A 72,089-nucleotide genomic window follows, 5' to 3' on the forward strand; every position below is an offset into this window, starting at 1 on the left:
AAATGCGACTAAGGAACACAGACGCGGTTTTCGGAATTTGCAAAAATAAAATACTATCGAGGATGTAGACACGATCCAAGATGTTGCAAACGTGGCAGAAAACCAAAAACGCGATCCGAAAGTACGCAGATGTGAAAATACCAAAATGTCGTCGAAAATGTCAGATCTATAACTTCAAAATACAAGATCTGCAACAAGGATGTTAAATGCAAAAGGGACAAGAGTCCCACCAGGCGTGCCAAAATGTATACGGTGAAAATGGATACAACAATATTGAAAGACTAAATAGATTCAACCACAAAAATCCTAGCCTAACAACAACAAAGATCCACCATAACATATGAAGATTACCTAAGACAATGTAAATCAAATGAAATCACAAAGACTATACCATCACATGTCCAATAGGGTTTTGAATCTCCATTCTTCCTATCTCCATTGATCTTGCTTGATATATTTGCTCTCAGATTTTGTGTGCATAAGAGCTCAACAAAGAACGGAATGTGGTTGCAAGTAGGATCTCATATGCCAAGTAGTAGTTAGCTTGATTCATTAGCTAGGTAGTTAGGGTCTAATAATGAAGGAAGCATCTCCTTATATAGAAGACACAATATGAAATGGAGGGATAAGATTGAGAGGTGTAAAAGGAGGTCGGCTATAATTAGAGGGTAGGTAAAGAAAATAATAAAATAATGAAAGGGTAAGTAGTGTATGAATTAAGAGATGAATGACATGTGTCATGGGTAGAAAAGGTTAATTAATTAATTAAATAAATAAAGATTCATTCAATTAATAGAGGAATAAGGATCAATTAAATAAATAAGATATTTATTTAATTTAGGAAAAGGATAATTTAAATAAATAAATGTATTTATTTAAATGAGAAATAAGGCTAGCAGAGGATAAATGAATTAATTAAAGATTTATTTAATTAATAGAAGAATTAGGCTAAAGTAATTAAATAAATAAAATATTTATTTAATTAGACTGGACAATTTTAGGTGTCTACAGTTACAATTGCAATAAGTATGGTCACACATCTAAACAATGTAGGACAAAGTCTGCTAGGAATTTTCAAAAGGCAAAATTCAAGGGGTTTTGCAAAAACTGCAATAGATATGGACACAGTACTGAGAAGTGTTGATTTAAGTAGAAAAACTATATGAGGTCTTCACACCGTGCAAATAATAGAAGCTACTAAATTCACACAGACCTTAACTGACAGTATACTATAGTACCATAGGATTACAATACAAGAATATGGTGTGAATGTTTTGGAAGATATGGACATATAAGTGCCAACTGGATGATAAGGTTTGGAATGAACCACTGAAGACCATGGAGAAATCCTGGTATGGCATGCTTTCATTGTCATAAAGTTGGACACTTGGCTAAAGATTATAGAGATCAACCCAGAGGAGATATTGAAGAAATAAAAATCAAACTACAGAAAATCTGGAAAAAAAAGGAAATTGAGTCAGAAAATGAAGAAAGCACCTTACCTACCGAGTTAGGTGCATCTACTTTGAATTAATCAGTAAAGGTATGAAGGGGTTGCATTCTCTCAAGGTTAGATCTTAACAGTTCCTATTTTATCATGTACTTAATTTCAAAATCTACATAGCTAAGATGCATTAGCAAGTTTGAAAATCTATCTAGTCTTTTGGAGTACTAGAGAAGTCGATAAGTGCAGGAAACCTGTCTAGTCGGTAAAAGTGTAAAAAGGAAGTTAATCGATTTAGTGGAACCAAGTGCATTTAATGTTTTCTTACCTAACTGCACAAAGCTCGATAAGGTAAAATGTGTACTTAAAGTTCTTCGCGAGGTCATTTTACACTTACCAGTTATCAAAAGAGCAGAGCTAAGCGATTCAAAGGTGATCAAACAACTCTTGAGCGAATTTCAAGGTATTTATACAGCAATCTCAAACGCATTTTCAAGCCAGTTAACCGATCAATATCAGTTGTGAGTATCTGCATTATATTTACTAAGTCGAAATCATTTTCTAGTTAGTTAAAACCCTAAGATCTTTCATTAGTAGAAATCAAAGTTTAAAATGGCTCCCAAGTTGCAGAAACCTATTGTAGTTGAGATTATTGAGAAGCCCTCACTAAAGTATTCCTTACCTCCCAAAGTTGCATTTGAACCCGATGAGAAAACTGCATTTACTCTTATTCCAGATAGGGTTCTATTGGTTGAAGATGTCAGATTCTACACTAAGTGTCATGTTGAAGAGCTAGGTCATACCGAGATCAAAGACATGTATGATGAGTTATGCACCGATGGAATCCTAGATAGCAAGTATGAGCATATCAAAGTCAAGGGATTGATCGAAGCCCTAACATACCCTCGAGGCTTCAAACCCCAATCGTTAAAATTTGTTTTGAGCAGAGTTCATGATGACTTTATGTGGTTAGAGGAGCAACCGTTCAAAATCACCAAGGAGATCATTCACATAATATCCGGATACCCTATATACGACCATGCCCGAGCACAGAAAATGATTTCACAGAACGAATTGATAACTTTAACCCGAGTTGAGTCTAATTGCAGAGATCTTAAATTGAATAATGTTACTGATGCAGAGCTAAAGTTTGCAATTAGAGTCATCGGTTATTGTTTCTTTCAATCGGCAAGAGAAAATAGTGTACCTTGTGCAGCATAAGATCTGGCTTACAAGATTGTGAAAAAGGGTATGAAAAATGATCTATGTGAAGTGTTGTTGAAAACCTTATTTCAAAATCTCAACACTATAAGGAAACCTAAGAAGAATAACTCGGCAAACACACTAAAGTTTGGGTCACTCTTAGAGTGCATGTTTTTCTATTTTCAGAAATTCTTCCCATCAATCGGTAACATAGTTTGGGAGTTACACAGACCAATCACCCATCAAATAAATGAGTTTATCAATCAGTTAGGTGATAATTTCAATGAGATAATGGATGACTACTTCAGCAAATTTCAAGAAAAGATGCATAACAGGTACAGAATCCCACCTCAGTTAGTGGAAAAATATAAGAATGATATATGTTTTGAAGTAGACACCGACTACTGTTATGTCAATGCAGTAGATCCTAGAACTCAATCTCTACCATCCATGGGTTATGAGATGGATCTTGATATTTCCCAAAAGCAGATAGATGTCTTTCTGTCACTTCCAAGGCATGCTACCGAGATCAGGTATGGTACCTATGAAGAGGTCAAAGAAAAAGTAAAAATGAGCATAGTTGTACTGAAGGCTACAAGGAAAGCCACTAAAATGATCAAAGTGCTAACTGAGCAATTACTCTGAGCACCAAGTTGCCAAAGGGAAAAATATTGAAAAGGAAGAAACAGGATACACCAAAGGTATCACCGACTCCTCAGGGGAAGTGCCCTAACACTAGATCATCTGCAGTGTCACCTAATAAGAAATAGAAAAAGATTGAATTGCCTAAAGTTACAAAGACCTATAGAAAGTTGACCAGGAGAATCATTTTGAATAAGGAGTCAAGTGACACAAAATCTGAAGACAAAAATAAATTTCAAATTGTTAAAAACACCAAGGAAGATGTACACAGTGTTGACAACTTTTGTGCAGAACTGAAACAATATGGTGGATTTGGGTCATTCAGGTATGTAAAATATGACTCCCAGACATAAGAAGAAAAGAGACAAATAGAAGAGTCAGTTGTATGTACACTTCTTAAATTTTGAGTAGTTCCATTGGAAGTAAGTAATTTTCTTCCAAATGCATTGTATTCTCACATTGACAATAGATGGAAATATGCTATGGACTCGGAGAAGCAGATAAGAGAAAGAGTTTTAGTACATCTCTTTCCAGACATGTCGGTAGATGATATTAGGAATCATTTGAAAAACTACCAGACAAACTTTCAAGTCAAGCATAGAGCCTTGAAAATGATGAAAGGACTTTATCTTGAAGTCGAAAAGGAAACAAAAGAAAAATGGCAGGAAATCTTCAGAATTCAGATTGAAGAAACTCAAGGTGAAGTTGAAATAGTTGACATTACCGAGCAAGATCCTGCTTCAACTATTCAACAAGATGAGGATGTCATGGACACTGAGGCACCGAAACAAGAGATGATAGAAGGAAATGCTTATGCCAAACTAGTATCTAGTGAATCGGTTTTGGAACAAGTCAAGTCCTATCCTCCTATAACTTAGCAAGTTTCAACCGAGAAACCTCAAGTCACTGATCAAGGCAAAGAGGGTCAACAGTCTACAAAAGGAGAATCTACTTCTCAGGCCACCGGGGAACAGACTTCTCAAGCACCTGCATGCACTGAAACTATTGCCACTGAGACCCCAAGCAAAGAATCACCGAAGGACACATTAGAGACTAAGGAAACCGACAAAAGTGTTGCCTCTACCAAGCAACCTACCAAGGGTGAACAAGCCTCCAAAGCCATTGTACTCGTTCAATCGGTGAAAGCCTCATCATCCAAAGAAAAGAAGGTGAAGAAGCATAGTTTCAAGGTAGATCTGTCAAAACCTATTGTGTTACCAAACGTTGACATTTCAAAACTAAAAGGGCAAGCACTTATTGAATTCAGAGAACTATGTAAAGCCAAAGCAGAACAACAAAGACAAATGGCTATTCAGAAGAAGAACCAAGTACTTCAGAAGGTTAAAGAATTATTGACAGACATGCTACCTAAAGCTACCATGAATAAAGATGTTGCCATCCATGTGCAACTAGATGAGCTACTCACTAAATTAGAAGCATCAGGAGTAGATGCATCAGAATACCTAAGCAAGTTGAAGGACAAAGAGCTAACTGCCAAAATGATTGAAGAAGTGTAGAAAGCAATTGCCATAGGTAAACTCAAGCTTGTTAGACTCATTGTTGAGTTGTCCCCTTTACTCAAACATATTCTTTATTTATTTCAGAAGCTCTGTACATTTTCATTATTTATTAAGGATGTCAAGCATAAGACCGAAGTTATTGAACAAGAGATCACCAATCTCTCCAATACATTGACCACTGAGCCAAATTTTGTTCAGAATTTCTATACCAAGCTGCAAACTCTTATGGCTCAACAGTTAGAACTTCGCAATGAAGAGCACAAAATAAGGATGGATATCATGACTCTTCAGACCTTATTTATTCCCCACTTATCATCAGTCCAAGAGCAGATCAACCGAGCTACCCACTTATCCACTCAACAAGAGGGAAGCACTTTAGATGGTTTGATTTCACTGTTAGCTGATATTATAGCTCAGAATTCCCTAATGGACAGTGTCAAAGATGCACTCTCCACTACTCTCACCAACGCCAGTACAAAGTATAAATCTATTTTTGACCAGTTGCCTCCACCTAATGGTAACTAGTTTTGATGTTTGTCAAAAAGGGGGAGTATATCAAGTATGTATCGAGTATAAGAGTGTACAGTATACCGAGTAGAACAGAGTATCTGAATGTATAGTTGAATTTGACAGGGGGAGCATAGAACACAGAGCAGTGAACACCGAGCATTGATCATAGGAGCATTGTAGTATATTGATAAGGGGAGTATATATTTGAATATGTTACTATTCATTGATAATTGTATATACTGTCATTCTAGTCAAATTTTGTAAGTATATAGATTTTGAGTTATGACTTTGAAAGGAGTTTTGTCAAACATACCAAACTAATGTCAAAAGGGGAGATTGTTATTATTTACTAATTTGTCATTAGTTTTATGTCCAAAGTCATCCTATATACTCTAGTTGGTTAATACTACCGAAATATTCAGTCAGTAAGCACTAAAGAAGTCGGTTACAGAAGAAAGGAGTCACAGAGTTAAGTATACACCAAGTTGTCTACCGAGTAACGTTCTATGTCTACCAAGCAGCAAAGAACTTATACCGAGTAGAAACGTGTTACCAGATTCAATGAACTTGGACACATATGTGGAAACGTGTTACAAGAATCGAGGAACAGGGAACCGTTATCACATAGGAAATTGCACTTGAAGATTTTGTATGATTTTGAGGAAGTTTATCCAATGAAATAATTTCTATGATTATTCATTCGATGAATTTTGTTTGTAAGATCGAAGCATGAACAAGATCACCATCGCAGAGATCTATTTATACAAAGTGATTTGAGAATCAAAAAAAATAGACATGTGTGATAGAAGAGTTAAAAAGAAAAATCATAAGAGGACACATTGAGTTGTGACTGCTACGACTGACAGAGATATTCAGAGGTCACCGAGAAAGTATTCAGAGAACGGTTTAAGGGATAGAGTAAACGGAAGGGTTTACTGAGTTGATTTATCAATTACCGAGGTATGCTATGAGCAAGGTAATTTCATATTGAGCACATAGAATCTGCTACAACATTTCAGATGTAAAGTTGCAGATATTTGTAAAGATTTTATTGAATCATTTGAGTTGTAATATAAACCTTTAACAGGGTAAAAGACTCTAACAAAGTCTATAAATTGTAAAGCCTTTAACCAGGTGCAGCATTTTGTATAAGTGTTGTAAAATCCTTTAGCAAGGTAGATCTAAAGATCTTGATACTCCTAACAGGGTAAGCTATCAGAAATAGCTAAACATGTAGCTGTAACCGAGCAACCTTTATTATTGCAGTAGTGAAGTTGTGGGTGCCATCCCCACCACATTTTTTCTCTCTAACAAAGAGTTTCTGCGTAACCAAAGTATTTGTGTTATGGAGTAAAATGTGTATGAATGTTATTTCTATAATTATGTGTTAGTTTTATATTATGAGATCAGCAGTTTACAATTTATGTTTATCAGTAAGATTGTTTTTGGAGAAAAGTTTTGAAGTACTGATTCACCCCTCCCCTCTCAGTACACTAGCTTTCGTAGTTGGCATCTCATTTTCAAGATAGATCCCATCATCATCATCTATTCACATTCATCATTGCATCCCTCACGTGCATATCTATCGCATCATCGTGGAATCTTTCTTCACTTTCATATCTTCATCATTTATCCAACTCTCATATATCATGTCTTATGCAGGATGTATCTTTCCTAAAACCGGACATTTTGATCAAGTCTTATATAGGATATATCATTCCTGAAACTAGACGTTTTGATCATCTTTGTCTTATACAGGAGGTGTCATTCCTAAAACCAGACTTGATCTCAATCTGATCAATCTTATCAATCCAATCAATCTAATCAATCTTATCAAACCCGTGCATGTCATGAACTATCCAATATTTTATCTTTCAAATACCTTTCTTCTTCTTTTGAGAGATCATTCATGCCTTTAGTGCATGAACGACCTCCCGAGGGGGCATTATCATATCAAATCTCAATATCAATTTCATATCGACACTAGCTTCATATCAACTTTTCATATCAAATCAATTCTTCATATCTGGGGCATCATATCAAATCTCGACATCAACTTCATATCAGTTTCATATCGACACCAGCTTCATATCGACATTTCGACACACAACATCATATCAATCAAACTTTGGCAGCATATCGGCAAATTCTTTGAATCAACATGTACACACACGTCACTTCAAAGAGGGGAAAAATGTAGACGTATAAATTTGACCACTTTCCCAAATAAATATTTAATATTTATTTTAACCCCACAAGATTTAATTAATTTCTTCATTTTTCATCTATTTGATTAAATGAATTACTCAATTTATTTAATTAAATTCACCTAAAGCTTTTCTAGATTCTAATTAAATATATCACTTTATTTAATTAATTCCCCTTTCTCCCTTTTTAATTAAATTGATCCTTGCAAATAAATAAATCTAATTTATTTTTTAAATCCCCCCACTTGCATTTATGCAAGTTGCATCTATATTGGTTGAAATAAAGTAATTTTAATTTAATTAAAATCCTTTTCCCCCCATTTGCATTTATGCAAGTTGCATCTATATTGGTTGAAATAAAGTAATTTTATTTTAATTAAAATCCTTTTCCCCCCACTTGCATTTATGCAAGTTGCATCTATATTGGTTGAAATAAAGTAATTTTATTTTAATTAAAATCATTTTCCCCCCACTTGCATTTTCCTACATCTCCCACTTGCCTCCTAAAACCCCTTCTAGATTCTTCTAATCACTTCCAATTTAGCCTAATTCATCTCCTAATTATTGTCACATTCCTAAGCAAAGAGAAGTCACTTCTAAAAGCCTCCAACATTTTCAATAACCATTAAAGGCTTTGTGTCTTCAAATGGTTAACCTCTAAAAGTCTTCCAAACCATTAAAGGCTCTTACATAACCATTTATGGTTAACTCAACCTTCTTGCATGGTTAGAAACTTTCCTCTAACTTAACCATCCTTTTGACCCAAGGGTCTCATCAAGCATTCATGGCTTCAACCTTGATTATCCTATTAACCCTTGCACAAGAGTTTACCCCTTGGGTAAAAGCTTTATCAATTGGATAACCCTTACCTCCTAGGGTAACCTTCATGTCTTCTCGGACATTTAATGCTTCTTGCATCTCCTCTCAAGCAACCCTTTGTTGACAATTGTCACTATTTCATTGGTGAGAATTGTAAACATGGATTGATTAACTTTCAATCCTAGCCCTTGTTAAGATTATTCAATCTTAACCATCCATTGCCCTATTTTCCCTATAAATAGAGCTCTCATTCTTCATTTTTCATATATCCAAGTTTCATGCATCTACATTATAGTCTAATTTACTAAACACTTTAGCCTCTCTTTGTTAGAATATCATCATAGCATTTAGGAAGATTTTTCATATCATAAGATATTCATGTTAGGATAGTATATCATGCTAGGATAATTTGCTAATCTTTTATCATATCATCATCTGCATTTAGCTTAATAGTCATAGTTTTAACATCATATATATCTTAGAATGCATTCATGCATATAAAATCAAATATCACTCGTTCTTGGATTTGTCATTCCTAAGTCACTTGCTCGATGATCTGAGAGCAAAACATTGACTTTAGGGATTCTGTGAGATAGAGAACAATGGGATACTCCTTGGGAGGTTGAACTAATTGAATTAGTTCATATACTTGCACCAAGAGTCTCAAATTGGTGTGTGGGTCTTTTGGATTCGGTTTATTTGTTTTTGTCACCACATTTTCCCGCATACGCCCATGATCGTTGTAAGACCCAAATCATCACCATCCTCTGCTTCTTCTTCTGAATGAAAGTCTGAATATAACTCTTCAAAAGAGTTGCCATCCTCCTTCACTTCTTCGAGAGAACTTTCCATATTCCTTATAGGAGAAATTTGTATGTCTTTAAATAGGGATTCTGAATCTTCCGCATCAACATCCATTATGTGAGCTGGTTCTACCGTCAGATTCTCTAAAACTTTCTGACTGACTGAACAAGTTTCCCCAAATTTCTCCCCCGCAAGACATTTTCTAGTAATTTATCTTTAGGGGGTAGCCAGCTTAACAACCTACCATCACCATCCCCAGGATTTGGCATTCCTCCCATCTGATTCATCTCATCCTCCATAGTTGTACCCTTCAATGGACCATTCAGTTCATCTACCACTGGATTCTTAATACTCATTATCAGGTATTTTTTGCCTTTATTGTTAATAATCTCCAACTGATCCTTCTCCTCGCCATCCATCTTGTGCATTGAATTTCTTTCCTAGGAACCTGCATTCAAAGAAGCTTCAATTCTCTCAGTCTCTTTACTAACTTTACCATTTTCAAACTCCACCGACTCACCTTCAAAGCCTTGACCGCCTACCTCATCCCTTACCAAAGACCAAGTTTCTAGAATACTTGTTGAATCCTCAACCCCTTGTTCATACTCATTAAATTGATCCTTCTTCAGCACCATCGACTCCAAAAAATATGGATCTTTGGCAACAAATGACTCCTCCTTATTAAGAAGCATATCAGTAGGTGTATTTGCATATCAGTAAGTGTATCCTGTTCCAATCCCTTTCTTTTAAGTTGGACTGAACATTCATTCACCAGATGTCCCAACCCTTTACAAACCTTACACATTTCTATATGCTCCTCAATATCCACCGATTGTTTCCATATACCTTCTCCAGTCCTTAGCTCGATCATTTTAGGAAGAGGGTGTCCAGCTTCCTATAGAATACATATACAGGCATACATACTATAATCCTTTTCTGTAATATGCTCATCTGCCTTAACAAAAGTGCCCAACTTGTTTCCAATTTGGGCTAGGGTTTCAGATTCCAATACTCATGTGGTAGGTTATATAACTTGATCCACATTGGTGTCTTTGTAATAGTTTCTTCTTTCAAATTGAAATTCGAAGTCCAATCCTTAAGATCAAAACCTTTGCCCCCCATCATATATGGTCCACTATTAAAAATCCACTCCTTATCTTTAGAACTCGGACATATTACCAAATAAAAACTATTGGGTAACATTTTTAGGTCCATCTTCCCCCACTGATCACTACACCAATCTCTAACCTGTCTAAAAGTCGGCCAAGGGCCACTCCATTTCATGAAAAAGCTTTCTCTTTCAGATTACTTACTGACTCATTCCAGGCTTGACCATCTATTGATAAAGAGACTAAAGTAGTGTGCTCACAATTAGGGCTTACCTTTTCCTGACTCTATATCTCACCCAGAGGTTTCTTCCTCCATAACTTCTTCTCTATTATTTTGAAATCAAAAGGCCCATTCAATCTTAAGTCCGCAAAACCCCATATATTCCTATTCACTGTTTCTTGTCAAGAATAGTTCCCAGAGCCATTTACAAGGGAGTTGTAGCCATTTTTTTATTGAAGCCTTCCATGCTTGTTGTGGAGGTCGTCAAGCCCTATTCTGAGAATGACTACCAGCCCTTTTGTTGAGAGGCCAGGCACCTTGCCCTCGTCCAGTCCACCGATCCTAGGGTCTGCGAAACCCTAGCTCCCTCCTTCACTCCACCATTTTTAATAATTACATTCAAATCATATTATTATAGATAAAAAGATTCATATCACTTGTTTGATATAAGAATATGAATGAATATCAAAACTTAATAATATGATATTGATAAAATTATTTAATTTGTGGGACTATGGATAACTGATTGTTTTGATTTAACTATAAATAATCTCTCTTTCAACATGTCTGCATTATTCAAATAATAATACTAGTTTTGAATTATTATCAATGAATAATCATAAGACGTATGCATATTTTAGATGTGTAGATAGTCAATGTTTGCAGGTTGTTTATCAACGCAATCTATGGGGAGTCGTTGCTTTTGTACTTGTTCCATTTGATATCAACCTCTATAATTTTTCTATCCAACATTTTACCTTTCTCGTCTGCATTATCAAGAAATAATTTATTTATCTCTTCTATAGTTTTAAAATTATATTCAATTAAATTTGAAAATCTAGGTATTTGCAGCCTATTAAGTTAGTTAGGCCTTAGTTGCACGAGGAGTTAGAGGTAAATGTAATAATTTTGTGGTGTTAATCCATGTGGGAAGAAATAAATATAAAGAAAGTGTGTTTGACATGAGAGGTAAAAAAAAAAAAGGGCACAAATCTTCACATGGCACATTAAATCTATCTTTCATTTATACGCATTTTTTTAATTGAAACAAAGTAATAAGAATACAAAAGATAATTTAGGGGTAATTTTGAAATCTCTTTGCTTTCGTACTGTAATTGATCTAGCTTGAAGTGCAAGCATGGCAGAAGCAATTAATATTTAGGTACCACCAAAAATAATAATTACTATTTTAGAAAAATAATAATTACTTTATCAGTACAATGATGTCGGTAGTAATAATTATAGGGAAATTTTGTATTTTTTGTTGATAAAAATCAAATTTTATGCCCACTGAAATTAATTTAGACCAATGAGATAAGAAATAAATCATGTTTTTAAAATATTTTTTAAGAAAATTATGCATGTCAACTTTTGAAAAAACAAAAATTTATTTTAGTTTGAAAAATTTAAACACTGAGTGGTTGCCAAGGACAATGACTAATAACTATTTAATGTATTTAAGAACATCATGGATGCATAAGTATCCTGTCATGGCAGGAACTAATAATATAATTGTTAAATGAACTAAAAGTATATAATTATCAATCTTATTAAAAAATAAAACTTAATTATACATTGGCACGTTAATGGGCTAAATCGATATAACCTATCTTCCTCAAAGGAGCCTATAGTGGAGTGGATTAAACTGGAGAAAGGGTGGATCAAAATAAAATTTGATGGTGCCTCAAAGGAAAACCTAGGGCTTTTGGGTGGAGGTTGTATGGTGAGAGACGGTCATGGTGATATTCTTGCTATTGGTTCTCATAAGCTTAAGGAGGGCACAAACAATGAAGCGGAGGTTCATGTGACTCTACTTGTTCATTTAGCTAACAAATCATTGATTTCTAAGATGCACTTGGAAGGTGACTCACAAATTATTGTAAATGATCTAATCAAAAGTGAAACACCGAATTGGAAAATCAATCAATATAAAATTTATCAAAATTAAATTAAATCAATTTCAAATTTTTAAAATATCACATGTAAGGAGGGAGGGTAATAAGATGGCAAATACCTTATCAAAGTGGGCTATTTCATTCAATGCAAATAATTATGATTTATGGTGGATGGGTTTACAAGATCTGATTTGGGATGCCTGGAAGATACGATAGAGGAATGTAATGTGTGGATGAGTTACTGCCCAAGGGACGAGTGTCTGAATTGTTAGTAGATGCATGCAAAATTTTTGGGAGAATGTTTTAATATTTTTTGCTCGACTAACAATCATGAAGACTGACGTGAGGAGGATGCCATTGGTTTCAAGTTCATCAAAGAATACTTTCAAGATCACAAAAAGGAGAAAAGGGCTAAGGATGCAATGGGCGGATTTGTGAAATGCCAAAAACTCAAATTTAAAAAGGATGATACTGAAAGTCGAAACTGGATAAGATTTAAGGCCTAGTTTCTTAAGTTTTGTCTGTGTTTTATGGAAGTTGATAGTCTGATATGTAATATTTAGGATGATTAGCTTGTTGTTAGTTGGATAGTCTCAATGATGGTCTCTATTTTGACAATATATGTTATAGTCTGATATACTTTATTAGTAGGGTAGAAGGGAATGATCATGGCTTAATGCTTTTTTTTAATTAATTCTATATGCTTTTATGGTTTTAATATGATATGACTCAACTTAACAGATTCAAAAAAAAAAAAAAAATTATAAATTAATATATATTATATATTTAAACGATATAACAAATAAAAACAAATTCAACCAAGAAAATAATTTTTAAGAAGATAAAATTAACTCTTCAACTAAAAATAAAGTATAAAATGTAAATAAAATAAAATAATTTCAAAATAAAAGAATATTTAAACTCAAAAAATATTAAACTTGAAAAATTATAAATTATAAATAAACTAAAAACTATTTATAAAAAGAATATTAAAAATATTAAACTAAAAAATTAAAAATGCAACATTAAAAATTACATCTACAAGTTGTGTTAATCTCAACTTAAAGTAATACACATCTAATAAAAATCATAATAATACCAACAACATAGTTATATAAACTATGCCCTATAGACAAGGGGTTGTTTCTAACTAGCTATTAATATATTTTTTTTTAACAAAATGAGAGTGGAATTTTTTCGAATTCAAAAAAAAATTATCTTTGTTAAAGTATAGATATTATTTATCACCAATAGCATTGGTCTAAAAATTTTAGGAATAGTGGGCACACAATTTTTTTAAAGACATTAAATTTTCACTTGATCTATAATAAATATTTTTTTTATCAGTGAACGCTTTTGATTGCAGCTATGAACCAGTGATGCCACATTTTTTAGGGGCCTCATCCTTAGAGATGTTCGACATTAACACCCTTTTTTATCTCCTCTACCCTCCTCACTCTATTACCCTTATCTCTCCTTTTTTTTGTTGGCCTCCTTATCTCTCCATATTTAAGCGTTCTTATCACTCATAATGATCTCCTTATCACTCCACACATCCTTATCTCTCAATTGTGTTGAGCACTCCTTATCACTTTGCTACCCCTAATCTGATCACCACCTTTCAATCTCCTTTATTGCTCCTTACATCTCTTTATCTCTCCATCAACTTCCTCCTCTACATTTCTTCGCTCCTCATCTCCTTATCTCCCCATCGACTTCCTCCATTTTACTCTCCTTCACTTCCTTTGTCCTCCTTTCTTCAGCGCTCCTCTTCCTACCTTCTGCAAGGATTTTTTGGTTAGGACTAATTTGATTGTCGTTGTTCTTGTTGCCTATTTTTTTGCCTTCCAGTCGAAAATAGCTCACTTGTCAAAAGTTACTTGTTTTTTTGAGGCAGATGGTTTCATAATTATTAATAAGGTTTATGCCTTCAAGTTGTAAAAGTGTCCAAAACAAAAGATAAGCCTTCATTAGACTCAAGCTTTCTTTGAGAAGTAGTCAAAATACTTATTAGCCAATAGGCTATTCTTCTTCAGAATGCCACCGGAAACATCAAGTCTCACGTTGACTTATTTTTTGCATTTGTCGGAAAAGGTGGATGAAAAGATTGTTCTCAGCGCAGTGAGCAGTATTAATGGAAGCATACACAGTACAGCCATACCGGTTGACCCGCCCTTCTACAAATTAAAAATAAAATAAATAAATTGTTTTCTGAAAGCTCCGACAGTTTATAAAATTTGACTTCATACTCGCTAGATATTTTCCCTCTTTCCTCGCAAGAGGTGCATACAGTCGTTAAACTAATTCTTCCCAGCAAGCTTGCAAAGCATGCAATCTCAAAGGGCACCAAGGTCATTACCATATTTACCTCCAATTGATTTATCACATGTCTGCATTTAGTTATTTGATGACAACCAAATAGTAATGTAATTTCTATTTCTATTTTCAGTTGTATCATTTCCATCAATTGAAAATGAGCGGAGGGTTTTTTTAGTTTGTAGCACTTTTTATAGGTTTTATAATAGTAATCATTTTGGATTGTATGGTACATTTTTCTTCACAAACGGTGTTTGCTATGTGATCTTTGGAACATTAACCATGGATTCATGGCGTGATTTTATTATTATGGTTTTTAGGGTTTATGTATTAAATTGAAAATGCATTTTCCTTATGTGTGTATCCCTAATTTATAATCTTTTCCTGAAAGCAAGTGAATCCATTCAATTATTATATGCTTCTTAGAGCCTAAATTGTTTCTATTGCCACTGTTGTTGTTGATTTCCTGAAACAGCATGATGGCCTTCACAAAAGAATTATGGGAGAAAATCTTAATGTAAGTCTGACAGCAAAAAATGAATTGGGGTAGATCTGCAGTGCAACATTATGCTTCTAACATCAAAGTTATGCCTACTCAAATCAGAAACTTATTGAATGGAGAAATCTTTGAGCCATTTACGGAGGTGCAAAGTCAAATTACTCAAGTCTTGTAGTCATACTCAAAGTCCTTGGCTAGGAAGAGGTTTTCAAATTCTTGTGAAGTTGTCCTCAATGAACAAATCAAGTAATGTCCTGTTTAGGGTTTTTCATTTTCATTTTCTTGTGGATGCAAACAAAATCATACACACTAAAATCAAGTACAATAATGGTAATGGACTGTGGAAATCTAGTCTATCTTATTGCTTTAGTTATTGAGTTTAGCAACCCGAATGTAATCTATTCCCTTTGGACTAGATGATTTATTGCAGTGTAATTCCATTATGGTAGATGGGTCATGATCTACATTGAGTTATGCATATTGATTATAAAAGAATTTGGATTCTTTTTACTTCTACATGTTTAATCTGACACCATTTTATTTTTGGCAGTGTGGAGTACAATGTCTCATACGTATATCATGCTATGTTTGCCTACTTTGATGGAGACAATGCAGCTTTGCTAGGAATTTGCAAAGTAAGCACTCTGAAACATGGGTTCTGATGACTAGAATGCATGACAAAAACTTTGCTCATTTGTAAATTAAATTTGCAGACACTTCCAGGAGGCCAGTGATGAGGAACGAAATCATGCAGAAATGTTAATGAGATATCAAGTTTGTATGAGACCAACGTATTTTGTTTGTGTTCCTTGCATATTATGTGACATGTTTGTTGTTGCTTTTGTATGTGACAGAACATGAGAGGCGACAAAGTTGTCTTGTGATCCATTTTGATGCATGTCATGGAGTTTGACCATCCCCATAAAGGAGATGCCCTCTATGGTGAGTTTTATATACAAAACAATGTTAAATTTAATTGTCGTATGTTGCAACATTGATTTATTGTACACCACTGTATTCCATGTTTCTTGATTAACTTTCCCTGTTTTGATTTCTGATGACAACCATGGAACTAGCCTTATCTCTGGAGAACCTAACAAATGAAAATCTTCTTAACTTGCACAGTGTAAATAGTCTTTTCTTTTCTGATCTTTTGAATTTGTTGCGTATACATATATTCCTTGGTTATATTATCAAGGTTGTGTCTTTAATGGTGTGTTTGATCTATTGTAGGCAAGTTTCTCAAGAAGCTAATTACGTCGAGAGGTGTGTTCTACAATGGTAGCACAGATTGAATCTATGTGTGTACATAAAAAACAAGTCTCAACAGTTACAAACTCATGGTTGTGGAAGTGCAACAGTCCTATACCACGTGAGAGTCTAACACATGGAAGTGCTATATTTTATTTATGTGCAGAAGAACAACAGAACGAGCAATGCATTTACCCTTTCCTAACCAGACAAAACCTCTAGTTTGCTTTGAAAATATATATTTCAAAGTAAAGGTGATAACAGTAAAGGCCATAGTTTTATGAAGCAAAGGTTGTTGATTTTGGTGTTCCAAAGGCTCTCCAAACTAGCAGAAAAGGAGTTAATGTAAGGAAATCACAGTGCGGAAACGCCTTCCTAATGTCAATTAGCAGGGAAGATCATACAAGAATGCAGTTTAAAACTTTTACAGAACGTTAAGAATAACATAGACAAAAACAAATAGAATCAACACAGAGACAGAACACCAAGAATTGCGTGGGAAAACCCTTTCGGGAAAAAACCCACCACCAACAATTGAACGCTTTATTTTTAGTAAATGAATTTACAACAAAGTTTTAGTCTGCAACTACAGGTATTCGTTCTCATATTCTCACAAACTGGACACTCCAATCGGCTCACAGAGTCAGTTCCCCCATAAATAGTTATCCAACAACTTCATATACCAAATTGTTGACAGTTCATCTAAGCAACAGCACCGACCGTTGGAAGTCTAATCGTTTGCGTCAGTCTGCATTCATGAGAAACACAATATCCCACATGCACCAGGAAGTCGGGTCTGTACGTATTTATATACACCGACAAGACCATCTTCAGTGTCCAAGTGTGCACCTTTTGGACTTCGGTTCGAGCGCACACCCGTAGTCGGTCTCTACTCCATCGGCCATCGAAAAGACCACAAATGTGTTGCTCTTATCTCTCGATGAACCAGTAGATGACTCCACTAATGCGGCTCCAAATAGGTCGGCTCCATCGACTCATCGGGATAGCCTTCAACAGGTAGACCCAATCTCCCGATGACCCTAAGATGATTCCATCGGGCCATCGCTAATCCGCTTCCATAGTTTCCCCAATCCCCGATATCACAGAAATCGATCAAGGAGGATCCATCGGATGATCGGCACAGCTTTCCACAAGTCCCTCCGATATCTGATCAATCCCCAATCGCTAAAGGCGATCTCATCGGTCATAGGTATAATAACAATTCGCCTCTCCCGATAGCCAATGTCAACCCGAACGCCTAAGACAACTTCATCGGGTATCGGCGTAACGTCGAACAACTCCACCCGATAGCCGATGCTACCCTGATGACCTAAGATGACTTCGTCGAGTCATTGGAATGACTTCAAACCTACTTCTCCGAGCTCCGTTACACTTCAAGACATAAGAAGATAGACTCGTTGGGTATCTGTATAGCAAACCAAAACCACTCCCGATGGCTGATACCTACTCCGATATGTCGAATTCATCGGCAAAGGTTATATCGATAGAGCTCACAGATTTTCTTCACTCTATTTCATCGGCCAAAGTTAACCCGGTCAATATGAACAAAGGTCAAGTGAATTAGAGGAACATTTCCAACAAACTCCCACTTGACGAGGAATTCACTAGACTGCTTGAGCATTTTCTAAACATTATAGATAGGGATGGGTACTGAGACCCATCGAGTTAGAACACCACTTGAACTTGTGAGTGCTCATCAGTTTTGTTAATGCGTCCGTGACATTTTCCTAAGTGTCTACCTTGTTCAGATTAACCTTTCCATCTTCTACCATGTCACACAAAAAATGGAATTGCACATCTATGTGTTTAGTCCTGGCATGGAATGTAGAATTCTTTGCTAAACATATAGCATTTCGACTGTCACATCGCACTTCAACCTCCACTGCATCAAAACCAACATCTGTACTCAAACACCTGAGCCAAATAGGTGTGGCTACCATGTATTCTTCCTTTGTAGTGGACAAAGCGACTACAGACTATCGCTTGCTCATCCAACTTATTGCTCCACCATTCAGAACAAACATATATCCACTAGTGGATCTTCTGCTGTCAATGTTCCCTGCCCAATCAGAATCCACATAACCACAAATGTTGAGAGTTCTCTTTGAATCATTCAGATTACCATGATAGCACAAAGCATAATCTGAAGTTCCCTTCAGATATCTAAACACCCTCTTTACAGCATCCCAATGTGGCCTTCTTGGATTCGACATAAACCTGCTAAGTACTCCCACTGGTTGGGAAATGTCTGGTCTTGTATAGACCATAACATACATCAAACTACCAAAGCACTTGCATAAGGGATGTTCTTCATGTCAACAATCTCTTCAGGAGATTTTTGACTGTCAAGCACAGACAGCTTAGTTCCCTGCAAGATGGGAACAACCTGTGATTTACAGTCAGACATGTGAAACCTGTCAAGAACATTGGTTATATACTTTCTCTGACTGGGCCAAAATTTCCTCTTAGATCTATCCCTTTTGATCTCCATTCCCAGAATGTACTTTTCTGCTCCTAAGTCCTTCATTTCAAATTTCATAGATAACTGAGATTTTAAATATGAGATCAAACCTTTTGTATTTCCTATGAACAGCATGTCGTCTACATACAAAGCTATGATAAGAATAGCTATGATAAGAATCCTATCACCTTCAATTTTGTAGTAAACACAATGATCAGCTTTTGATCTCACAAATCTCAAGGACAAAACAAATGTATCATACTTTTGATACCACATTCTGGGAGACTGTTTCAAACCATACAGAGACTTCTTAAGTTTGCATACCAAGTGTTCTTTACCTTTTTCCACAAAATGCTCAGGCTGAGACATATAAATCTCTTCTTCAAGATCACCATGAAGAAATGTTATCTTCACATCCATCTTCTCAATCTCCCAATCATATGCTGCTGCAAGTGACAAGCGAAATCTGATAGATGTCAGCTTAGCCACAAGAGAAAAGATCTCTCCATAGTCAATACCTTCATTTTGAGAATACCCCTTTGTAACCAATCTTGCTTTGTACTTGTCAATGCTGCCATCTGGACCATACTTCTTTTTGAATACCCACTTGCAGCCTATAGGCCTACTGCCTTTAGGCAGTGGCACCAAATCCCAAGTTCCATTTTTATCCAACGATGACATTTCATCATTCATGGTTTCCAACCAGGAATCTGAATCAGGCATTTTAATAGCTTCTTTTACAGTCCTAGGCTCATCAGTATTCGCAAGTAAAGCATAAGCACAGTTAACATTCAACATAGAGTGATTGTACTTATTAGGTGTATACCTATCAGGTTGCCGCCTCTCTCAAGTAGATCTTCTAGCCTCTAGTGTTGAGGCTTCTTGAGGTTCAACAGGAGGCTCATCATCATGTTCTTCTTCAGAACTACTCGAACTGCTTGAACTCTCCTCATCTTCAGGTATCTCTAGAGATTCTTCTTTAGCTGGAGGAATTTCAACCTCAGCTTCTCCTTTCTTTCCTATGTTGTGATCTAGTGACATAGGTTTCAGCTCATGAAAAATCACACTTCTGTTGTACATAACCTTACCAGTCACTGGATTCCAAAGTTTCTATCCTTTCACACCAACTCCATAGCCAATGAAGATACATTTCACAGCTTTGTTATCCAACTTAGATCTATTAATATCAGGCGCATGAGCATATGCCTCTGCACCAAAAACATGAAGGTGTCTTAAAGAAGGTTTTTTATCATACCATTCTTCCATAGGTGTTTTGTCAACCAATGCTGAAGTGGGAGAGCGATTCAGCAAGTAACATGTTGTAGCAACTGTTTCAGCCCAGAATTTTTGTTCTAGCCCAGCTCCACTCAACATGCGTCTTGCTTTCTCCATTAGAAACCGATTCAACCTTCCAGCAACCCCATTTTGTTGTGGAGTGTAAGGTATGGTCTTATGTCTCTTAATTCGATGATCAACACAATACTTGTTGAAATCTGCACTACAATATTCACCACCATTGTTTGTTCTTAAACATTTAATCCTTCTCCCAGTCTGATTTTCAACAAGGTTCTTAAACTCCTTAAACCGACTGAACACTTCTGATTTACTTTTAAGAAAGTACACAAATGCCCTTCTTGAATAATCATCTACAAAAGATACATAATACTTAGACTTAGACAGAGAAGGAACATCCACTGGACCAAACACATCAGAGTGAATATAATCCAGAATGTCAGAAGATTTATGAGAACTGGAATAAAACTGAACACGGTTTTGTTTTCCATATACGCAATGTTCGCAGAAATCGAACTCAAAACTACAATCATCTAGACCTTCAACCAAATTCTTAATCTTCAAAGCTTTTAAACCTTTTTCACCTATGTGCCCTAACCTATTATGCCAGAGCATTGTTTTCTCAGCAGGAAGTTTATCTTCCAATGAATTCGCATTATGCATTATTACAGTTGTCTTAACAAACTTTTTAGAGGTTACATTACAACATATAGGTTTAGCATTTAACTTATACTATGTACCAATGTGATCACCCTTTTCCAATATAATGGAACCCCTAGTCATCTTGCAACCACCAGACACAAATGTAACTTGTAGTCCAACATCATTAAGTTTACTTACAGAGACAAGGTTTATTGCCAAACCAAGTATATGAAGAACTCCATTGATACCCTTCACTCTACCATCTGGGAATTGAATTTTAATGCTGCCTCTCCCTACAATTTCCAACGTAGAATCACTAGCCAAGTATACCTTTCCACCAGCATACGGTTCATACTTCAAAAACCGCTCCTTGTGGGAGGTCATGTGAAAAGATGTGCCAGAGTCTACTAACCAGGTGTCATCTAAGGTAGGCACTACCAGGGCTGCTACAAATGCATTTGAATCACTCTGAGAAGATTCAGTGTCAGAATACTTCTTCTTCTTCTTCTTCTCCTCCTTGCAATCCTTTCAAATATGCCCTTTCTTCCCATAGTTCCAGCACTACACCTTTGACTTCTTGCTTGGAGATTTTGATCTCTCTTGAGACTTGGACTTGGACTTCTTTCCTTTCTTCTTGTCTTTGTCATTTGGTCTGCCTCGAACAGAGAGTGCATCTTTTGTCACCTCATAAGACTTCTTTCTCATTTCTTCTGACAAAAGAGTATTAACCACAATATCCATCTTGAACTGGGTCATAGTACTATCGATAGCCATCACTAAGTGATCCCAAGAGTCAGGCAATGAACACAACAGTAGCAAGCAACGTTCTTCTTCTAGAATAGTCACACCAATAGAATTTAAATGTGCAAGAACCATGTTGAATGCATTCAAGTGGTCTGCCAATGGTGTTCCTGCATCCATCTTCAGAGAGTACAGCTTCTTTCTCAAGAAAAGTTTATTCACCAAGGACTTGCCTTGATAAATATCTCCCAACTTCTTCCAGAGAAGATGTGCAATTTTCTACTCATGGACATTTAACAAAACAGAATCAGCAAGACATAGCCTGATTAGACCCCTTGCCTTTCGGTCGGCTAATTCCCATTCCTATTTCTTCATGCCTATAGGTTTCTACCCAGACACTGCAATCCAAAGGTCTCGGTCAACCAACAATTCTTCCATCTTGAGTTTCCATAGTTCGAAACTGGAACCATTAAATTTCTCCATGTCTATGCGCCCTAAGGTGCTCGCCATCTTAACCTGTAAAACAAACAAGTAGACACTATGCAAGACTTCCACTGGAATAGAACTGACACAAAAAACCAACCCTACCCAACAAGGATAACAAAACGGGCCAAGCTCTGATACCACTTGTAAGGAAAGCACAGTGCGAAAACGCCTTCCTAAGGTCAATTAGCAGGGAAGATCATACAAGAATGCAAGTTAAAGATTTTACAGAATGTTAAGAATAACATAGACAAAAACAAATAGAATCAACACAGAGATAGAACACCAAAAATTATGTGGGAAAACCCTTTCAGGAAAAAACCCACCACCAACAGTTGAACACTTTATTTTCAGTAAATGAATTTACAACAAAGTTTTAGTCTACAACTACAGGTATTTGTTCTCAGATTCTCACGAACTGGCCACTCCAATCTACTCACAGAATCAGTTCCCCCACAAATAGTTATCCAATGGCTTCATATACCAAATTGTCAACAGTTCATCTGAGCAATAGCACCGACCGTTGGAAGTCTAACCGTTTGCGTCGATCTACATTCATGAGAAACACAATATCCCACATGCACCAGGAAGTTGGTAGGTTCATATTCATATACACCGACAAGACCATCTTCAATGTCCAAATGTTCACCTTTTGGACTTTGGTTTGAGCGCACACCCGTAGTCGGTCTCTACTCCATCGGCCATTGGAAAGACCACAAATGTATTGCTCCGATCTCTCGATAAACCAGTAGATGACTCCACTAATGCGGCTCCAAACAGGTTGGCTCCATCGGCTCATCAGGATAGCCTTCAACGGGTAGACCCGATCTCCCGATGACCCTAAGACGATTCCATCGGGCCATTGCTAATTCGCTTCCATAGCTTCCCCAATCCCCGATATCACAGAAGTCGATCAAGGAGGATCCATCGGATGATCGGCATAGCTTTCCACAAGTCCCTCCGATATCCAATCAATCCCCAATCGCCAAAGGCGATCTCATCGATCATAAGTATAACAATAATTCGGCTCTCCCAATAGCCGATGTCAACCCGATCGCTTAAGACAAATTCATCGGGTATCGGCGTAACGTCGAACAAGTCCACCCGATAGCCGATGCTACCCCGATGACCAAAGACGACTTTGTCGGGTCATCGAGATGACTTCAAACCTGCTTCTCCAAGCTCTGTTACACTTAAAGACATAGGAAGATGGACTCATCGGGTATCGGTATAGAAAACTGATACCACTCCTGATGGTCGATACCTACTCCGATATGTCGAATTCATTGGCAAAGGTTATACCGATAGAGCTCACAGATTTTCTTCACACTGTTTCATCGACCAGAGTTAACTCGATCAGTATGAACAAAGGTCAAGTGAATTAGAGGCACATTTTCAACAGTTAATACTCGAACACTCTTGGTAGGCAATCGCGGCTACATTGCTTCTGGTGCACATGACCTTCATTTTCTTCTATTTGACATAAATTTCAAGTTTTTTTAGGGATACTTAGACTTCAAAGATTGTTATAAATAATTTTTTTCTATAGATTGAAAATACAAATTCCAAGTGATTTTAAATTTTTTGAAGTGTTATATATCATTCTGGAAAGCGTACCAAGCTACTCTTTGTCTTTGGTTTTAAAAATTGTATTAGATGATTGATTATGCCTTTCTTCATAAACTTGGGTTTGTTGTACAGTTTTGTTTGAGAATGAGGTATTTTGTGATTGGAAATTCTTTAGTCTTGGTGTTAATTTCGTGACAAAGTTTCTAGTCCACTACTTAATTTCATTGTAATTTTTTTCACAAAGGAAGTGATCTTGTCAGATTAAATCGCAAGGTTTTGGTCATTGTTTACTATTTAATTTTAATTTTTGTCTTCTCCATTTGATTATTTTATGTTGTAAGGTAAAAATAATAATGGTATCTAAGTTAAAAAATAAGCATTTTTTTCATATTTAGAGAAATCAGCACAAACAAATATATTATTTTAGAAGAACCATATTCTTCAAGCACTGATACCATTTCTACATAGAAAAAAGTTAGTTTAATGTAAATTTGATATATACAGGTATTGAGCCATTAAAAGTGTTTACTACCATGGAATTGTAGGGGCTCTTATTTTGTATGACATCACTCGATATGTGACCTTTCAGAATGTTGAGAGATGGCTCAAGGAGTTGAGTTGTTATATTGAGAAAGCTTTCACACAGATTTTGACTCAGATTTATAGGGTTACAAGCAATAAGACCTTGGAATTCATTGAGGAGAAAAAAAATATTCTTGAAAAGGCTTAAACAATCCATATTAATGGTAAGATGAAGTTATTGCAACTAAGAAGTCTGGTTGTTCTGAATTATGAGATCTTGGTCATGTGTTGCTAACGATACTTTTGTTTCCAAATTTCTAAATTTACATTTAATTTTATTTATACTCTATAAGTTTGTCTCTAAGGCTAGAAATTGCATTGAAGTCTACACCCATAGTCTCTTGTTTGTATTTATATGCATCATCCCTTATTTTTTCATTCATCATACATACTTATTATGAGAATTTCTAAAGTCGTAGACGGCAAAAAAAAATATAAGAAATTATGATGAATTTGCAGATAATGTATATACAACATGCCATAGAAGAGTGAAAGATTTCTATATCTTGAGTGTTTTGAAGATGAATTCTCTTTGTGTTTGGGTTGTTTAGGAGAGGACATTGTTAGAAAAAGTTATAGATTTATCAAATTTAATAGAGCTTTCTTATAGTATGACATAAAGAATACTTTTATCGCCTAGAAAATAGTGACATAATTTATTTAAATCAATATTACTTTTCTATTTGTTTGAATATTTCTTCAATCTCTTATGTACATCAATTAATGTATTGTTCATTTTTGTATTCAAATGGATGGCATGCGGAAATGATCTTTCTCATAATTGTATAGGGATCATAATGATAGTCAGATGACAAATTACATTGAAGGCAACTTCCTCACATAGTAGGTTGTAACCTGTTCTTATTTCTACTTTGAACATTTAGCTAGAAGGTTTCTTCAAAATATATATTAGTTTGGAGGGATTTTCATCTTTATAAGATTAAGAAAACATAGGTGTTTTGGTGAAGTTATGGCTAATATTTGAAGTGATCTCATTCAAGTGGAAGCAATTAAGCAGGTTTCAGAATATGTTTCCCAATTGAGAAGGATAGGCAAAGAACATGGTATGCCTAGATAAACCCATTTTCTTATTTTGGGAAAAAAAATTAATACGATCAATGGGATTTGATAAATTTGAAGTTCAATTTACATTGGAATTTCATTTGAAAATCGAACTCAACTTTTTTGATGCAGCTATATGGTATTTTGATCAAGTGCTTCTCAATGGCAACAATGTTGTCCATAAGGAGGAGTTGCAGTTGCTTGATATGTTTGTTCATATATCTCTTACATTTATAGAAAGTTGACCTCGATCCATGAATTCACTTCTTTGAATGAACACAATTACTTTTATATTTTAGCCTTACATTTATCGCCTTAAATAGAAAGCTCAGTTTTTACCTCCGTGATTATAAGTAATACTACCTCAATTTCATATGTGCATAAATTTTCTGTTATATTTGAATATTGGTTTTGTATTACATTTTGTTTGAAGATGAATTCTGATGATGTGTTGTAGATAACATCTAGAGTGAACTCGACACCAATTTTGAATTTATTGCAATATTGCAATCATGTTACTAAGCCATTTTGAACCGGTTTAGGTGTTGTAAACTCGTATCTATAATTCATGGAATAGATTATAGATATGAGTAGAATCTTGAAGTAGGTCACTTTCCATAGTTTCATTAGATTCCTTAGAGTTACGATTCAATTAAGGTTTAGAATTCACTCAAGTTCAAATTATAAGTTGCATTAGTTCACATTTAGTTTTTTCCACAATTTAAGATAAACTCAATTGTACTTTGATTATTTACTCCCAATAAAGACAATGTTTGTTTCTTCCAAATTTTGCTTACCCTCTAATATATTACCCAAAGCATATCTTTCTATCGGCATAACCATTGCACCTTGTTGAGGTGCAAGTGCTAGTTTACATGAGGTAAAGATATCTTAGAGGGCCATACTCTCAAGTTTCAATATTCTTACTTTTGGAGGGAATCATATGTGAGGGTCTTTCAATGCAATCCTGCACTCACTCAATCTTGGCATATGACCAGAAGAGGGACAACTCGGGTTAAGAGGGGGATAGATTTCATGAATGAAATCATGGTTTGCAGACCTGCTTATGATCACCACAGTTATTTGAGTCTTGTTGGCAAACGGATTTGTCACTGCGAATTTATCTTCAAAATTGACCTTGTTTGCCCAAAGAGTAGTGACAACCATTCCAACGGTTGGAGAGATTGTGGTGAATTCACAATCTTCCTCTGCATTTGAGAGAGGCAGCTCCCTCGTATGATGGGGGTATTTAGGATTTTTGTATACTTTTAAACTGAAAGTACATAAAGGAGAAAACACAAAACTAGAGAAAGATGACTAGCATAAACCCCAATGGTAGACATATGAAAACCAACTGAGATTCCACAACTGATAATGATTACAAAGGGTTTTTGAACACAAAATAGGTGTTGATATGCAATGATGAATAAATAAAGATAACAAATCTTGACATACGGAAAGATAAGTTATTTTTACACATCAAACTCAAGATACCAAGAAGCAATTGTGTTTCATTACATCAATTGCATAGATTGTTGATAATTCACGTGGGCACAAAAAGGAATCGCCAATTTAACATACGAAGAAAATTAGTAATAACAACTTAGAAGAACATCAAGAACATACGAACTTGAAAGCATTATTTATTGTCTTTGTGAGATTAGACAATCTCATAAACCTCTTTGTACAAAGTGTAAAATCAAAATTCATTATAAGATCCTCTAACAATTTATGCAAAGTTTCCCCTCTATAAGAGTCTCCCCTTTACAAATGAAATAACCTTGTATTTACAGCCATTTGAGAGAACAACTACCTTGTAACCACTTTGTGTAACTACTTAGAATAACTTCCTAAATAGCCACTTAGGATAACTACCATAAGCAAACACTTAAAGTAACTATCCTTTTGAAGACAAGTTAGGATTTATCTAACTTTTACAAAGCTCAAGCCAAAAAGCTAACTTTAATTACAATAAGTGACTAAAATAACTTTTACAAAGAACAACTTGAAACATTATAACATTAAAGTTATGGATCTTGTTGAACTACACTTCTCCATCTTTGTTTGCTTCATGTATAACACTTTCTAAAGATGTTGTCGACATTGAGTACCACCTATCTTGATTGTGATCTCTTTGAGGTGGTTTGTAAAGAGGTTTGCATGCTTTGTCTTATGATTTGTGTTTCGCATGCACTTCTACACTATACACTTTGATGCATGTTCATAACTTGGTGCTATGCTTACATTTTTGCGTGTAGATAAAGAAGATGTATTTGCTTAGTTTCTTGGGTAGTTACAATAACTACCTTATCACTTCAGCTATCGGCCATTTGCAATGATTTCCAAACTATCTGAAATGGTCGACAAACTCTAATAAAACTTGAATACATTGAGCCTTGTTTTGTTATCAGGCCTTTGGACAAGTTGTCAAACTTACCGAAATCACTGATGGGCATAAATCCATTATTCTGTTGACCTTCAAAAAGATCGATGTAATATACTTTTTCGGCATGTTGAGCGAGGTGGCCAACTTGGGCATGTTGTTAAAATTATCGATGAAGATGTAAAATGCTCCTTTCAGAAAGTTGTGAATCTTGGGGAAGACACTGATTTATAATGACTCGAAACTCTTTCATTTGTAATTCTCTTTTCGATATTTTGAACAACTTAATAAAGTTAGCCAAAAGTCGATCTTTATTTCAAAACACAACTAACTTACCAAGCTTCGGCTTCTTCGCAATCATCATAAAGTTGGTAAACTCGCTATTACCATCGAATCATTTAAAAACCAATCAATGATGTCAAAGATGATTCTACATTGCATATGCATATCTCTAAAGCACTTGCAATTACATTTGACAAAATCCCTTTTTTGTTATGTCTTGATGGACATTCATACATTGTGCTTTGACTTTGCAATGCTAGTGCGAGACAGGAGGGAAGCTGGTAAAAGTTGTCGAATTTAGCTTTACACCTGAAAATTGCATTCCATTGAAAGTTTTTAAGACCTCGACAACAAATCTATCATGTGTATATCATTGCAACCATGGAATTCATGAGACCGTGTTTCTTTGATCCATTCTATTAAACAATTCACATGCCTCAACTTAGACTCCACGTTTAACATGTGTGTCTACCAATGCGCTTGCAATTATCTCCTTTGGATGGGATTGTAATGCCCCACCAAGAAACCCTAAAGGAAACAACTACAAACACTCAAAAAGAGGGCAAATAATTTTTTTTTAATAAAATCACACTAATGTACAAGATATACATTTCAATAGAAGTTGCACAAACAGAAGACTTAACACAAATTCCTAAAGGGTTTCCAACGAAGATTACTCAATTAATCCAATGAACATTAAGGTGTATTAATCCAATTAACAATGAGATTGATTAAACCTACTCATGATAGAATGATTATCACATGAACAAAACAATTAAATTTCATAAGAGATTAAACTAAGCATGATTGAATATATACATCTGTCATTTGTTACATTACGTCACTAAAGCTACATTCATCATAATCCATATTACTGCATTTAAATTAATAACTTCATACATACAATTAAGATTAATATCACCTAAATTACATTATACAATTTAACCATTATACCATTCATACATCCAAAATTAAAAGGAACTAGATGAACACATACACCATACAACATACATTGATAAAGGAGTTCATCCCTAATGGGCTACGTCTCTGGGTCCGCTTCAAGTGCAAGACCATTCTAATAAATAAAAGATGAAAAATACCTAAATTTTACATCAATTACAACCTACCATCAAAGCGTGCATAAACAAATGATACATATGACCACATAGGGTCCAAGAGATACATGAATGATATGAGAAGAACAAAAGGATCCATCTAAAACATGGAATGGAGTAAATACAAAAATAACAACTAGAGAACCTGCAAAGCTAATCCATCGCAAGAAGGCACGAACAAAATACCCAATGGAAAGTGGCACTACCACTTGACCATGTGGCCTAAAAAAGAACCACCACTCTGTGCTAGGAGATAGAACTAAGGCCCTCAAGCAAGCCATAACAAAGCATCACATGGTCTCACATGTACATCAGGAACTCACACAACACATAAGCATACAAGCATGAATCTTACAAAAGTGCTTCAAGTAAAGCCAACACATGACTAAACACTAGTGAACAAAAGGGAAGAATGTCATTGCATAACTGGTATGGGTTACCATGGCAAGCCTCCATAGGCCCCGACCCCCATCCTGGATTACCCTAGTAGCCTTTCCCGAACCTTCGACACCCATCCATGTCTCATGCGGACTCAACAAACCTTTCATGAGAACAAGGTAGTTGGTTTGTCATTCCAGGCCTTCCCATTGCATCCTGAGTCTGTACTAGCACTCAACCATGAGCGGGAAACAATTTATCTTGATTAATGTTAGTAAAACCCAACCCTCCATTTTTTAATTAAGTTATCACTTATTACTCAACTTTTGATGGGTTATCCTTCTACCTCTTTGGGCGTCGCCCCCACTCGAAAGCCACTCTTCTTTATGACACTACACAACCTCCAAAGAACCCCAAGGCAAAACACAAAAGCCAACAAACATAAGGAGTTCAAAAAAACAAAAATGAAGGACAATATGATTAAAAAAACCTTCTACCATGGTTAAACCAATTGAAGGTGCGAAACAAACAACTGGTCTATCCACAAAACAAGACCAAAACCACAATAAAGCATGTACAACCACAACCAAAACATAACCAGATCAACTTCCACAATAAATTGATATTCAACAATATGTCATCATGACACGAGAATGACTTTACCAAACCAACACAAAAAATTCACCAATCAGAGTAAACACTCAAACAAATCTACTTGCACTCTAAATTCATCCATGTTAAGGAATCAGAACAATCACTTAAAATGTACTTAAACTAACAATCTCTAATTGCGGCTATTTCAATAACTGACTCTTTCATGATAATAAAATCCACATTAGAGAACGACGCATCATTTAAAAACAAATATATAATCACTTCAATTTAAGCCAATTTGGCTATAACAAATATCACTTGAATTTCAAATTTCAAGATAATGAAATTAAAATTTAAAATGCTTTTGAAAGCTAAATTCAATATATAAATCAAAATAATCATTCCAATTCAAAGTCATATCAACTAAACGTAATTGATGACAAACAATATAAATTTCATTTGCACAACTAATTTGCATTTACATCAAATCAATATTTAACATTTTCTTTATATAATAAATTCAAAATACATAGTATAAATATATACATATATATTTATAAATTAATTACTAAACTGATATTTCTTTTAAAAAAACAAATTTCATCCAATAGCATATTCCAAATAAAAATTGCAAATTGAAAACTACCATTAACAAATTAAAAATTAGAAATAATACACACACACACACACAAATATATATATATATATATATATATATATATATATATATATATATATATATATATATATATATATATATATATAATAAAAAAAAAAAAATTACGCATTTGTTTTGATTGAGTTTTTTTTTTAAATTCACACAAATAACTCATGGCAACAATGTGTTTCCAGCACATGTATTCAATTACTCAATTGGCCCTAACGCTAGAAGAACGAATCTGAATCAATCCACAAATGAAATTTTCATATATAATATTATTATTCCACATAATAAATTCACATTTAAAACATCAAATTCACAGTTTTCAAAAAGTCTAAAGAGACCAATAACCAGGTTTTGAAGGCCATACACCATTGATGGACCTCCAAAAACTCAAAAAAATAAAACTTGTCAGATCAAAAATTCCTTAAAACTCATTGGTTGATGAGTGAACAACATCACACTTCTGAAATAAAATTCACTTTCTGGGTTTACATAAAAATTTGGAACATTTCCCTAAAACAACTCTCATTTTAAAAATTGAAACATACAAATTCATATATAAACTAAATTCCAAAATTCAAGTTGGAGAAAAGTTCTAAATCTATTTGCTATCCATTTGCAACAAGAATTACACAATTTCATAAAGAATCAAGGGAGAAATCAAGTAAAATTCACCTTCAAGTTGAATAATTTCAAAATGAAACATCGAGCCAAAGACTCTGAAAGAACTCACAAAAAACCGAGTAGCAACCAGAGTTTTCCCGCTCGAATCCAACAAGCTCCTTCCCACAAAATCTCTCCAAGCAAATCCTTCCCAATCAAAACTTCAAAAATCCATTATAGGGTTGGAAATCTCCAAAATTTGGAAAATAATACTTATTGTTCAAAAACGCATAACACATATTTTATTCCACCATATGGTAATAAATAAATACTCTAATTTTGTTAGCTTAATAGAATTTGATTGATCAATTTATAAAAACAATGGTCTTATTTTATTTTATTTTAAAACAATTACTCAAGTCAAATATAATTTAACTTTCACTAATAATTCAACATTCACTCTAACTTAGACAATTAAAAATAGTCGATTAATTAATTAACCACAAAAAAGATTCTAATATAATTTATTCTTAATTCCCTTTAATCAACACGACACATTAAATTCTCATTAACTACTCAAGAAGAAAATAATTAAACACACAAAACACATAACATGCAACACTCAACTAAAACCAGAATAGAACATGACACACATACCAACGTCGAAAAAGTGGCCTACTTGGCAAAGCGACAAGGCAAACAAAAGACTGATGACGCTCACAATTGAGCAAGGCTAGGGTTAACATTAGGACCTTAGAACTACCTCCTCCACTTCCATTAAGTTAATTAGGTACGCTTAGACTTGTGGAGTCAGGTGGAGACGATACCATGTACCTGCAATTCCCTGCATCACCGAACCACGCATACATATATATACACAAACACGATAAACACATCGGTGAATGAGAATTGTGACGTTTCGTGTCTCACTGAAATGAGTGACGGAAAATCATCTCCTCGCACCCCACACACTTCCACACAGCATGACGACATATACATGAAGCAACTCGCACATAAAGTAAATGTGTTAGTCCATCATTAGTAACACATAAATAAGCTTAACATTTTCTCATTAATAAAATACGATGTAGAAGCAAAGTTAACAACTACTCGTCAATAAGCAATAATGTATATTCAATATTTATCCCTCAATGAACTATAATGCATAATCATATTCACCAAATGCACTCCAAAGCATAATACCAGAATACGCATCACAATCACAATAAATCAACCATCCACATAAGCCACTAAAAAGTCAACTTTGGTCAACGACATCAAAAAAGGTCATAACAGGGTAGGGATACTACATTCTCCCCCATTAGGGTCCAACTTACTCCTGGAAATCGTAAGGCTAAGATAGAACAACAAGGACACCAAGTCGTCGCACTCACATATCATAACCAAAATCATAACTTAACTTAAGGAGAATGCAATCCACAAAATCAATATACTAATGTATAGAAATCAACATCCAAGTCATCTAATTTAACAAAAAGATTTCCTACTTTTACTAAATCAATTAGTTAACATTGAACAATCTTCCATTTACGTTCCTTAATTACAAAATCAATGCATTAAAAGAGTTACAACAGTTACAACAACATTCATTATCTTTAATTACCTAGGTTAAACATGCTAACACCCTTATTCAACTTTTAGGATCCACCATTCCAACATACATTCATACAAGAAAAAATCTTCTATAAAAATCCTTATCCAAAAATAGACATATCATATTGTATAAAGCATAATAACTTAGTCTATCCAATCATAGAAACATTTATTTTACATCAATAAGCGTCATAAATTAATATTTACATGTCTACTGCAACATCCTAATTATACACACTTCTCTGCATTACCAGGTTAAGCACACCATACTCTCAAATTGAACTTTAAAATTCAATCATAACTAATATTTCACACTACCTCTAAGGTACATAATGCATACACATTAAAGGAATAAAGGTTTATGGTGCAAAATCACGTCAATAACAACATCAAAACATCATTCTAGATACAAGATACAACCTCATACGAAAGAAATGAATATATAATTACCTACGTCCAACCATCTACAGTCTACTTGATTCAATTAAAACTCTTATAGGCTTTTCAAACACTCACTGAGACAATAAGTCTATAGATCATTAATATTTATCTAAAGCTACCACATAATTAACTAGGTCCAATTCACACTTCTTTCTACTACATCTTATAATTCAAACGATTTCAAACCAATTTCATCAAAGAAAATACACTTATTTCCTTAATTAATCTCATTATTTAATTAGTTACCTCATTATGTCTAGAATCACTCTCTGTAGTGTTCCCCCTTAACACACTATCAGAGGTCCAAGTGAACATAATAGATATAACACTTAACACATAGCTAAGGCCAACTATTACAAACATTCAAAATGGCCACCAAAAATCTCAAAAAAACATCATCCAAATGATGATCGCCAAATAAAATGATAAATAAGAAAAATGTTGACAATTTCGACAATCAACAAAATCAAAAATACGACAAGTGTTAAATTTTTTAAAAAAAGAACGAGAGTTTATTGGCCATTTTGTCATAAGAAATTTCAAAAGAAAGTGCTAGCCCCTTGCCACAAAACGTTAAAAGACAGTCAAAACATTGTTGCAATAAAACAAAAATAAAACAGAACAAAGTGACCATTTTCAACCACATCATAGGGAGTAACCGCTACACTACATCCAAGATCACACATCCTGAGTGCATTAGAGAATGAACCATAGACACTAAAGCTATTAGACTAACTACTATACTTTAATACCATACAATCTTAATTCACAAGTGTCACCTTCCCAACATTATCGTTTATCCATATTACTAGAATTCACAAATCCAATAAGATAAGGAAGTAACATATTTTCTATATTTTCACTAACCCAACACAACATTCTTGTAGTTCTTAACAATTACACAAAGGTTTTGCGAAGCTAAGAATTCTATTTCCAAATAAAACAGAATCGCAAAATATTAATTTCCTATTCTCCACACATATTCTACATGCAGTGATAAGATTATTTTAATCAATATTTTTTTTTCCCCTTCATGATTTATAATTCATCTAAGCTACATGGATTACCTATAAAATCTATGCAAAAAGTATTTCATTTACTTACTTACTCGACATGATGCACTCATAGGCAAAACAACCCACTTTGGTTCCCAATACATAATGAAACAGACACTCCTTAATACATGCCTCTTAATATTCATTGCAAACAATCAATTATTTCTATTTGCTTTAATTACATCATTTAATACCATTTCTTTTAATCTTCATAACTAGATAAAGAGAGAAGGGAGAGAATTTTCGATAGTCAATCGCTTCACACATATGCACGTAATCTACAAGTTCACACAAGTAAGACTAAATTTCTCCCTATATGCCTATCATCCTTATTGTACTATTTTTTATTTCACTTCTGATACAAAAGAATACAATTTGGCTTATCATGATATTTCCTTACATTAAAGATGCCACTAATGTCTTAGTCTCCAAATGAGAATAATAAAATTTCAATCTTTCCTTACATGCTAACTTCAAGCAAAACACTCATTACTCTTAATTGATAAAAACACATCATTAACTATGACTATTCATTGAATGTCAAAACATGAGGAGAAAAAGGAAAATTGAAATTACCATTTATCTAATTTGTTGTTATGTAGGCACATCAAACACGTTCTACATTTACACGTTCTATTTATACATAGTCAATTTAATATGCCCACTGCAATTGCATTATTGTACTATTCTTACAGGTCATTATTCAAGTTGATCATCTAAAACACACAATGAGATCCTTAATAAAAACACATCCAATTCCCTCCTATACCACTACACATAATCCTTTACCCATCCAAGATATCTTCTAACATTCAAGTACACACCAACCTCTCCAAGATTCACATAAGTGTTTCAAGAAAACACAACAAACAGATATCTTAATTTCTAGAGAGAATGAGGAAGAAATACATCTAATTCACAATGAATATGCACTCAACATTTTCTCTGCAAGCTCTCATAGTTATGACACTATATACAATTATAAGCATAACACAAGCCCAAACTCATACTTACATACTTAAGACGATGCATTATTCAACCTATTAAGCTAGTCTAATTAGTATTATACCAGTTAAGAAGGTACATCCAATTAACTCTGAAAATAAGAGTAAATGTAGACCTAACATCTTACAAGAAAATAGTGCACATATAATCACACATCAAGCACTAATCATCAATCAGGAAGAGCAAGAACTGAATACAGATGTTACGCTTGTTTAGGGTTTTCAAAAAGGGTGAGTTAAAGAAACAAAGCATGAAACCTCTAAGAACTTCAAGATCCCAAGGGTTAATCACAAACATACATCAGAGAGACAACCATACAACGAAAGGACTATATATTACACACCACACTAAGGGCACCAGTTACACCAGAGATCTCAGTGTTTGTAAACCTTGGCTCTCATACCAAGTGTAATGCCCCGCCAAGAAACCTTAAAGGAAACAACTACAAACACTCAAAAAGAGTGCAAATAATTTTTTTTTAATAAAAACACACTAATGTACAAGATATACATTTCAATAGAAGTTGCACAAGCGGAAGACTTAACACAAACTCTTAAAGGGTTTCCAACGAAGATTACTCGATTAATCCAATGAACATTAAGGTGTATTAATCCAATTAACAATGAAATTGATTAAACCTACTCATGATAGAATGATTACCACATGAACATAGCAATTAAATTTCATAAGAGATTAAACTAAGCATGATTGAATATATACATTTGTCATTTGTTACATTACGCCACTAAAGCTACATTCATCATAATCCATATTACTGCATTTAAATTAATAACTTCATACGTACAATTAAGATTAATATCACCTAAATTACATTATACCATTAATATTGGAATTGAGAAATACAACCCCACAGTAGCCTAGAGATCTTCCGCAAGCCAAATAACCTATTACAAGGAGAAGCAAGGAAGCAATAATTTGAAGAACACACAAAACACAAGAAAAATATTCTCAAAAGATGAAAGCTCCAATTCACCAAAAATGTATTGTGAAAAGATAATACAATGAAAAGAAAAATTAACCTCTAATAGGTCAATAAACTCTAAAAAGGGAAAACCCTAGGCTTACACATAATAATTAATAAAATAATTAATTAATGTGCACCTAATGTTAGCTTAAGTGTAAAAAGATAATTGGGAACTTAAAGAATTAAACAAATATTGTTTAGTTAATCAAGTAAAGACTCAATTACTCTAACACCCCCCCTTAAGTTAGACTTAGGGAGAAGCTAAAACCTAGAACAACTACTGAAAGAATGAAAGATGGGTCCCGGCAACAAGGCCTGATCAGGTACCCAAATACAATGAAATCTCTATGAAACGGAGACAAAGGAGAAAACCCAGTGGGAAAATACTCCTCTCCAAAAAGAGATAAAAGAACATGCTAAAAGAAGAAGAAGGAAGGAAGGCCTCATAAAAAACCCCCAAGGACAACTTCTTTCACCCCAAGCATAGAACGCCACTGAAAATAGCGGGGCGATGCAAAAGGTTTCGTGAAGATGTCTGCAACCTACTCAAAAGTGGGAATGTACTCCAGAATGAGAACACCATCCTGAATCAACTGTCGAATGAAATGCATGTGAAGCTCAATGTGCTTCGTCCACTAATTCTCTACCGAGGTGCGGGAAATATGAATAGCACTCTGATTGTCATACCAAAGAACAGTGGGACTATCAGGAGGAAAACCAAACTCAGTCATCAACTGTCGAAGCCATAAGATCTCCTGACTAGGGAGCACAACAGCTCGGTACTCAGCCTCTGTAGATGATAATGCATGAGCAGTCTGCTTCTTGCAAGACCATGTGACAGGACCATAGCCAAGACAGAAAACAAAGCCAAAAGTAGACTTCCGATCAGTGACATCACCAGCCCAATCTGAGTCAGTGTAGCCAACAATGTGAGGTTCCCCTGATGTGTAGTGAATGTCATGAGAACTAGTGCCCTGAATGTATCTCAAAATACGTTTGGCAGCTTGCCAATGACTCTCATGAGGATCATGAGAGAATCGAGAAACAAGACCAACCGCAAAGGAAATATCAGGACGAGTGTGAGTCAGGTACAACAAACTGCCAACCAACTGCCTGTAAAGTGTAGAATCGACTGAAGGAGTGTGACAAACAATAGTCAAAACAACCCCTGACTGAAATGGAGTGGGAGCAGGCTTGCAATCAAGCATGCCGAAGCGTTGAAGCATGTCAAGAGCATACTTCTACTGGTAGAGGTAGATCCCATCAGAAGACTGAATCACCTAAAGACCAAGGAAATAGTGCAAAAGACCAAGATCTGTCATCTCAAACTGGTCCATCAAGGCATGCTGAATATGTTGAATCATAGAGGATGAGCTACCCGTGATGAGGAGATCATCAACATATAGCACAAGAATCAGTATGTCACCCTCAAGAAGCTAAATGTACACTGTGTGATCAGAGTGACTGCGGGAGAACCTAATGGAGAGCAAAAAAGAATCCATCTTCTCATACCAAGCCTGAGGGCCCTGATTGAGACCATACAATGAACGTCGGAGTCTGCAAACTAAATAACTATCCTACACAAATCCCGGAGGTTGTTCCATGTAGATTTCTTCCTGTAGATCCCCATGCAAGAAGGCACTCTTCACATCCATCTGAAAAACAGGCCAACTCCGAGAAGCGACAAAAGATAGTACAAAGTGAATGGAATTCATCTTGGCGACAGGGGCAAATGTCTCGGAGTAATCAATACCCTCAACCTATGAAAACCCCTTCGCAACAAGACGTGCTTTGTACTTATCAATGGAACCATTAGCAGCATACTTAGTGCGATACAACCAGCGGCACCTAACCATCTTTCTGCCCTTAGGAAGAGGACAGAGATCCCAAGTATGATTCCTCATCAAAGAAGAATACTCTTCCTCCATTAGCACAATCCCACTCAGGGTGACCTGTCGCCTCTAAAAATTTATGAGGATCATCTGAGATAGCATGACTTAAAAGACTAGAACCCACAGTATGAGAACGAATGCGACGAGTATCTGAAAGATCACCGGCCATAGGACCTGTCACCTCAACAGTAAGGCGAGCCCACTTGGGCATCTGAGGTGGAGCGGGTGGAGGTGGGGATGGTGGAGCATCAGCACCATCATCAGAATCATCCTCAAAAAGATCCTGAAGGGGTGCAGTAGTCGGAGGAGGTAGAGGAGTAGACACTGGAGTCAGGGTATCCAATGTGATAAGGCACTCATCAAACTGAACATCCCGTCGAAACAGGACCTCTCTAGAATCAGGATCAAACAATCTGTATGCCTTAACATCCTCACATTAGCCAACCAAAATGAGTGGTCAGCTCTTCCACGACATGGCTTGCCTCTGAGCATCAGGAATAAAAGTCCATGCCTCACTGCCAAACACTCTGAAAAATGAAACATCGGGCTTGTCATGAGACTAAGCCTCCTCAGGAGTCATATGTCGAATAGCCTTGTGAGGCATCCGATTCTGAATATAGTTGGCACAATTGACTGCCTCAACCCAAAAAGACGAATCGATGGACCTGGATTGAATCATACAATTCGCCATCTCCCGTAAAGTTTTGTTCTTGCGTTCAGCGACACCATTCTGCTAAGGGGTGTAGGGAATAGTAAACTGGTACTACAAACCATGCTCAGTGCAAAAATCTCTGAAAGCCTGATTCACATACTCCCCCCCATTATCTGTACGTATCCGTCGAATAGAACAATCAGACTGCTTCTCTACATATGTCTTGAAGATTCGAAATAAATCAAAGACATCAGACTTGTACTTAAGAAAGTACACCCATGTGCGTCTGGAAAAGTCGTCAATAAAAATGAGTACATACTTGACCCCAGAAAAAGGAGTGGGAAATGACATAAGATCACTGTGAATCAACTCCAAGGGTGCCAAAGCACGAGAGGCTCTTCCCTTCGGAAAGGGATCTCTGTGATGCTTGCCAAGAACACAACCATGACAAACACCATCAGTGCAAGGAATCTGGGGGAGCCCAAGAACAAGTGCCTATGTACTCATCTGCTGAAGATATCTGTAATTGACATGGCTCAATCGCTCATGCCAAAGCTTACTCACTGAATCTGCATGTGCTATGAGAGATGAACCTGTACCCGAAGAGGGCTCAAATTCATCAAACCTGTAGAGACGAGATGCAGAATCCACACTACTAGTAGCCACAACCAAATCAGGGTCATGGAGGTCCCGAATAACCACATCATGTGGTGAGAACTCAACTGTCTTACCAGAGCCAGAGTGGCAAATCTAATAAATGGACAGGAGGTTCGTCGAGATGTCAGGGACAACCAGAACATCCTATAGAGTACCCTCATCCAAAGAGACAGAACCTGAACCCAAGACGGAAAGTTGAACTAAGTCACCCACTGCAATTTGTGAAATACCACAAGAGGCAAGAGAAGTAACCAACTGTTGAGTGTGTGTCATATGGTGAGAAGCACCAGAATCTAGAATCCATGTAGACCCATAGGTCGAAGCTCGAGCGGTGAGAGCATGACCTTTCCCTTTGGAAGGAGAAGATGCCTGAGGTGAGGAAATGTGATGCTATTGCATGGCTTCCTCTAAAGCCTTTAACCGTTTCCAACACCTGAAAACTGGATGGCCATCCTTGCCACAAAAACTGCAAGTGTCTCCTGATTTCTTCTTAGTCTTGGAGGAAGACTCACCAGACTGTGAAGATTTTCCTTGTTTGGGAGGAAATGGTTTTGAATCAAAATTAGGAGCTAGCTTGGAAGAATTCTCACTACCTGCAGAAGGCTTCTTCGGCTTCGGTTTTTGCTTTTGTTTCTCCTTCTCCTTAGAGGACTGAGCAACCAATGCTTTGTTCTTGGAGCCTGAGAGCGTATCCAGCTGAGAAAGATGAGACTGCTCATGAGACAATCGCTCACAAAAGACATCAAAGGTAGGCATGTTGAAACAAGCACCCAAGCCATCCATGGTGGAGTAGAAAACAGAGACAAAAAACTGAAAGTGACCCTGAAGCTTCGAAAGAATCAAATGAATGCACTCTGTATCTGTCTTGTTCTTTCCACATCCCTGAAGAATAGATCTAGTAGTCTTGAATTTATTCAAAAAATCCTCAATAGTGGGAAAGGAATCAAATGACAAAGAAATCAACTATGCCTCAATCTGTAATGCCTGAATCTCATTGACCCTCCCGAAGAGAGAATCAAACTTCAACCACATATCCCGAAAAATAAGCAACTCATCAAGGTGAAACAGAAGACTGTCGAAGACATGCAAAGAGAGCAAACCCATGGCCTCATCCAGCTTGTTCCTATGCATAAGAATCTCATAAGGACGTTGCAGTACTGGTTGAACCTCATCCAAAGAAGCCCACAACCCTTGTGCCCTGAGAAGCCTCGTGATGTGAGGCTTCTAGGTGTGATAGTTGTGGGAAGTCAACAACTCAACTAAAGGATCTGCCATGAGAACAAAAAAACTCTACACCTGCACCTGCTTGTTGGTTTTTTTTATTATGTGATCTTTCAGATTATTGCTTCCTTGCGTGAGCAGGGACGTTGCCGGCGGCGAGGGCGGAGTTACCGGTGGGGGCCGCAGACTGGAGCCGGTGGCGGGTGCGGAGGGGCCGGTGGGGGCCAGAGGGGGCTGCCGGCGGGGCCTAACGGACAGGGCTGCAAGTGTCGTACGGTACCTTCTGGCAACCGCAACCCCCAAAAAAAAAAAAAAATTCGCCCCTTTTGATAGGGTTTTGATATTTTTTTTACTTTTGAATAAAAATTTTTTGAAAAAAGTCAAGATCCGGCCTGCATGCTGTAAAAAGGCACAAAAAAAATTATTTTTTTCTCAATTTGCATGTCAGGGCCATACGGCCTGGTTAGGAGAAAAAAAATCACTTAGATGCTCAGGAGTCAAAAATGGATAAATTTTATATGACTATAGGGGTTTTTGGGTCTTTTGAGCACGATGGTGAGGTCCGTTTAGGCCCATAGTGCTCAAAAGTATAACCCAAGAAAAAAGAAATAAGAAAAAAAGACCAAGAAAAAAAAACTTAACCGTAAGCACACAAAAAAAATGTCTGAAACCCCAGATCTGCTTCCAATGCAAAATTTTCAAAAATAGGAATAAATAACTGCAAACCTCTGCTCTGATACCATATTGGAGTTGAAAAATACAACCCCACAGTAGCCTGAAGATCTTCTACAAGCCGAATAACCTATTACAAGGAGAAGCAAGGAAGCAATAATCTAAAGAACACACAAAACACAGGAAAAATATTCTCAAAAGATGAGAGCTCCAATTCACCAAAAATGTATTGTGAAAAGATAATACAATGAAAAGAAAAATTAACCTCTAATAGGTCAATAAACCCTAAAAAGGGAAAACCCTAAGCTTGCACATAATAATTAATAAAATAATTAATTAATGTGCACCTAATGTTAGCTTAAGTGTAAAAAGATAATTGAGAACTTAAAGAATTAAACAAATATTGTTTAATTAATCAAGTAAAGACCCAATTACTCTAACAATTAATACATCCAAAATTAAAAGGAACCAGATGAACACATACACCATACAACACACGTTGATAACGGAGTTCACCCCTAATGGGCTACCTCTTCGGGTTCGCTTCGAGTGCAAAACCATTCTAATAATTAAAAGATGAAAAATACATAAAGTTTACAACAATTACAACCTGCCATCGAAGCGTACATAAACAAATGATACATATGACCACATAGGGTCCAAGAGATGCATGAATGATCCGAGAAGAACAAACAGATCCGTCTAAAACATGGAATAGAATAAATACAAAAATAACAACTAGAGCACCTGCAAAGCTAATCCATCGCAAGGAGGCACGAACAAAATACTCAATGGAAAGTGGCACTACCACCCGACCATGTGGCCTAAAAAGAAACCACCCCTCCGTACTAGGAGATAGAACTAAGGCCCTCAAGCAAGCCATAACAAAGCATCACATTGTTTCACATGTACATCAAGAACTCACAAAAAACATTAACATACAAGCATGACTCTCACAAGAGTGCTCCAAGTAAAGCAACACATGACTATACACTAATGAACATAAGGGAAGAGTATCATCGCATAGCTGGTATGGGTTACCCTGGCAAGCCTCCATAGGCCCTGACCCCCATCCTGGGTTACCCTGGTAGCCTCTCCCGAACCTTCGGCCCCCATCCATGTCTCATGCGGACCCAACAAACCTTTCGTGAGGACACGGTAGTTGGTTTGCCATTCTAGACCTTCCCACTGCATTTTGAATTTGTACTAACACTCAACCATGAGCGAGGCACAATTTATCTTGATTAATGTTTGTAAAACCCAACCCCCCGTTTTTTAATTAAGTTATCACTTATTACTCAACTTTCGATGGGTTATCCTGCTACCTCTTTGGGTGCGACCCCCACTCGAAAGTCACTCTTCCTTATGACACTACACAACCTCCAAAAAACCCCAAGACAACACACAAAAGCCAACTAACATAAGGAGTTCAAAAAAACAAAATTGAAGGACAATACGATTAAACAAACCTTCTACCATGGTTAAACTAATTGGAGATGTGAAACGAACTACTAGTCTATCCACAAAACAAGACCAAAACCACAATAAAGCATGTACAACCACAACCAAAACTTAACCAAATCAACTTGCACAGTAAACTGATATTCAATAACATGTCATTATGACATGAGAATGACTTTACCAAATCAACACCAAAAATTCACCAATCAGAATAAACATTCAAACGAATCTACTTGCACTCTAAATTCATCCATGTTAAGGAATCAGAACAATCACTCAAAATATACTTAAAACTAACAATCTCTAATTGCATCTATTTCAATAACTGACTCTTGCATGATAATAAAATCCACGTTAGAGAACAACACATCATTTAAAAACAAATATATAATCATTTCAATTTAAGCCAATTTGGCTATAACAAATATCACTTGAATTCCAAATTTCAAGATAATGAAATTAACATTTAAAATACTTTTGAAAACTAAATTCGATATATAAATCAAAATAACCTTTCCAATTCAAAGTCATATCGACTAAACGTAATTGATGACTAACAATATAAATTTCATTTGCACAACTAATTTGCACTTACATCAAATCAATATTTAACATTTTCTTCAGATAATAAATTCAAAATACATAGTATAAATATATACACATTTATAAATTAATTACTAAACTGATATTTCTTTTTAAAAAATCGAATTTCATCCAATACCATATTCCAAATAAAAATTACAAACTGAAAATTACCATTAACAAATTAAAAATTACAAATTATACACACACAAAAATATATATATCGAATTTAAAATCAATATAAAATTTTACGCATTGGACAGGAAATAACATTTACTGTGATTTTGTTTTGATTGAGTTTTTTTTTTTTAAATTCACACAAATAACTCATGGCAACAATGTGTTTTCAGCACATGTATTCAATTACTCAATTGGCCCCGACGCTAGGAGAACGGGTCTGATTCAATTCACAAATGAAATTTTCATATATAATTTTATTATTCCACATAATAAATTCACATTTAAAACATCAGATTCACATTTTTCAAAAAATCTAAAGAGACCAATAACCAAGTTTTGGAGGCCATCCACCATTGATGGACCTCCAAAAACTCAAAAAAATAAAACTTGCCAAATCAAAAATTCCTTAAAACCCATTGGTTGATGAGTGAACAACATCACACTTCTGAAATAAAATTCACTTCTAGGGATACATAAAAATATGGGCAACATTTCCCTAAAACAACTCTCATTTTAAAAATTGAAACATACAAAATCATATCTAAACTAAAATCCAAAATTCAAGTTGGAGAAAGGTTCTAAATCCATTTGATATCCATTTGCAACACAAATTACACAATTTCATAAAGAATCAAGGGAGAAATCAAATAAAACTCACCTTCAAATTGAATAATTTCAAAATGAAACATGGAGCCAAAGACTCTGAAAGAACTCACGAAAAACCGAGTAGCAACAAGAGTTTTCTCGCTCGAATCCAACAAGCTCCTACCCACAAAATCTCTCCAAGCAAATCCTTCTCAATCAAAATTTCAAAAATCCATTGTAAAGTCGAAAATCTCCAAAATTTGGAAAATAATACTAATTGTTCAAAAATGCATAACACATATTTTATTCCACCATATGGTAATAAATACTCTAATTTTGCTAGCTTAATAGAATTTGATTTATCAATTTATAAAAACAATGGTCTTATTTTAATTTTTTTTAAAACAATTACTCAAACCAAATATAATTTAACTTTCACTAATAATTCAACATTCACTCTATCTTAGACAAATAAAAATAGTCAATTAATTAATTAACCACATAAATGATTCTAATATAATTTATTCTTAATTCCCTTTAATCAACACGACACATATTAAATTCTCCTTAGCTACTCAAGAAGAGAATAATTACACACACAAAACGCATAACACGCAACACTCAACTGAAACCAAAATAGAACATGACACACATACCAACGTCAAAAAAGTGGCCTACTTGGCAAACCGACAAGGCAAACAAAAAATTGATGACGCTCACAATTGAGCAAGGGTAGGGTTAACATTAGGACCTTAGAACTACCTCCACTTCCATTAGGTTAATTAGGTACGCTCAAACCTATGGAGCCAGGTGGAGACGATACCTTGTACTTGCAATTCCCTGCATCACCGAACCAATACATATATATACACAAACACGATAAACACACCGATGAATGGGAATCGTGACATTCCGTGTCTCACCGAAATGAGTGACGGAAAATCATCTCCTCGCACCCCATACACTTCCACACAACATGATGGCATATACATGAAGCAACTTGCACGTAAAGTAAATGTGTTAGTCCATCATTAGTAACGCATAAATAAGCTTAACATTTCCTCATTAATAAAATACGATGTACAAGCAAAGTTAACAACTACTTGTCAATAAGCAATAATGTGTATTCAATATCTATTCCTCAATGAACTATAATGCATAATCATATTCACCAAACACACTCCAAAGCGTAATACCAGAATACACATCACAATCACAATAAATCAACCATCCACATAAGCCACTAAAAAGTCAACCTTAGTCAACGACGCCAAAAAGGGTCTTAACAGGGTAGGGGTACTACAGGGATGATCTCTCTTTAGGCAATTTCGATAAACAATTCAAGTGCCTCGATTTGCTTTCACATTTTGCATGAATGTCTATGCAAAGCATTTCCAACTTCAGCATCTAACTAAGATCTCCCATCATTATTCTTCGATAGATGTCCATAACCTATCTCGAATCAACATTTCCACAAACTGTGCGTCCCAAGAGGAAAGTTTTGGCTTTGCAACAGCCAATCACATTTACTAGAAGTTTTGTAAAGCCTCTTCAACAAATCCATGGTGAGTGAGTTATTATAACTAACTTCCAATTTGCATCAGCATTTTGGCAAACTGGAACAACTCTCAGAACAAAAACACGCGATTTTACCAATCCATCGTTTTTGTAATTGTTTAGTCACCATGAATTTGGTCATTTTGGTGATTTGCACAAGGGGCACAACTCACCAAATCATCATGAAGGCTTCAAATGATCTTTTGTATCTTCGTATCGGTAATTTGTGAAAGCGTCACAACTTATCGATAGAATGTAAACATTAAACAAACTACTTTGGGAAAACTTGTCTAGTTGCCAATAAATGAAGGTGATGGAATGACTTGGTTTTCTTGAGCTAATCTTCATATCATCGATAATTTTTGAAAGTTCCAGAAGTTGCCAAAATTTGAATGGATAACGAACACAAGTGCATCTTCATTCCATCGGTGATTTGTGAAAGCGCCACAACTTGCCAATGAAGTTCTTATTGCCGGAAACGTCATTAGACTTCCATGTTGATGATTCTTTTATTTTGGCATATGATGTTTTGGATTTCAGAAATTAAGGATAACATTTGACTTCTGATTGCACTTCTTCCACTTATCCACCTGCATCTAAACTCATCAAAACCTTTTTCTCACCTTTTTCTCTTTTTTCCATTTGATGTTCCAACCCTGTGAGTATCTTATGACTAAGAACTGCAGTAGCTCGCAAAGATAAGAGATAGGTAATTTAAACAAACTCATCACAAGACTTTAACATGAAGGCTTCTGATTGAAACTATGGTGATGAATCTTGAAAACATTCTTACAAGATGCACATACTTGACTAGCCAGATGTGTTCAAATTTTGGGTAATTGAAAACAGGGGTAACAAGTCTTCCATCAGTAGCTTGAAGGACAGTCCCATACGTATTTCAGGCCTCCATCTTCAAATTGTGCTGAGGTTTATCCCAATGCATTCTCAGTTTTCAGTTCTCAAGAGTTAGAATAGCTGTTTAGAAGATTTGTGACATAAAATATGGGCCATGACCAAGAGATCCACACATTAAAGCCTTCGTTCAACCCATAGATAGCAATGCAAAAGCCTATACACGTTATCCTTACTTAATCAGGTCTGTCACATCTCTTCAACTCCCTTTTGGTATTCATGAAAGAAAGTCTTTGTATGTACATTTAGGGTTTTGCTTTGTTTCCTTCTGAAATAAAGATCTCAGCAGGCAAGAATAATGATGTATCCACAAGAAAATAAACAAAGCACATTTTTTTGAGCCAGTACGATGTGGGTCTGATGGATTACAAAGATAATAACAGAGATTGAAGATGGTACTATTACAAATCAAATAAAAGACATCTTGAGCAGTATGGTAGAGATGGCAAGATCCAGAGCTAAGAAGCAACAGTCTCTGTTTTGTAGAGGTGATGATGACAAAACCCTAGGACAGTCCAAATGGACAAAGCCATTATCTATCAGTAAGAGAGGGTCACTAAATATGACATCATAAGGAATAAGATCATCAAAGGATAGTTAGAGGAGCTACTACCAAAAACAGAGAATAAGAAGAACATCATGAGCAGTCAAGAGTTCTTTATGACAGTAAAGGCACACAGCTCTTCATCCTCAAAACAGCCATCATCCATTAGCAAACACTTTATTGCAGAGGTATTGATTGTGTCATAAATCATGAGACCGTGATATATTGCTTCAGACATTTGAAGAACAGTAAGAAAGAAATAGAGCTTGTAAGGGTTCTTAAATGTTATGAAACCCCATAAAGGTTCTTAGAGAAATATAGCAGTCATAGAGCTAGTAATCATACACAGTTCTGAGAAATGATAGAGAACAAGGGCCATTTCTAGATCACAATGAAGGCATTGGCAAAGGGTTCTTCAAACCAAAGTCTTAATGCAAAGATTAAAGAGCAGTCTCACAGAGGTTGAGAAGCACATCATGAAGTTCAAAGGAAAGCTCTAAGAAAGACAAAAGACAGGCAGGTCAACAAAGCTAAAAGGCTCCAATCTGAAAAGATGATGAATCAAGAACAGAGCATGGACAAATGTCAAAGACAGCCTTATAACAGTCATGAGCACAAGTCAAAGCAACTTCAAGTTCATGACTGTTACAAGAGTCATAAGGATGAGGCAGCACAAGAATGAGAGTAAGGTTTGCAGGTCTAAAAGGGTTAGCAGCGATTATCTTAAAAGGATTAGGAATCAAGACCTCAATGATCTTAAGAGCAGTTATTAAAAAGTGATCATGTATGCCAAAAGAACAAGAACCACAATCATGTGACAGAGTAATCATAAGGCTACAAGACAAGGTTTTTGTGGGGATAGCATGATCTAGGGTTTATGCCATAAAGCATCACAAGAAGGAGAGCACAGATAGATGGACAATGATTGCAGCCTATTAAAGAAGGAAACTATGTTAAGAAAATGATGTCTAATCCTACTGTTATAGGCATGATCAGTTGTTTAGGAATGTCACAAGGAATGAAGACATTGTCAAAATTCACAAAGCAATCACTGCCAGCATAAAGGAAGACAGTCACAATGAAGTTGTGAGTCATTGAAGCAGTGATTAAATGAGATGGGAACACACATTTCATTCAAAACGTAGTTGCAGTGGTGAATGGTATCTACAGCAAAAGAATGCAGTATAGTCCAAATAAGAAGAAATGAGTAAAGGTCTTATTGGCTTGGGAAGAGCAACTTCAAGGCCCAATGGCAAGTGCCATGTTTAGAGCAATATGCAAACCTGAAACTCTAACCGTGAAAGGCTTTATGTTGCAGATCAAATATCAGAGCTGGGAAACAAATAAATTGTCATAGTGAGCATTACAGGGATTGACAGTGCCAAAGATCTGGTTAAGTGCAAAGTTTGTTTGAAAAAAATGAGGTTTCCCAGGTATTTTATGACTGTCCAAAATAGAAAAAAAATTGCAGTCAAGGACATTCCATACAAAATATCTTCAAATGCAACCTAAGACACAAATTCACAAGGTCAAATGGCAAGAATACAGTCCAAAAGAAAAGAGGACAGTGAAAGCAAATTCAAGGATAAGAGGGTGAAAATCACCATTACGAGCAATCAACCATACATGACAGGGAAGTATAGTCACAAAAGGAATGTGGAAGGTGATCAAAATACGGTCCCTAGGACAGTATTGATGAAATTCATCAAGACACTACAATCGTAGATGGGTGTTTGACAAATCTTTACACCAAGAACAGTCAAAGAGTATAAAGTTAAAGCCTTCAACAAGCATGGAAAGATTATATCCCAAAATGAATTTGCACAACAAAGGAAGTTAAAGTGTGTTATAAGAAAGAATGGACAGTATTGAAAGACATAGAACACCAATGAAAGGCATGAATGCAGCCTCTTCTTGCAGGAAATGAGAATTATGACAGTCTTATCAATAGGATGTTAGGAAAAGTACTCAAGATAGAACAATGAATTGAAGACCTAGAATGGAAGGCAAGCTACAAGTCATTTTGTATTCAGTATCATGATATCAGGAGCACAGTCATTGAGCAGTTCAAAGAAAATACAGAGCATAAGGCAATGAATGTACTCATTTTGAGTTAGAAATCAAAGAAATACAACAAGCTTGATGCAAGGAAGTCACATATAAACCATTGTTGCAGTCATACAAGTGAAAGAAGAGTTTTCAACTTCAATGACAGTCGCAGGTCTGTGATAGCAGACACATGAGAATCATTGGATGAAACTCAAAAGAAAGTAAAGACAACATAATGGATAGGTCTCATGAAAATAGGTTTTCTTCAGTCTTCAAGGCCTAGAAGGAAGAGTTTGGAGGCAAACACAGAGGTCTAGTAGTAAGTCAAGATGGAGTATTTGTTGATAAGAGATGGTGGGGCAGGGGGAGGAAGGGGGGAAGATAAGGGCTCTAGTTCTTATAGAACCAATCAAAAAAAATTGGGCGATTTCTCCTCTTTTCCCTTCTTGCCTCCTTTTTGTGAAGTAGACATATGATCAATTTGTTTTCCTTCTCCTTATCTTCACCCACATCACTTCCCTTCTCATTATCCAACCTCTCTTTATCTTTGCTCTCTTCTTGAAAGAGAGGGTTTACTTTACATAGTCAAGAATGACTTTCTGCATTTTATAAATTTTGGTAAAGACAACACAAGCAAGCTCGTTGGCACCACCAGGTTCAGAATTTAACATTTGGGGGCTAGTGCGGACTGGTTTCAACTTATCAGTACTAGTTTTAGCTCTAAAGGTCTCAAGGGCCAACTATTGAGTATTCTTCTTTTTTGGAACATCATTTTGCACAATCACCCTAGAGTGATTATTGACTACTTTATTAACAGCAATAACTGGAATAACAATATAGTCCTTATCCATTGAAGAAACATTATTGTTAGGAATATTATCTTCCAAGAAAACCACTTTACTATTATCCAAAACCTCTTGATTGTGAATCAAAATTTCTGCTTGAGAGACTAAATTTTCCTAGACTAAAGGACAACAAGAGAGAATCTTTTCCCCCATAATATCAATATTATTCTCACCAGGAAAAAAATTCACAGTTGGCATAATTTTATTGTCCATATTATTTATCACATTACTATCTAAAGGGCCTTCATTGCTTACATACATAAGAGGCTTTTTAGGGTTTTCTAGACAGTCTGTTCAATGGTGTCCCTCCTCACACCAAAAACAAGTATCAAGTCTCCCTGTCACCTCATCTTCACAATTTAGCAGGTTACTTTGCATTTGAATACACAATATTTTAGGAATCACAGCCTTAGGCTTGAGGGAAGTCAGAACTCTTGCATTAAAGTGATGCAAGGAAATCTTGGTTTCTTCCGCTTGTAAAACTTTACCCAAACATTAAGGAGCTGCACAATAAAACTCCACAATTGAGGAGAAAGATTCTTAAGCTCTAGCCACCTAGTTGCAGAATTAGCTAGATTACTTGTGGTTTAGACTTTGAGGACCACAGGACAGCTTCGAAAATGGATTGACCCAAGTTTCAAACTCTTTTTATCTTGCATGTTGTGCATTTTAAAGAAAACGGCAAATAAATCTCTTAGTATCATTCTACAAAAAGAAATGTAAATACACATCTTCATTTGCCAATCATTTCCAGTCCAGTTATTAAAATACTTCTGAGAAGGATTCAAATTAACATTTAAATAGACAAAAAACACAGCAATACTCTTTTGTCTATTTTGCTCATTTTTAACTGCTTGAAGTATATCTGAATTGAGAGATATGCAAACTTCAAAAAATCTGGAGCAAAGTAGGTGCCTTACCATAGTCTCCTCTTTTGGCTTCCAAACTTTTGAGGTAGCTTAACTCTCTAGGTCCATCGTAACAAGTTTAAAATGTAGTAGATTCTGGCAAATAACTTGGCTCTTCACCTTTGAGTACTGCCTTATATTATTTCTTTTTGACAGAAATATAATTACCATCCTCCAAAACTTTCTCATTAACCCCATCTTTACCATTCTCCCCAATGCCACCAGTACTCCCTGTACACATCCTTACACCCAAGCTTGCTGAGCATGTGAGAATTAATTACCAAAGCAACTAAGAAAGCATGCTGAGAAGAAATTAAAAAAAAAAGTGAAGATAACCCGAATATTAAAGATCCAAGTTCCACCATGCAACAATAATTTCAATGCACAATACCACGAGCACAAAAAGAATCCACTTAAGATAAAAAACAGTCAAATAACAATGGAATTTTCAAAAGACAATCAAAGCAATCAATCTGGAAAAGTAAAATTTGACAAGGTGATATAAAATTGTGAAAAATAGTAATTGGAATCACTTTTTACAAGCACAGGAGCATCCAAGAGCAACAATGGAGGATAAATCTTTTTCTTCCTCACTACTCTCAGAGCTCAGTATGGCAAAATTTCAAGATCTATCCATCATTAGATTTTTAAAATTTAACATAACAATAGTAGGTATGCAATACTAAACAAAAAACATATATCACAGTAAATACAAGAACAAAACTTCATATCAGAATTTACATATTCATAATCACATCATTTATGAACACATCAGAGTTGTTACGGTGGAATGCCTCCTTTGATTAGTACAATTATGATCAAATATGATGGTACTTCGTCTCCAAAGTATAGGCCTCACTCTCGTATTCTTGAAGTAAGATGTTTCATTATGGCTTTACTGAATATATTTGACTAAGATGTGATATAATGTTTCAGGTCTATAAACCATTGTGTTTTATTGTACACGACTTATTTTATCTTTTATTTATTACTGGTGTTTGGGTGTGTTTTGGTATTACAATTATCACCAAATGACAATGAGGGACAACACTAAGTGTTCATCTTTTGTTGGTAATTGGGGGAACTCTCTCATATTCTCCCTCATTGTTTGTCATGCATGTTGGAGATATTGCTCATTTCAGATGTTATGCAAAATAATAATGTGATATCTAGATATTTTTTGTCATTCACTTGTTGATATGAATGATGTTATCATATGTTTTGTTTATATTATATACTGGTTCATGCTTAGAATATTTTTCTCTTGATGTTTTGGCATAATACACTTTTGGCACCATTCTCACAAATGTTTAGTCTAGACATTAGAGCCAAGTAGTCAGTGCAGTGGGTGTAAAATGAAGTATAATGACAATGAACCTTAGCATGTTCTTTATTGGCATGAGTACAGGGTTGTTTATCAACTTCAAAACACTTTGATATTGCACTATAGTAAGGTCACTGTAACTGAATCCAACTGCAAGTCATAGGGTAGTCATTGAAACTGTATGGCCTGCCCTGATGGAGGCCTTGTACTTTGCTTCAGTGGATGACAAGTTAACTGTATGTTAGAGTTTTTTTTCCATGAAATAACTCTCCAGCTCATAGCAAAAACATATCTAGTGGTGGATCTCCTTGAGTCAGTAGAATTTACCCAATTAGAGACTATGTAGCCTGACAGCCTAAACTTTAAAGACTGTTAGTACACGAAGCCAAAGTCAAGCGCTCCTTGACATTTCAAAGTACTTGTTTTGCAGCTTTCTAGTGCACTAATTTTGATTGTTAAGAGAATTGATAAAGTTTGTAAAAAATCAAAGATTGAATTGAGTGGATGTTAGATAGATCAAACTCTCCACGAACTGTCTGAATGCTGATTTATTGAATAGTTTCAATCAACATGGGTTTAAAGATTCAGCCCAACTTCCATAGACATAGATGAGGGACACAGTGGATAACATTCCTCCATCCCCAACCTGACATCAGCATAATATTGATAGTGATAACAATCAATGAAATCAATGATTGGATACTACATGCGGTTATGGCTATCAATTCTATTTGAGGAAGAACTAGAAAAATTTAAAAAGGATTTGTCTCCTATGCACACCCCTACTATCTATCACTTTATTATTGACATCAGTAAGTCTGAGGTTTTTTATTGCTAGCTACAATCAACAAATATGTAGTTCCTACTCTTAGCATCCAACTTGCTTCATTTATTATCTGTCACCATAGTATAAGCAGTAGAAACACAGACTTGGAGATGTTTTACCTTTCGTTTTTGTTTGTACCATGCGTCCTTTGTTGCAATGCTTTACATATGCTTCTGTTCAGGAGATATAATGCCATAGGAACTTCCTCATCTGAGTATGGAAATGGCAAACCTCACTACATGCGATGAGCAATCTCCATAATTGTGTTGCTCCCCTTTCCACAACCCCATTTTGTTGTAGAGTTTAAGGAGCTAGGAATTGCTTCTATATTCCTCGATACAGTTTTCTTAGAATAGCATGGAAGTAAACTCTACCTGTTATTAAACCTAAGAGTTCTAATATGCCTACTCATATGATTTTCCACTAATGTTTTCAACTTAAAAATTCTTAATTATACTTGAGAAAGTAAACTCAGATCCTTTGAGAAAAGTTGACAGGCTGCCCCTCCTGCTGTTGGTGATTTCCAGGATAATTGAAACAAATCAACATGAATAAGATCGAGCACCCCTTTGGTACGCAATACAATTTGAGTTGGAAATTACTGTCTCTTTTGCTTTCCAGCCAAACAGCCTATACATGTATATTAATTTTCTTGAATGGAAGCCATCCATTGGACTGCGTGCAGAATGATACTAAAGGATCAAATGACCATTACTAGAAATACTGTAATTCCCCTACATTATATGATCAGGCGAATTCACCATAGCTGATCAATATGTTTCAATAGACTTATTTGTGCAATATTGAGGGCAAACATCATGCTTTGTTTCACATCAGAAACCAATATTTTGTTACCTGAAATTTAAATTGATATTCAGGTTTTTGGTGAGTTGGCTAATAAATATTAGATATAAAATTTTAATTAATCTTAGCAACATACATAACATAACTCCTGCCTAACAATATCATTGTGAACAACTAAAAAACTTTCTAAAGACCCAGTCTTTTAAGGCAAAAACACACAACAGTTGGAAGGCACACAAGAAAATCACCCTTACCACCAAAGGAAAGACACCCAATAGAGCATTTAAAACAGTATTCAACCTTGCGATCCTTGTCCAGGGGGAAAAATCCAAGTTTAAACTGTTGTTTGGCTTGTAACCCACATGTCACACCCACAAAGAAGTAATATATAAAGTATTAAAAAGTAAACAAAACACAGGCAGAAAAACAGTATGAAAATACTACCAACTACTGAGCCCTCAAGAACCTTGCCCTAAATAGAACCCGGAACACTAAAAAGCCAGAAGCTCACAGGAAACTATTGTTTTACAAGTAGAGATTACAGACAAGCACAAGGGAAAAAAAGGTACACAGAAAATTCCATGACATCTGAATCCACGGAATCAGTGCCCTCAAATATGAATTTTCTGATTAAAAATAGCTCCAGGAAGCTGCCAAAAGAAAACACCATTATAATGATCACAAAAAAGCGAAAAAATGGAAGTGTCTCTATAAACAACATTAAAAGATATCACATCACTCAATGCCAGATCTGATATTTTGGAAGCTCAGAAAGTAGAAAACAAAAAACCAAAATGACTAAAAGTGAAGAATGTAGTTCAGAAACGCTTACCAGAAATAGCAGGAGAGATTTTGGTCAGGAATCCAGCAGCACAGTTATTGCACTAGACCCTGCCTGTCACAGAAAAGCTATCAGAGGCACAAGCCACACCCAACAAAACCGCCAGTTAGATCATTATCACTGCACCCATATTTGCTATTTGCAAACTTGCTTGATCCGTCTGTAAAAGAAATGCCAATGGGATACAGGTATGGGATATTTGGATGATATAAGATTCACCATGTATGGATGACTCCAAAAGATCCTACTCACCATTTACTCAGACAAAGGCCTCTATATGATCTGATTTCAAATATTTGAAGTCAATTACAGAGGTTTCTGTATTAAACCAAACATCTAAGCTTCAAACCCTTTGTATACATGTGCTTTCAATATAAATGATCAAAATTTTCCATGGCGAAAATTCCATTACAGAAAGGCCCTTGACTTAGCTGAATTTTTGGACATTTAGGGCAAACAACTAGAGAGAAATGATCGATTATTATTATCTAAACAACCACAAAATATAACACTTCTTGATTTTCAATAATATTTAGATGACTATAAAAAAGATACAACTTTTGGAAGACTAAATATTTATAGTAATCAAGGACGAGAGATCACTAAAAAAAGTTCATCTTAAGTTGGCCTATCCGCCAAACTATTATAATCTGAGACAGGATCAAAGTACATACAATATGTTTCTTCTTGGACATTACTAGGAGAAGGAAAAGAGCTCGGTAAGCTTTGCTAAACTCTTTACTATTTTGTACAAATATAATATAATGGTCAAACCGAAGATGTTTGCTATATCTATCCAGTAAATTTGCATATAATGGTCAAACCGAAGATGTAGCAGAACAGGAATTGTTCAGTAAGGGCCTTTGCATATTATGATCTAAAAGCATTTTTCCAAGTGGCTGCTGCACTGTGAACTATGACAGTTAATTTTCTCTGCTCTCAAAGGCTTGTCAGTTCGTGTCTCTCTATGTATGCATCTTCTAAGTATTGTGTTGATCAGGTATGTTCTTCCAGTCAAATTTTCTATCGTGCTTTTCATCTACAAAATATTGAACGTGAAACGTTTAAAAGTCAATAAAATGAGTATGAATCTCCACACTCTCCAATTTTCTATCTTCAAGAGTCATTATAGAAAGTGATTACCAAGTGGCATGCAGGAGCTATAAAAAGGGAAAGCAGATTATTCTCAATTAACAATGATTGGAAGGCATTCTTTTATCGGCCTCTGTTGTCTACATGGCAAGCGGACTCTTGTACCAGATAGGCCACAGGCACATGAAATTAAAATTATTGAATATTAAAAACACTAAAGAAAGAAAAAATGCTTGATAAATCAAAACTAAAAATGAAGTTAGCTGTTAGAATTTGCGAGAAATCGAAACCTTAAATCTGCATATCCTTTGCTCTATTGCCCAAAAGTTGCAGGCATGGCTACAATACTTAGATATTAATGCCTAAAACGTGACCAATAATGGCCAATAGAAATGAGGATAAGTACATTGCTAAAAGGTACATAATAGTAGAGCCTAAGGCATTTTCAACAAAGTGATACATAGATTGAAGTCAAACCAGAACATAAACCAATAGAAAACCCTAAGGGAAAAGGAACGTGAACCAACAATTATAATTCTTCAAAGGCTATATCAAGAAATCACTCTTGAAGTCAAGTCGGTGATATGAGTTGTATAGGCATTCATCCATTGTCGTTAATATAAATGCTGTTCAGCAGGGATCTCGACCGTCTTGTCTGATTGCAAGGTCTTCACATATCCAAGTAAGAGTTAACAATTTACTCAGACAATCATGCAATTACAGTGTTTTTTCTGAGAATAAGCTCAGTATAAAGTAAAGTTTTTCAACCTCAATACACAAAAGGAATGAATTTATGTTTGACATTTTTCCTGTAACTTATATAAGCTTCCCCAAAAATCTCCACAATGCTCTCCTCTTCCAACCTACTTTTGAACTCGTAATACGAGAAACATACCAGAGCAATAAAAGCTAAGCTTCTATAGGCACCAAGGGCCATGCAATAACCGGCAAACAAAAGCATAGTGCTTGCGTACATGGGATGACGGAGTAGTCTATATGGGCCATATATCGCCACAGTAAAAGGCTGATCAAGTCTTTTATCCGAATACTTGTCAAGGTACCATACCGCATAGTACTGCAATGCCATTGCCAGCAAGAGCACAACCCATCGCAAGCCCCCTATTGCAATACCCGAAGTCTCATGTACAGCAGCCAAATGTCCCCCAACCACACCCAACATAAAACCAATTTGTACAATCCTGGGAACGCTAATGATTTTCCAAGGCTGTTTTTTGAATGAATAATCTGCCCGCTTTCGATTTAGATCATTTCCATACTTAAATAACCTAATGTAGTAGCCAGTTAGAAAGAATGAAAAGTAAACAAGAGCGAGCGTTAGAATTCCACCTTCTACATATCCATGGAAATGAGCGAAAGGAACAACCATAACAAATGTGAGCGCAACTGCCCAAAGGAAGATTTCCTCCAATTCTGTAGCCTTTCCTTGGACCTTTTTATAGGCAGGAAGGAGAGAAGCAATTCCTAATGCAAAAGCTGCAGGCCGAGGCCACACCACAAAAAACCAGCTGGCATACATCCACAAATAGGGATTGAGCAGTGCACCTACTATGAACTTGGTGGCCCAAATGGAAATAGCTGCCATTGCTGCCCATTTCGACACCTCCAATGGAGTCACCTTTCTCAGCATGGGAACCATTATTTCTTTCCAAAATGCGTCTGCCCTGTCCCTATACCATTCTGGAGGGCTATTGACCGCCTTCACACATTTCATCTCTTTTAGGCCTCGGCCTTTTCCTCTTATCAACTTCAAGCTTAAACCATTTGTAAAACCCGAATGGGATTTGGGAGTGGTAGACAATAGAGTGCGGTGTCTGCCATCGTTTGCAACCAGAAGAGAGGAACATGAGTTTACGTGTGTATGCCGCCTGCCAAATAAGGGCTTTAATTGGGAAGCTGAAATAGATGCAAAAACCCCGCCTGCCATCACCATTGAATCACAGCACAGCGCTGCCCTGCTTCTAGTTTTCCACTCAAATTTCATGTGCACAACTTCCGCCCATCTTAATATACCTATACGGCCTATTGAGAATGCCAAAGAACTAAGTAGTTTCAAGAGTTTCCTTTGTCTTAGTCGAGGCTAATTAAATCAATAAATGCAATCAATTTAATTAATCATATATAATATGAATTGGTTGTTTAGAATAGTAAATTGGATTGTGTTTTGGGAATTGAATGAGGGAAGCTAATAAATTTAATTTAATGGTTGAAGAATATAAATCAAATGAATAAAATTTGGGAATCTATTCAATGTTAAAAGTATCTTTTTTTTAGTGAATGATTTAGAAGTATGTATTAGATTTGTGTTTTTTGAAAGGATACATTTATAGGTTTAAACAAATTCAGGATTGTGGATTTGCTTAGATCTTTAAATTTATCTTAGCAAAGAGTAGTGCTCTACTCTTTAACTTTGCTTGATATGTGACCTTCGACCTTATTTTTCTCAATCACTTAAGGACTTGGTCATTTTAAAATACCTTAAGAGTTGTCAATTAGACACAAGAAGGCGAGTTCTTGGAAATTGAACAACATTAAAAACAATAAGCAACTACATGTAAGTATGCAAATTCTTTACTCTTTTTATTGCACCAAATCAAATTGTGTTGCTAATAATTGTTCTCTGGAATGAATAATTAATTGATCTTTTGGAAAATGCCTTACTATTAGAATAAATACATTGAATATCTTTAAATATTGGCACATAACATCAAATCATACGAAATATGTGTTTAAATTGGCTCAAGGTTGAAAAGTGAAGAGAGGCAAACAGTCAAAATTTACTTTTAAAATTTTAAAATGGAAAGAGACAAATTTGTTATTGTGAGGTTATTCCTATGATCATGGACTTGTCTTAGAATGGGATATTGATTGAAGGAGCAAAGATTGTACTCCAATACCATGTAGAAGCAAAGATTGTACTCCAATACCATGTAGAAGCAAAGATTGTGTTCTCATACCATATAGAAGTTAACGGTACAAACATAGGAGGCAAGAACCATTTGCAAGCAAAACACTTGTCACACAAAATAGAAGAAACATGATTGATGCTATGCAACCTTGAGATAGAATTGATCCAAAGAGGAATATGATAATTAGATTAACATGTAATTAAATTGGATAGTTACAATGAATGCATGACTTGCTTTTATAGAGAGAAAGAGATGCTTTATTTTAAAAATTAGGAGAACTAAAGAAAAAAACATGAGGATCTAAAGTAAGCCCAACTACAACTTGAACTAAAGCTATAAAAGTAAACTCTAGATAACAAAAAGTACCTAAGTTTAGCTTAAGTGAAAAAGTAATTAAAGGACCTGATTAATAAATAATTAGATAAATATCATAATCACTCCAACATTGATTAAACTCAACAAAGAAGTGTGTGTGTGTGTGTGTGTGTGTGTGCGCGCGCGCGTGTGTGCGTGCGTGCGTGAGAGAGAGAGAGAGAGAGAGAGAGAGAGAGAGAGAGAGAGAGAGAGAGTAAATGGATAGGGTAGCATTAGGTTACGAATATGTGTATGCATAAATATATAAGAGGACTAGATGAATGAGCCTAACTTTAGACAAGATCGTGTCATTTTTTACTGTGTACATGTACTAAGACATTACCTAGATACAAAATTAAATAGAAAATAGTATAATTATGTGAATTTTACCATTACATTTTTCCCCATGTTGAGGTTAATGTGATCATAAGATGAGTCTTTATAAGATCTTATATTTGTCTGCATATCTAACCATAAGAATATTAGTGATAAGATATGATCCCATTTGACAACTCGTTATATGGATCCTAAGATATAATGAACTATTGAAAGAGGAAAAAACTAGTAAATACAAGCTAAACAAGTAAACATATAAGTATGTGAGCATATAAGTATCTAATCATGTGATTGTATAAGTCTCTAGAGCAATAAGTGTAAAGAATATGCCATGTAAGAACTAGTTTAGAGATAGCATTAAAGAAGGTAATGTTGGCTCATAGAATGGGTTATAGGATGATTCAATGCGGTTCTTAATGGTAAAAAACACTCGTGTATAAAAGAAATTATGCATCTAGTGGTAATAAAAATTGAGATGATTCTATAAAATTGAAACTATGATCAAGGGCTCAAAACAAGGCATTAAGTCATATGATAAGAGGAAGAACCCACAATTAGGTTATGGGCAAAAAACTGCACCACTTTTTAAATCAAGGGATGTAGTTGTATTACAATGTCATGGCAAAGTATATGCAACTAGAATCATGTCTACTTGAATTACTGGATAGAGAGCGAGAGAGAAAGAGAGAAGGGGGGAGGGATAGAGATGGGGGTAAGGAGGGAACATGAGGTATAGAGGGAGAGAGGGTGGGAGAGACCTGGAGAAATAGAGGTAGGAAGACAGTGAGGGGGAGGTGTATAAAAAGAGAGGAGATATAATAGTGAGTGAAGGGCAAGAGAGATAGGTAGAGAGGTAGTGCTAGATCTAATTGGGGGGGAGAAGAGAGTGAGATAAAGAGAGACAAAAATTGGACATAGAAAGAGTGATCTATAGAGAGATCTATAGGTCTAGAGTGTAGGGGAGATAAAGAGAGTGAGATGGAGAGAGTGAAAGAATGATGATAGGAGCATGTTGATTACTAAAATTTGTCTACCTGAAAATTATATGATCTTTTGAAACCTAAAATCTACATTAGGGTAAGTGCATCAAGATGGTGAACAAAAAGGGGGGTATAAGTGGCCACTTTTTTCCTAAAATCAGCTAAACCTAAACTTGGAGGAGCTATTTGAGACTCATCCACTCAAAATTTGAAGATACCAAAAGAACAAGAATTGTAGTACTCTAAATCTAGTTTCCAAACTACTAATTTTTTTCTAAACTGGATAAGGTTAAGGGGGTCAAATCTTTCATGCACACAAAAAAAAATTGTTGTTTTTTTCAACAAAACATAACATTGTCTGGTGTGTGCGTCAAAAAAGTTATAGTTTCATTTAGTATTTTGAAAAACCCTTTGGTAGAAAGATAGTTAAGAGTGAGTACTAGAAGTTGTGTATTTTTTTGTAATTTTTTGTTGAGTATTTTTTTAATGATTTTTCGAAGTGGACACATCTTGAAAATTAGATACCTATTCGTGCACGTCACATAACTTGCACCAAAATAATAAAAAATTCAAAAAAAAATTAAGTGTAAATAATGAAGTGTTGTACATTGATATATAATTTGTTTCAAGTTTGGACAAGTATTTCACAAGTTATTAAAACTAGCATACCTATATTTTATAAATAAAATTTATGTAAAGGATGCCGAGAGATATCAAATTTTAAAAATATTTACCTTTAGCATAGATTAATTAATTTCATATACTTAATATCTATTAGAATTTAGTCTTACCTTTTAGCATAGATTAATTAATATCATATGGTTAATATTTATTAGAATCTAGTCTTATTTTAGAATATTAAATGATTTGCAAAAAAAATAGAAGTTTCTTTTAAATCTAGATTTGAAAACATAATTTTTTAAATTAGAAGCTTCTTTTAAATCTAGATTTAAAAATATAATTTTTAGAGTCTTATCTTAGAATATAAAATGATTTGCATTCAAAAAATAAAGTAAATAGAAGTTTCCTTTAAATCTAGATTTTAAAAAATACATAATTTTTTAAATTAGATTTTTTTTTTTTAATCTATATTTAATTTTTTTTCATATTTAATAATTGTAATTTTTTGTTGAGTATTTTCTTTATGATTTTTCGAAGTGGACGCATCTTGAAAATCAAGTACCTATTCGTGCACGTCACATAACTTGCACTAAAATAATAAAAAAAAAAAATTTAAAAAAAGTGTAAATAATGAAGTGTAGTGCAATGATATATAATTTGTTTCAAATTTGGACAAGTATTTCACAAGTTATTAAAAAAATGGTACACATATGTCTCTAAGAACTCTAGAGACACTGGTAAAAGAAATTAAGAATTAATATCTTAATGTTGTTCAAATCTTTAAAAAATTATATGGTTAGAAAGCTCAAAAGATGGATGAAATTATGGTGGCAATTGTACAAATATCCACTTGATAATGTGTACACCTATGACGGTGAAGTTGAGAAACTAGTTTGGAAGAACAAAACATGTAAAAAATGAGGGAAATAAGGCTCCCAAGCCTCAACCTTGTCATCCAAGCCTGAGTACAAGGCAAAACGTGTGCTTGTTATTTTAATTAAAAATGTGTATGCATTATTTAAATTAAAAACGTGTACGTGTCATGTTTAGCAAGCAAATGCAGTCATGTTTTGCTTACTTTAAGTTAGATAAGGAACATGGACTTAGATGGCAACTCCTTTAGCCTTCCCTTAGTTTTTTCATCGAGATATATACATAAAATAATGTATTTAAGTTCTTATACTTTAAGTCGTATTTTATGTATATATTGTCAAGATGTTTGAGAGTGGTTTCAGATCTCTAAGAGTCATAATGCAGATGCTAGATTTTAGATCTTATAATTTTTTAGACTTAGTCATATTTTAGTAATCAGTGGGCTTCTATCATCATTCTCTTACTATCTCTCATTCTCACCCTCTTTGTCTCCCCCAAGTTCTAGACCTATCTATTTTCCTATCTCTCTCATTCTCCTCCCTCTCTACCTCTATTTATCTCACTCTCTCCTCTCCTTTTCTACATAGATCTCATCCCCTCCTCTCTCTCCCCTTATATCTCTGCTTATATCTATCTCTCGTTTCCCTCTCTTTATACATACATCTCCCTCCTTTCCTACCTACCTCTATTTCTCTAAATAAATCTTTGTCTCACCCTCTCTCTATTCATGCATCCCTCCCTCCTTCCCTCCACCTCTCTACTTACCCATCTATATATACTCTATATCTCCCCTCTCCCTTTATGTATTTATCTCCTCTATATCCATCTATCTTCCCTCCTACTCTCTTTATCTCCCCTCTCCCTCTCTCTACCTACTTCTCTTTCCATCCCTCTCTACTTTTATCTCCCCTAACTCTCTACCTCCTTCCCTTTGTGCCACTATTTATATCACCTCACTCTCTCTCTCTCTCCCTTTCTCTCCCTCCCTCCCTCCCATCTCCATACTCTCTCTCTAACTACTTATCTCTGTCTACCCTACCTCTCTTTGAATACATTTCCTTCCCTCCCTCTCTTTAGATACCTCTCCTTGTCTCTCCCCCTCCACTTTTATCTATCTCACCTCTCTCTATCTCTCTCCTTCCCTCTCCACATATCTCTGTCTATTTCCCCCCTCTCAACTTATCACTATTTCCCCTCTTCCTCTCTCTCTTTATCTATTTCTATATTTTCTTCTACCTCCCAAACCTTCCCTTTCCACCTCTATCAATCTCACCTCTCTCCCTCTTTCCTTTTCTATCTACTTATCTATGTCTGCCTACCTCTCTTGCACTCCCCCCCATACACTATTTATCTAAATAACTAGAGAGAGAGAGAGAGGTGCAGGGGAAAGGGGAGATTTGGAGTGAGGGAGGGAAGGAGAGGTATTCAAAGAGAGGGAGGGCAAATAAAGACAAGTAGTTAGAGAGAGAGTATGAAGAGGGAAGGACGGAGGGAGGTAGAGAAAGGGATGAGATGAGGTAAATAATAGTATGAAGGGAAGGAGATAGAGATTTAGGGGAGTTAAAAGTAGATAGGGATAAAAAGAGAGGTAGGTAGAGAGAAGGATAGGGGAGATAAAAAGTGTGAGATAAAGAAAATTAGAGAGGGAAGGAGGGAGCAAGGGAGCGGGAGAGAGAGAGAGGTAGAGAGAAAGAATTATATAGATGAATATAGGGAGGGAGAGGGGAGACATGGAAGTAGAGACAAAGCATGGGAGGGTGGGACAAAGATAAAGGGAGAGAGAGAAGGAGAGGTATGTAGATAATTAGAGGTAGGGGGGAGAGGGGATGTATGTAGGGAGACAAAGAGAAGACATGTAGATAAGTAGATAGAGGGGAGGATAGAGAGAGAGAGAGAGAGAGAGAGAGAGAGAGAGAGAGAGAGAGAGAGAGAGAGAGAGAGAGAGAGAGAGAGAGAGAGAGAGAGAGAGAGAGAGAGAGAGAGAGAGAGAGAGAGTCACATATTTAAAGAAGAGAGGGGAGATATAAAAAAGGGTGAAAGAGATAAGTTTAAATCTCGAGGAGAGAGGAGAGAGTGAGATAGAGAGATGGGGGAGAGAAGGGGAGAGGAGGAGTGATAGTGAGAGATATAGGTCTAGATATGGAGGGAGATAAAGAGAGTGAGATAGTGAGAGAGGTAGAGAGGGAGAAGAAGGAGAGAGATAGGAAAAATAGATAGGTATAGAGCTTAGGGGAGACAAAGAGCGTGAGATAGAGAGATAGAAAGAGAATGATGATATAAACCCACTGATTACTGAAATTTGACTAAGTCTGAAAAATTATAAGATCTCCTAAAATCTAGAATCTACATTATGACTCCTAGAGATTTGAAACCACTCTCAGACATCCTGACAATATATACATAAAATATAACTTAAAGTATAACTTAAATATTATATTTAATGTATATATCCTAATAAAAAAACTAAGGGAAGGCTAAAGGAATTATCATCTAAGTCCATGCTCCTTATCTAACTTAATGTAAGCAAAATGTCATCATGTTTTGCTTGCTAAACATAACATGTATGTGTTTTTATGTTTTAAGAACAAGTACAGGTTTTTTGTTTAAATAATGTGTATGTTTTTTTTTAATTTAAAGAACATGTATGTATTTTGGCTCAGTTTTTCATGGCCTTAACACATGTGGTTTTTGAATTTATTAAAAACACATATATGTTTCGTCCATTTTAGGCTTTTTTTTGCCAGTGGCCACTTTTTTGTTCACCATCTTGGTGCAATTACCCATTATAACTCGTAGAGATATGAAACCACCGTCAAACATCCTACCAATATATACATGAAATATAACTTAAATTATAAGAAAGAAAAAAAACATATTGAAATGTGAAAAATGCACTATTTGAATTTAGTGAGTGCCATATTTGGCACTCACCAAATTGTTTGCACTAGAAAACACCAACCCTTTGGGTTGGATTTGCCTTGGGCACCCTTCAAAGGGTTGGATGGCTATTTCACGCCAATGATGTGTTTTTATGAAAAGATAAAAAGTGACACCTTTTTGGTACTAGAGATTGGTGCACGTACCCTTTTATGTATTGTATATTATTTCTTACATCAAACAAAACTAATGATTGTGATGCATTCTTATTCAATTTTAAATGACTCATACTATTTGACTAAATTAAGCACATTGATAATTTCAAAGCTTTTATAATAGAACTAGTAACAATAATGACTCTACACAACCCTTATTGATTCTCCTTGGTTAAATTCTCAAAAATTATCTTTAAATTAATTTCATTTTTTTCAATTATATGAATTATTATTTAATACTTATTTTTTCTTACTCTGTCAAAATAGTGATTTTTTAATTGGGTGTTAAAAGAAAAAAAAATGTAACAAAATATATATTAAAAGAAGACTTCTTAGACTTTCAATGATAATAGAAATGCCATTTTATTATTCTACAAATAAAAATCAAGTTAAAAACATTATCTACCATTGGATTTATTTGCATCTCATAGTTTATAGATATTCACGGTTAAAATTTTCAAACTCGAAATAGCTAAGCAATGTCATAAACTTGTATAGAAAACTCTTGTCCCTTGTGGATTGTAGGAGTTAATGCAACTCTTAGATGCATGTGTCCTTATTTTTCTATATATACAACACTCCCCTCTCACCTTCACTAGTTCAATAATTCATTTAATAAGAGTGACAAGAGCATTCTTAAAATTCTAGGTATTTCTATCTATTTTCTCTCTTTCAAATTTATATCTTATAATAAAATATTAAAATACAATATTAATAAATATAAATTCAATTTTAACTAATTAACTTTGTAACATATTAGTGTACTTGGAGGTATACACACTACTCGGATGAATTATTATCCTGATATTAGTGGATAATATGCTAGCCACCCAAGAATGAAATTACATAACTAAATTTTAAATAAATAATAATAAAAGTATCTAATTAATATAGATTATACCACAAGGTGTGGGCATAAAAAAGTATCTCGAGGATGGAGAAACATGTATATGAAAAAAAAATTATGGTCCTACCACACCTTTGGGATGGATCTAGTCTAATATCAGTAAATCTTTGCTTCATACCACATTGACTTGTGGAAAGCACAAATAATTTCATGATTCAAATCCCTTGGCCTACAATACACTATAGAAATTATTGTGTTCTATTTAGATCTCAATATCAAAAGGACATGTAGCTTTTCTGATAGAGACATGTCAAATAAAAGGACACAAAAGGGAAACTTTAGTACAAAAACAAAGGCTCCAAGTCAACTAGTTGAAGAGACGTCAATATCAAAACTACCTTAATCCATAAGTATCTTTATCAAAATTCTATTATAAAAGTACAACTGGACTTCTAGAAAGAGACAAGAGAATACAACAATTTGTCATGAGACAAAGGGGTCCATAGTCCAACAATTGGTAAGTTATGTTATGCTAGGGGTTCATAGAAAAGCCATGAATTGTATTGGACAATAAGTTGTATTATGTTGGGTGATTCATGTTTATGGCATGGATTCTACTGGCCAACAAGTTGTGTTGTGTTGGATGATCCATGGAAAAGGTACAAGTTCTACTAGAAAACAAGTTGTGTTATGTTGTGTGATCCATGTAGCACAACAAACAATTACATGAGAAAAAACTTGCTATACCATGCAATCAACACCTCAAAAAGAGTAAATGGCAAGAATAATCATGCACTAAGGTTTATCCCTCTTGTTCGAGGATAGCACTACACACACATATGTATGTATGTATGTATGTGTAGACACCTAAAATTTGATTAATCTAATTAATTAAATTTTGCTATCTCGACCACTTTTAAATTAAATAATTACGTATTATTTAATTAATTAGCATTTTCTTCCCTCGTTGGCTAATTTAATTTAATTAAATACATCGTGACCTTATCTTGTTAATTAATTAAATCCCCTTTTAGCCATTCTTCTATTAAATAAAATAAATTCACTTTATTTTATTTTATTCACTGCCTTTTTCTCTATCTTATTATTTAATTTTTAATTATTCAATTTCCCTCCCTCGTTTGAATAATTAATTATTCAACTATGTCACATGTCTCCTAACTTCTAAACACTTTCTAACCCAACCCCTAGCCTTACCCATGGGTTCTAAACCAACCATATCCTCCCTAACCAACCTTATCCTAACCTCCTCCCCTCACATGTGTGCACATCCCTATTTTCTGAAAATATTGGAAAATATTCTATTTTGGGGTGGCTACTCATCAAATAGATGTGTGTCCTTGAGGACACATGTCATTCCTTCCCAAGACATGTGTCCCTCCCTTGAGACACTTGTCTTTCCCTCTTGAGGACAAGTGTGGAATCTTACTCCACATGGCATCCTTGGGAGTGCAACTTGTCCCCCTCGAGGACAAGTGTTGCATTTTCCCAATCCCCTCCTTTCCCTCTAACTCCTATTTAATCCCCCCTCTTTTTCAAGAAAATCCTCCACTTTTTCACATTTGCATCCTCATAGTGCCAAAATGATCCATTTTTCATACAATCGCACCGTTACATTGCTGAAATCACTATCCATCTCACACTTCATTTTTCATCAACCATCATTGCATCAATAATCATGGAGCACAATTGAGTATTCAAAGACGTCATCAAGCACATATAATATCGAGGAACTATCAAATCGAAGTGGGATTTTGGTTTGCATTGCTTTGTCATTTTTATTTCCGTTTTGATTTTATCGTTCTTATCTTAAGGTGTATGATGTCTTGTGTTTGCTTGATTATTTGGATTTCTTTTTAGTCCTTTGTAGTTGCACATGCTTTTTCATCGCACATTTTTTGGCACGCTCGGTGGGACCCACTTCACGGGTCATATCTCACATTTTATGTTGTTTTAGCGTCTTTTTTACAGATTTTAAACACTTGTAGGCAAAAACATCAGAGTCTAGGTGGATTTTCGCCTTGGTGAAGGTCTGCCTCATCAAATATCTGAATTCAAGAAATGGCAGGTTCACTCTGCAAAACAACAAGATTGCCACCAAAACCGGCAGGAACGCATTCCGGCAATTGTATGGACGGCAAACTTTGAACTTTTTGCTCCTGGGTTTTTGTAAATGATGGTGTGCATCATAGAGTCAGTTAATGGGTTTGAGGGTAGAAATAGCAAGTTTGAAGGGAGAAATGGCGGGTTTGTACTGGCAAAATTAATTAGAATTTCTGGGTATTTTTGCTCTTTGGCTATCAATTTAACATTCTACAACTTTTTACTAAAACAACGAGAATGTATTAATAAACCCCAGGAATGCATTAAGAAACCCCGATAATGCACTAAGAAACCCCGATAATGCACTAAGAAACCCCGAGAATGCATTAAGAAGCCTCGAGAATGCACTAAGAAACCTCGGGAATGCATCAAGAAACCTCGAGAATGCACCAAGAAATCACGGGAATGCATTAAGAAGTAGCAGGAATGCTCTATGTTTCATTTACTGTCATTTTCTCGAATGTTAATTTCATCATTTTGTTTCTAACCTACTAATTTATTGTTGTTTTTGGGTTTTTTGCTAACATTTGTGCAGATTTGTTGTAGAAGACCCCAAATTTTCAAAAACATTAACGTTTTTATTGCAGGATCGCCAAAGAGGGGTTTCATTGAAACAAATTTATTTCTTTTATTGTTTTTCAATTTCGCATTTTTGTCTTTTAATAACTGGGCACACTTCAATTTGATTAAAGGAAATGAACCCCATGTCTTTTATGATTGGTATGCTTGTGCGCATGTAGAGTGGACCTACTACTAACACACAATATCCTCTCCCTTAGCTCTCGTGGTCCTAGGTGCAAGAGAAAAGTGCCAGTGACACTCGTCTTTTTCTTTTTATTAGAGAATCACCTCTTGGGGGCCTCATCACCTCAAGGGAGTGTTTCAAAATAGGGGTAGGTTGGGGATATCATCTCTCCCAGCGCGACCTCGAGCGGTGTTTTTCGAGCCACTATACAAATACCTGGTCAAACAACCAGAGTGTTGAGTGAATTCATTGTATGTGGAGGCCTTCTCTACACCGATAAGCTCGATTAGAGAATTTGAATTGTTGGACTGGACTCATCGAAAAACTACTAGGAACCATTGTTATAGTGGCCCCAATCCTTCTACATGTTGACTCAGGTGTTGTGATACGCGCATACCGAAGATACCCCTCATGTACACCCGAATTTGAGATATAAAATTTCTTGAGATCTTAGGATCTTTAGAAATTCAAAGCTTGGCATGCTCGAGAAGTGCGTGCCATGGAGTGGAGCTAGTGCTACCAAGCTTCTATCTATCCAGTTGGATGTAGTATCCTGCACTAGGGGATTCAACAAGTATTGTCCTTTGATTATCTTGGGAAGTGAATGGTTGTTTATTGCTTTATAATATTCATGTGCTTGTTGTGTTTGTGTCACAATGATCTTTTGCCAAAATCAGTCTAAGTCATCGAACACATCACAGTTCACACAATCTTAGTTGATGTTGTCCTCTAACAGGTTCACTTCCTGATATAACGGGAATCCCTCTATTTTGAGCTAGATTTACATACTTAGCATAGTCACTATCTTTCAAACTTTTGCAGGTTTGCTTTGAAGACACATGGGTTTCCTCCTTACTTTGATAGGTTCACTATTAGTTTTGTTAGTCTTCTCAGTCTTTTGATACTCTAGTGAGTTCGCACCTAGGTCTAGTGGGTTTGTACCCTAATCCAACGGGTTCGCTGTCATTCTCACATGCCATTTCAGTCTTTGATACTCTAGTAATTTTGTACCTAAGTCTAGCAGGGTTGCACCCTAATCCAGTGCGTTTGTTGTCATTCTCACCTATCATTTCAATATTTGATACTATAGCGGGTTTACACATAGGTCTAGCGTGTTTGATCCTTATTGTGGCGGCTTTGCCTCTTCCTTCAGTAGGTTCGCTCTTTATTGTCTTGTTATGCTACCAAAATTTGTCCAATGAGTTTGCTTCATAGTATGGCGGGCTTGCCTTATTCCCAGGTTCTGATTTACATTTGCTTGAGTCATCATTGTTGTCCATATTAGTTTGTGTGTGCATTTTTCAGTATCCTCATTACTTGCATAGTTGCATCATTGTCATCACTTTTAGCTTACACCATCATTATCGTCTACTAGGGTTTTGACTTGCATGGTCACTTTTATCATCTTAGTTGCTAGTCATAACCTTGGTTGTAATCATTTCAAATCTGACGCCGTTATTATCGTCTATCCAATGCATGGTTTATCTCATTGCATTCGATCCTCCCAGCCACTAATCAGATCTTGGTCATCCTCTTAATTCTTGTGTCCTCATTATCGTCCATAATTGCCTCTCATCACCATGTTTGTGTCATCATTGCCTTCTTCCTAGGTCATCAATCCAAATGTCAAACATCCAAAATCAAACATCAAACTTCATCCTCTTTCCAACTTCCTCAAAGTCAGTCTCCATCCTAGTATAAGCTTGTCATTCATCATATTCAGAGCTTTGGTCTATCATCCTTTTCCATCTTTCAACTCTTTCCAACTCATCAACTAATCGTCATGTTGCAATTTTATTATGACGAGTTTGGTCATCCGTCATTTTCTTCCACTGCATTTCATTCTGATGATGATGAGAGTGTGGTTGATCAAGACGAATATGAGATTGAAAATCTCGATGTCCTCATCATTAGCAAGCTTGCACCAAGTGTTAGATACCAAAATCCAGTTGTTCATTTAACTACTCTACCATTCCTCCATGCACATCCACTCATAATCCTTATCACACCTTTGACAAGGGAAATCCATCATGTCTTCCACCCACAACTCCCTCATATATCACCTCCACATATCCCTCATATGCAACATCCATACCTCCATCTTATCCCATGGTCCTATCTCAAACTCCCTCTCTTCCTCACAACACTACCACTTACATCCCTAATCCAAATCCACCAACTCATTATCCCCAAATCCATTACACAGTCCCTAATCCTAATCCTCCATCCTATCTCACTCCTCCATCCAATCCTAATCCCCCATGATTCTATCTCACTCATCTATCTAATCTTAATCCTCCATCCTACCTCAATCATCCATCCAATCTTAATTTGCCATCCCACCTAAATCCTCCATCTAATCCTAATATGCCATCATATGTCACACAGGCTATGACTGGGGGCATGAATTACACGATGCCATTATCATCTGTGCCCCCACCCATCCAATCAGTGTCACAAGTTGTCAGTGACATCTAGTACCAACCTCAAGTGATATCACAGTCTGGTGTTTCACAACTGCGATTTATTTATCTACAAGAACCGCCTTCATCCATTATTGTGACGAACATTCATCAATTGACGAGTAGCACCAATTAGAATCCCCCCTCTTGTCTCAATCCTCCACCATCTTCCACTTCATCCTATCCTAGTCCACCATCTTCTGCCTCATCCTACCTCAATCCACCACCATCCACTTCATCCTACCACAATCCTCCACCATCCATTCCCTCCTCCAATCCACCAAATTCACTTCCAACTCCCACAACTATCATGCCTCTCCCATGTCTTAACACCATCGAAAACCTCCCATCCTTTAAGGTTTTTCAATCCCAATCCCCATGACCTACTCCTGTCATCATTCAAACTAAATCTGATGAATCCCCCATCCTTTCATCCACTTCATCTACCCCAGTTGATGAACCTCCCATCCTTCAATATACTCCATTTACCCAAGTCAATGAACCTCCCATCCTCCCATACATTCCATCTGAAGAGTCTACCCACTCACCTCTTTCACACTATCCACACCAATCCCTTCATTCCAAGATCTTGTTCCAAATCATGTTGAAAGGTTTATTGATCGAAATCAAGATATTACCATTCTACCTTTGCCATTTCAAGATCCCTTATCATCCCTCTATCCAATTCAAGATCCTAGCATTCTGCCTCTGCCAT

General features: G+C 35.6%; 1 protein-coding gene and 1 pseudogene across 1 annotated transcript; one reads left to right on the top strand and one right to left on the bottom strand.

Moving 5' to 3' along the window:
* Positions 1-15,225: 15,225 nt before the first annotated feature.
* On the top strand, positions 15,226-41,239 carry LOC131028854 (ferritin-3, chloroplastic-like; annotated as a pseudogene).
* A 15,063-nt stretch (positions 41,240-56,302) lies between these two features.
* Positions 56,303-58,073, bottom strand: LOC131028876 (uncharacterized). The gene has a single exon (XM_057959250.2). The coding sequence runs from the start codon at positions 58,016-58,018 to the stop codon at positions 56,786-56,788; it is 1,233 nt and encodes a 410-aa protein (XP_057815233.2). The 5' UTR covers positions 58,019-58,073; the 3' UTR covers positions 56,303-56,785.
* Between the last annotated feature and the right edge of the window lie 14,016 nt (positions 58,074-72,089).

This window comes from Cryptomeria japonica, chromosome 8, assembly GCF_030272615.1.
Source record: "Cryptomeria japonica chromosome 8, Sugi_1.0, whole genome shotgun sequence".
Classification (NCBI taxonomy): domain Eukaryota; kingdom Viridiplantae; phylum Streptophyta; class Pinopsida; order Cupressales; family Cupressaceae; genus Cryptomeria; species Cryptomeria japonica.

Coding starts and splice junctions, on each gene's coding strand:
- LOC131028876 (XM_057959250.2), bottom strand. CDS start 58,018: ATGAAATTTGAGTGGAAAACTAGAAGCAGGGCAGCGCTGTGCTGTGAT.